The 70,253-nt window shown below is 50.7% G+C and overlaps 2 protein-coding genes and 1 long non-coding RNA gene across 3 annotated transcripts; all 3 read right to left on the bottom strand.

Moving 5' to 3' along the window:
- Positions 1 to 18,437: 18,437 nt before the first annotated feature.
- Positions 18,438 to 37,612, bottom strand: NUAK2 (NUAK family kinase 2). The gene is made up of 7 exons (XM_017880977.1): positions 37,243 to 37,612; positions 27,924 to 28,044; positions 24,837 to 24,988; positions 24,413 to 24,478; positions 21,794 to 21,913; positions 20,805 to 20,937; positions 18,438 to 20,127 (listed from the first exon to the last, which is right to left on the bottom strand). The coding sequence occupies exons 1-7, from the start codon at positions 37,603 to 37,605 to the stop codon at positions 19,064 to 19,066; spliced, it is 2,019 nt and encodes a 672-aa protein (XP_017736466.1). The 5' UTR covers positions 37,606 to 37,612; the 3' UTR covers positions 18,438 to 19,063.
- A 13,516-nt stretch (positions 37,613 to 51,128) lies between these two features.
- On the bottom strand, positions 51,129 to 60,637 carry KLHDC8A (kelch domain containing 8A). The gene is given in 8 exon segments (XM_017880976.1): positions 51,129 to 52,627; positions 53,535 to 53,636; positions 54,221 to 54,436; positions 54,672 to 54,836; positions 58,355 to 58,537; positions 58,540 to 58,572; positions 58,575 to 58,917; positions 59,258 to 60,637. Coding segments are annotated over 7 exon segments (1,047 nt in total). The 5' UTR covers positions 58,729 to 58,917; positions 59,258 to 60,637; the 3' UTR covers positions 51,129 to 52,433.
- Positions 60,638 to 63,445: 2,808 nt separating this feature from the next.
- LOC108535175 (uncharacterized) lies at positions 63,446 to 65,488 on the bottom strand. The gene is made up of 3 exons (XR_001887149.1): positions 65,397 to 65,488; positions 64,607 to 64,850; positions 63,446 to 64,065 (listed from the first exon to the last, which is right to left on the bottom strand). It is a non-coding gene; the product is annotated as an uncharacterized LOC108535175 (long non-coding RNA).
- Positions 65,489 to 70,253: the final 4,765 nt, after the last annotated feature.

The following is a 70,253-nucleotide window of genomic DNA, read 5'->3' as shown; positions in this document are numbered from 1 at the left end:
AAAAAAAAAAAAAAAAAGAGAAGGCCCTCAAATCACAGTCCCAGTCACAACCCAGCTCCACAGCTTTCTCCTCATGGGATCCAGCACACGTGTTTAACCTCTCCAAGTTTCAGTTTTCTCTTCTGAAGAACGGGGATAATATTGACCTCAGTGTTGTTGTGAGAGTTCCAGGGGAGGCAAAACTTCACCTCCATCCTCTAAGGGTCTTCAGCGGGGCCTCAGAATTAAGTTGACATAAGACAGATTTTCAGGAGAAACACATTCAGATTTTATTTCACCTGTACACAGAGGTTCCCCCAAACATGAAGGGGATCTAAAGAAGTTGCAAAATCAAGATGATCACAGAAAGAGTGGCAACTGTGGGCCTGGCGCAGTGGCTCATGCCTGTAATCCCAGCACTTCGGGAGGCCAAGGTGGGTGGATCATGAGGTCAGGAGATCGACACCATCCTGGCCAACATAGTGAAACCCCGTCTCTACTAAAAACACAAAAATTAGCCAGGCGTGGTGGCGGGCACCTGTAATCCCAGCAACTCAAGAGGCTGAGGCAGGAGAATCGCTTGAACCTGGGAGGTGGAAGTTGCAGTGAGCTGAGATCACGCCATTGCACTCCAACTTGGGCGACAAAGCGGGACTCTGTCTCAAAAAAAAAAAAAAAAAAAGAAAGAGTGGCGACTGTGGAAAAGGATGATTAGGGAAGCTAAGGAAGGTAAGAGGTATTTTATCCTTTTGTGCACATTTGCCTCAGCCTCAACTCCTCATCTCTGGTGACAAAAACGTTTCTTTCCCCTGGGGACAAGGAGAAAAGGGAAGAGGTCAGAGTGTGCCTTTTGCATCAGCCATTTTTCAAATGAGAGTAACCCTTATGCGGAAGTGGCATATTTTGGTGTGGCATATTCTGTTCCTCTTCAAAGATACAAGAGACAATATATGCAAAGCATTTTGCATTGTGAGATGCTTATTACTGTCATTTCACAGATGGGAAATGAGATCTAGGCACCTCTCAGGGTCCCGCCGGCATAAGGTTGAGGAATGTGGGCTCTAACCTACGTCTGTCAACTCCAAAGCCACATGGCCGCCCCCACAAGGCAGCTCCTTACTTCACCTCACCCCCTGAGCTCTGAAACACCTTTGTTCCACCCAAATGCGAATGAAGCAGCAAAGGAGGCAGCGGCAGGGGAACTGTAAGGTGGCCCTAAACCTCAGACTGCCCCCAACTCGGAGGCCTGCCAGGGCCTGGAAGCACAGCTGTCCCCCACTAGGGAGTCTTCCCTCCCCCACCTGCCCACTGCAGACTGGGCACCCCTGCTGCATGTGTCTGACCTCTGTGAACCTCAGTTTCCCCAAACGTACATTAACCCTGACAGTCTGTCATTCTGTGCTTCTGTGACGTCAGCCTTAGGAGTTATCAGGGACCCAAACTTGGGCTTGACAGGGGGCAGGATGGGGGCCCTGACACTCGGACCAGACCAGGTTGTGGTGAGGGGCAAGGGTGGTGCCTCCAGGCACCGACCCAGAGTGACCTCGCTCTCTGCAGGCTCCCCCTGGGGCCCTGAGGGAGGGTGGGGTGCTGGACAGGCCTGCTAGATGGGAGCAGGTTTGGAAGGAGGCTTAGGAAGGGTGCGGTGGGGAGGGTGTGCCGCTCAGGTTCAGTGTGATCACTAGAGAGGGGCACGCCTGCCTGCTTCCTCTGCCATGCCAGACAGGGCAGGACAGCTTCTCCCCAAGCCTGGGCTTTTAGGATCCACTGACCATCCTGAGCCTCTTAGCAAGGTGTGAGCGGGGTTGGACACCCTCCCCTCAGCATCCATCCAAGGCCAGCCACCAGCCCTGCCTTGTTGCATGATGGGCAATCAGGGTAAGGGAGCCAAACCCCAGTTGCTTTCAGAGCTGTGAGGACAAGGGTGGAAAACCTGCCCTCACAGGCCCAGCTGGCCAGAGGGCTTGTCTCTTTCAGTCACCCTCCCCCAGAGGGAGCAGGAGCAGACAATGGCCACCATGACTCACCAGTGAGCCATCTTCCCCTCCCCACCCCTCCAGCCTGGCCCACGACAGCCTAGCTTGTCCTCCAAGGGAGCTGCAGCCAGCCTCCCAGGGCCGCCAGCTTCCTCTCTCTTCACCCAACCTGGCTCCCCCCGCTGCTTGTGCAACACCACGTCAGAGGGTTGTGAAGCGGAGAGGGAAGAGTTTGACCACCGCAGACCCAAGCAGACAGAGCAGACTCCTTTGTGACGGAGACAGAGGCTGCAAGGGCCCAAGTCCAGCCTGTACTCCCCTGCCTGACCCACAAGGCATCACTCAGTCTCCCAAACCCTAGGGAAGTGATCATTGTCATCTATTTGTTCCCTTCTTAGATAGAGCTTGGACCCTGTCTGCAATGTATTCCATCCTGCAAAACCAAGTATGTGAGGCAGAGGGAAGTCCTATTCCACTCCAGGAGGGACAGGGCTCCGGGCTGGAAAGTATTTCCTTTTGCTAAGTTTCTGTCTGCCTCCCGGTAGAATTCACTAGGCAGCATTTCAAGAAGTTACTGCCCACTTGCAATCCCCATCTAACCTATATTCTTTGCTGCAAGCCAAATACCCTTAGTTCTTTCAGTCATTTCTCCTAAGACATGGGCTTAAGACCTTTTGACAGCTTGCCCTTTTTCCTCTGGAAACATTTCCATTTACCCAAGTTCTTCTTAAAACATGATATCTTTGTCCAGGTGCAGTGGCTCACGCCTGTCATCTCAAAGTGGAGGCTGAGGGAGGAGCAACACTTGGGTCCAGGAGTTTGAGAACAGCCTGGGCAAGAAGACAAGACCTCATCTCTACTTAAAAAAAAAAAAAAGAGGCCGGGCGCGGTGGCTCAAGCCTGTAATCCCAGCACTTTGGGAGGCCGAGACGGGCGGATCACGAGGTCAGGAGATCGAGACCATCCTGGCTAACACGGTGAAACCCCGTCTCTACTAAAATACAAAACTAGCCGGGCGAAGTGGCGGGCGCCTGTAGTCCCAGCTACTCAGGAGGCTGAAGCAGGAGAATGGCGTAAACCCGGGAGGCGGAGCTTGCAGTGAGCTGAGATCCGGCCACTGCACTCCAGCCCCGGGGACAGAGTGAGACTCTGCCTCAAAAAAAAAAAAAAAAAAAGAAAAAAGAAAAAAAAATTAGCCAGGCATGAAGACATGGGCCACCTACTTGGGAGGCTGAGGTAGGAAGATCACTTGAACCTGGGAGATCAAGGCTGCAGTGAGCTATGATCACGCCACCGTACTCTAGCCTACGCGACAGAGTGAGACCCCATCTCAAAAAAAACCGAAACTAACCAACCAGGCCGGGCGCCGTGGCTCAAGCCTGTAATCCCAGCACTTTGGGAGGCCGAGACGGGTGGATCACGAGGTCAGGAGATTGAGACCATCCTGGCTAACACAGTGAAACCCCGTCTCTATTAAAAAATACAAAAAACTAGCCGGGTGAGGTGGCGGGCGCCTGTAGTCCCAGCTACTCGGAAGACTGAGGCAGGAGAATGGCGTAAACCCAGGAGACGGAGCTTGCAGTGAGCTGAGATCCGGCCACTGCACTCCAGCCTGGGCGACAGAGCGAGACTCTGTCTCAAAAAAAAAAAAAAAAAAAAAAAAAAACAAAAAAAAAAAAAAAAAAAAAAAAAACCCGCAAAAAGCATGTTGTTTTGAACAGAGCACAATGCTCCAGCTAAGGTCAGGCCAGCACAGAGGGTGGTAATGAAATTCACCTCGCAGGCTCTGGCACTGTGGTTCTCATGAGCTCTGTTAGCTTGCTGGCCTGCACTTGGTATTTTCAGACCCACATAGGCATGTCTTTGTTGAGCGGGTCACATTGGTTCATGAATACTGCCACCAAGGATTTGAGGCCCCTCTGCCTGCCCCCCATGGAGGGAGCCCCAGGGCTCAGATGGTGGCTCTTACCAGGTTTTCATCAGACTCTTGAGGGTAGAATCTGATGAAAACTCTGCATCCTCTTCCAAGAAAAATGCATCTACTCAAAAATTCTGTATATGACACCAGGACTCCCTGCAGACCATCCTCAGACCCCAGGTTAGGAATCTCCATCTGGAAGCTGATACCCAAAAATAAATTCTGAGGCAACCTCCCTACCCAAACTGTGGGGCTCAGGGCAAATTCAAAGTAATAAAGTAATAACCTCTCACATGAGTGCTGTGCTCGACAACTCACAATGCACGTTGTGTCACAATTCATATACATTGCTGGGATAGACCCTAGGGTCTGGATTATAATTGAATAAAGGAGGTCAAGGCCCAGAGAGGTCCAGTGACTTGCTCAAGGTCACACAGTCAATCTGGGCAAAGTCACTCGAGACTCTCCTACCTTTATGGGGCCTCACAGAAGCCCAACCCAGTTTGCCTACCAGTGGGGAAGATGCAGTGGAGAACAGGTTGCATTTGGCCCCTGGGGAAACTGGTCCTGGCTGTGTTCAGCCGGCTCCTGCCGCTGCTCCACAGAGGCACACCCAGCTTGGCCTCTATGGTGAGCTGTGGTTTGAGCAGAAAGGCAGAGAGAGGGCCAGGTTGCCAGGCTGTGGCTTGTGAGAAGGAGGGAACCAGAGGAGGGGCAACGGCAGAAACCAGACCTGTAGCCTGAACTCCAGGAACCCGGGGGACAAAGACTCCCTGACCACTACTTGTCCCAAGAGTGCAGACACCTCACTGGCCAGGAGCACACACCCAGGAGCATAACAAGTGGCAGCGGGGCATAGGAGTCAGGACACAGAGCCATGTTCCATGTGTATAATGTTCACATACAGGCACCAGACTTGTCCATGGGAGACCAGTTTTTAAGTTTCCAAGGAATTCTTGCTCCCTAAACACATACTTGACCCAGAAAATTATTCAGCCTGCAAGACCCAGCTCCCTCCATGAAGCATCTGATGACTAAGGGGCCTGCTCCCTCCTCACGGCCCTGGATTCAGATCCTGCTTAGGCACTGCCTGGTCATTATCTGACTCCTCTGAAGACTGTGCCTTTAGTAGGCTGGAGCCCTGGACTCAACTCAATATTTCACCCCTGCCCCTGGCAATAGGGGGTCAATGGACATTTGTTCAATAAGCTCTAGATACCAGAAAGGGTGAACTGTCTTTCAGCTTCACTTGTTCTGTGTCTTCAGGCTAAATCCAAAACCTCTGTGGTCAAAGAAGGCCATTGCCACCCCTCCCCACCCTGTTCCCTCTTAGGTGGAAGGCAATTGTGGCCCTTAGAAACCCTCTGAAGAAGCATCTAACAGCTTTTCTCAGGCTGACATGGGAGAGGGTGAAGGTTTAGGAAAGAAAACTGTCATTCTTATGTCTTTCCCCAAACCAGATTATTTCCCTTTGCTCCAAACAGTTGGCAAAGACGTCTGGGCAGAGAAAGGGTCCTGACTTGATGCACTGCTCTGCAGGCAGCTGGGTGACTCCGGCCTCTGTTGGTCTGTAGCCTGGGCCAGGGCTGGGGAGAGTTGCTGAGGGGCGGGCTCAGGCTCACAGTAGGTCGGCTGCTGCTTGGGCTTTCAACTATTACCTCTGATCACAATGAGTTCATGAATTTATATTAGTTTTATGCGTATCTCTTCCACTGGACTTCCAAGCTCTGGAGCACAGGAACCACATTGTATTTAATTCAGGAGCCTCAGGGCCTGGCACAATGCCAAGCACACAGTAAGTGCTCAATAAATGCTAAAGACAAAAACACACTGCAACCTCCCTGCCATCCTGATTTCTGGAGCACCCCTGTCTCTCTTAATGGAAAGAGCTTCTTAGAGCTTCCCATGCTGACCAAAGGAGGGACTGCCATGGTCACGGGCCCCTCTTCCCTCTTACAGTTAGTTCTCTTAGCTGGAGGGCAGGGCCCTTCTCCTCTGAGCTGCTTCTGAAGCTACTTATTTGTTTATTTCCAAACCCAAAAATGCTTCTTAGGTTTTCCTGCTACCTGGTTTGAAGCTCCGACCACCCCAGCACTACCTCTGCTCTGCTCCATCTAGACCTCAAGCAAGAGTCATTCCCCCAGCCTCAGACAACCCGTACCCCATCACAACCATAACTATTTTTAGCAGAGCAGGAGGGAGGGGCTGCTGAATGACCTCATTACCTCTAGAAAATTCGATCTCCTGCCTCCACCCACCCTTCACTCACCCGGCGGCACTTCCCCCTTTTAATAACAACAACACTGACACCAAGTTTCACTTCCACCACTTCCTGTGGGTTTTGTTCATCCTCAGCGGCTGAGGTTTCTTGAGGGTGGGGGAGTCTCTGGCACAGCTGCGGGAAGGTCCCTCTGACTATAAACTCTACCCCTAAGCATTTAGAGGCTTGCCCTTCAGGTCCTCGGACACACTCACCTTTCTTTTTTGTTTGTTTGTTTGTTTGTTTGTTTTTGAGATGGAGTCTCACTCTGTCACCCAGGCTGGAGTGCAGTGGCACAATCTCGGCTCACTGCAACCTCCACCTCCCAGGTTCAAGCGATTCTCCTGTCTCAGCCTCCTGAGTAGCTGGGATTACAGGTGTGTGCCACCATACCTGGCTAATTTTTGTATTTTTAATAGAGGCGGGGTTTCTTCACGTTGGCCAGGCTGGTCTTGAACTCCTGACCTCAGATGACCTGCCTGCCTCGGCCTCCCAAAGTGCTGGGATTACAGGCATGAGCCACCACACCTGACCACATTCTCCTCTTTTTTTTTTTTTTTGATGGAGTTTTGCTCTTGTTGCCCAGGCTGGAGTATAATGGTGCGATCTCGGCTCACCGCAACCTCTACCCCCTGGGTTCAAGCGATTCTCCTGCCTCAGCCTCCCAAGTAACTGGGATTACAGGCATGCGCCACCACGCCTGCCTAATTTTGTATTTTTAGTAGAGATGGGGTTTCTCCATGTTGGTCAGGCTGGTCTTGAACTGCTGACCTCAGGTGATCCTCCTGCTTTGGCCTCCCAAAGTGCTGGGATTACAGGCGTGAGCCACCATACCTGACCCACATTCTCCTTTCTTAAAGCTGTCCAGAATAGGGGATTCTCCATCCTTCCCTGGGTCAGAATCCCAATATCTGATTCAAGTTCATCCTGTTGTCTAACCCAAATCTCTCCTGCTGTTAGGGTTGCCATATTTTGCAAGTAAAAATACAGAACACAGAAAACCCATTTAAATTTGAATTTCAGACATACAATGAATAACTTTTTACTTAAGCATGTCCTATGTAATATTATACTAAAAAAATTACTCATTGTTTATCAGAAATTCAAATGTAACTGGACATCCTTTATTTTATCTGGCAACTCCCTACCTGCTGTATTCCTTCTCTTTTTGTTTGGAGACAGTCTTACTCTGTCACCCAGGCTAGAGCGCAGTGGTGCGATCTCAACTCACTTCAGCCTCAATCTCCTAGGTTCAAGGGATCCTTCCACCTCAGCCTCCCAGATAGCTGGAATTATAGGCACATACCACCGTGCCCAGCTAATTTTTGCATTCTTAGTAGAGATGGGGTTTTGCCATGTAGCCCAGGGTGGTCTTGAACCCCTGGCCTCAAGTGATCCACTCACCTCAGCCTCCCAAAGTCCTGGGATTACAGGCGTGAGTCGCCCCGCCCAACCTTGTATTCCTTCGCACGAAAGCAGCGGTTCTCAACCATTTTGATCTCAGGATCTCTTTACACTCTTAGAAATTATTGAGGACACCCAAAGAACTTTTGTTTATGTGGATGAATGATAGCTACTGATATGTACTATATTAGAAATGAAAACAGACATTTTAAAAGTAGTAAATTAAGGCCAGGCACGGTGGCTCACACATGTAATCTTAGCACTTTGGGAGGCCGAGACAGGGGATCACCTGAGGTCGGGAGTTCAAGACCAGCATGACCAACATGGAGAAACCCCCTTCTCTACTAAACATACAAAAATTAGCTGGGTGTGGTGGCAGATGCCTCTAATCCCAGCTTCTTGGGAGGCTGAGGCAAGAGAATTGCTTGATCATGGCTGCAGTGAGCCACGATCACACTGCGGCTCTCCAGCCTGGGTGACAGAGGGAGACCCTGCCTCAAAACACCACCACTACCAACAACAACAACAGACCCCACTTCTGACTGTGTGTACCTTCTGAAAAGATTTGGGGAGCCCCCAGGGGTTCCTGGACCACACTTGGAGAACCAGTGCTCTAGCACAATGCTAGAGACTTCAGTGGTGATTGGTATCTACTCCTTTGCCCTGCAAGTTAATTTGGGATGGGGATGGTGTGACACCATGCACATAATTTAATGCAATTCCAAGCTGGTTCTTTTTTCTGAGATGAGTGGTGCAGATGTGGGGAAACGTGGATCCAGATAGACTGTCCCAAAAGGCCTGGGTATGGGACTCAGTTGTGAGGTGGACCAAGCTCACTTAGCTGTGAAAGAGAGAACTGCAGTTCTGTGTTCCCGGAGCCTTTAAGAGGCATCTAAAGAAAGTCAACCCTGCTAGGCAGGGAGACAGAATGGGTGAGCCTGGTGGGAGGCCAGGGTCAAGGAGCCAGCTGTGTGCTGCTCACCCCACCCCCAACCATGACTGGTGAGGGAGGGAGTTGACCAACTCCACCCCTCACCCCTACCTGGCATCTGTCTGCCTGTTCTTTTTTTTTTTCCCCCTTTTTGTGGAGAATGGGGTCTTGCGATATTGACCAGGCAGGTTTTGAATTCCTGGGCTCAAGCTATCCTTCCGCCTCCGGCTCCCTAAGTGCTGGGATTACAGATGTGAACCACTACGCCCAGCCTGTCTGCCCATTCTGACCCTCATGGGCATCTGCAGCAAGGGCTGGGACAGCAAGGCTAACATTGCTTATGAGGAACGACTTGGGCTCTCAAATCTCCGCTCCAGTAACTCTGCCCCTGGGCCCAGGCATGCAGAGCCCCACAGCTGGAGGGCTTATTCCTTGACTGACCAATCCAGTGACGCAAGAGTGGGGACTGAAAACTGGCCGTTTTCAGTCTAGCCACGTCAACACAAGCAGTCCCATGACAACCAGCTCCAATGGAACTGGGGCATCTTACTACACACACCCTTAGCACACTCACCTCTGTGCTGTTTTGGTTTTTTTTTTTTTTTTTTTGAGACGGAGTTTTTGCTCTTGTTGGCCAGGCTGGTGTGTGCAATGGCACAATCTCTGCTCACCACAACCTCCGCCTCCCGGGTTCAAGTGATTCTCCTGCCTCAGCCTCCCGAGTAGCCGGGATTACAGGCATGCGCCCGGCTAATTTTGTATTTTTAGTAGAGATGGGGTTTCTCCATGTTGGTCAGGCTGGTCTTGAACTCTCGACCTCAGGTGATCCACCCACCTCAGCCTCCCAAAGTGCTAGGATTACAGGCCTGAGCCACCAGCCTGCCACCTCTGTGCTGTTAATGACCATCCTGTAGCTGTTAGTTTATGGCCCCAAGTTTATTATATGTAAATTCCTTGAAGGAGGGGACGTGCCTCAATTGCTTCTGTTCTGTATTTTACATGGCACCTAGAACAATAGTAAGGTCTTAATAAATGTTGGTGTGTTTATTAGGGAATGGGTTTTCACTTGATTTAACTATCAGATTCCCCTTCATAAGGGGCTGGGGCCAGGAAAGCGGGTGGAGGCCCTTTATTAAACATTTATTGAGTACCTGTTCTCACTCCTTAGGTTTCCTCCGGTGATGTATTGCTTACAAAGCATGTTCATGTGTTGTCTCATTCAATCCTTGCAGTAATGTGATGGGTGTGAGCTGACTGTGAAAGTGACTCTCTAAGTCATTGCAACGCACTCTGTGGGAAGAATGTGCTAGCCCAGCGAGGCTGTCTTTGGGATGTCCAATGTGTGCGTGTGTGGGGAGGCACTCCCCAGAGCTGCGCTGGGGCGGGGTGTCCTGAACGGGGTTACCAGATGTATCTTGACAAAGAGGTTGGCACCACCATGAAGACCAATTCAGCCAGCTCTCCTAGCCCAGCTTCCATGCTCTTCAAGGAAACCTCCCACTGAACTTCAGAATACCCTTGGGTGAAATTGCCACAGGCAGTGAATGTGCTCATCAGCAAACCCAAGTATCTGGTTGGTTTGACAGGGGTTTTGTTATTCATTAGAAATGAATGAATTGGCATGTTGGCTGAATCCATTCCTCTCCTAGAGCTCAGTGAGTCTGCTCCTGAGCCTCCTAGCCTGTTGATAAGCAAAGTTTCTGAGCAGCAAAGTGAGACTCTGAATGGCAAACAGGTCTTCAGGTGAGCCTGGCCACCATGTGAGGCCCTGTTGGCAGGCCAGGCTCTCCCCAGGCCCCACTCAGCCTCACCAATGGCTCTTGGATTCACAGAGGACTGCACATTGGACTGGGAGACAGGGCAAGCCAGGGGTCCCTTACCAGAGGAGGCATCCCTGCCAGTAGCTAGCCTGCTGTGAGTATGAAGTTGTCACTTACCAAGGACCCTCCGGATGGACACAACAAAGGTGATGGGTGATTGCTGCCAGGGGTCATAAAGAGGTGATTCGGAATCTAGCTGGAAGAACTTTGAAGGGTCATTGCACCTTGACCCTAACTTCCAGGAGGGACATGTGGTGAGTTCTGCTGCAAGAGCTGGGTGCCCTCACAGGCCAGAGCTCAGGTTAATGCAGCTCGGAGCTCGAATTCTGATCACAGAAAGAGAATGGTGAGGAGGATGGAGGCAGTGGTGCTGGCTGGGCCCAGAACTCCAAAGGCAGAGCTGAACACTTCCACTGGGAAGTGGGGGTTTTGGCCTCTTGGGCTGGGAAAATCCTGGCCGGCAGTGTCTGTTTATCAGGGAAGCTGAGTCACACTGAAACCTATCTCTTAAAAAGCTCTGCTATTTCTAGGATTCCATCCGGTCAAAGCCAGCCCCAGACTCTTTCCTCTTCCCTGGGGAATTCCTTTGGGGGTGGAGAGATAGAGGGGACAGACTGGCCTTTTCCTAGACACAGAAACCTGAACTCTGAGTTTTGCCCATTTATGGACCTGAAATCCCCTCCCCACCTAGGATGACTCATCCCCCAGCTTGACCCAACGGCCCCTAGAGAGGGGAAAGGGTGAAACTGAGACGGTGGGATTAGCTCAGGGAGGGGGTTGGAGGCTGGAGAGAGAAAGGAAAAGACAACTGAAAAGGATGGGGAATTCCTTTGCAAAGAGATGGTGAGGAGAGGATTTCAGAGCCAAAAAGAGGCAGAATGAGAAAGTGACAAAGATTTCATCCCAGAGGGAAGCTGCATGCCTGGCAGAGTAAAACTATTCCAGGTTAAGGTAGGTTCAGGCCCTCACCTTGAGTAAATTCTGGAACTTTAGTGTGATCAGAGTCACTTGCCGTGCTTGTGAAAATGCAGAGATTGCCGTGCCCTCACTGGGCTGCGCTCCGATTCCAGGCTCCTTCAGGGATCTGAAGTAGAAAGTTCTGAAACACAGAAAGAATATTGAGTGGGAATCCTTCTCCCAGCCTGGGGCCTCTGCTGTATAAAGCGACTCACAACCCCTCTGTAGGGGCCAATGTCAGAGGCAGAGCCCTGGTCTAAGGGCGACTTCTCTAACCTTCTTATAAAAATCTGTGAAAGACTTTGGCCAGGCCCAGTGGCTCAAGCCTGTGATCCCAGCACTTTGGGAGGCCGAGGCAGGTGGATCCTTGAGGTGAGGAGTTCGAGACCAACCTGGCCAACATGGCAAAACCCTCTCTCTACTAAAAATACAAAAAAATTAGCTGGGCATGGTGGTGTGCACCTGTAGTCCCAGCTACTGGAGGAGCAGGGTGTGCTGAGGTGGGAGGATCGCTTGCCCTCAGGAGGTGGAGGCTGCCGTGAGCTGAGATTGCACCACTGCACTCCAGCCTGGGCCACAGAGTGAGACCCTGTGTCAAAAAAAAAAAAAAAAAAAAAAAAAAAAAAAGACTTTATTGGGTGGAGAAAGCCAGTCCCCACCAGGCAAAACATGCGTCCTCATGGCCGCACTGCCCACCTCCTCACATAATCATATCAGACAAGCTTTGGAAAGAACTGCTCTCTGCTTTCCCAGTCAATACAATCCTAGAATCTTTACAGATGGAAGGGACTTCTTCAGGTGTCATCTGGCTGGATTTTCCACCTGAAGCAGAAATTCCTTCTAGCAACAGCCCCCACATCTCTATCTCCAACCCAAATCTCTCAAACTCCAGGCTCCTCATACCACTTATCTTTACCTGGAGGCCTAAGAGCCTCTAACTTCACCTCACACCTCCTCCATCTGCAGGCCTTCCCCAACCCAGCTAATGGACACTCCACCCTCCAAGTTTCTCACGCCAAAGGCCGTGGAGTGATTTTTGGTTTCCCTCTTTCTTTTATACCCTACATCTAATCTATCAGGAAAGCCTGTTGGCTCTAGCTACAGAATATGTCAGAAATCTGACAGCTTGTCATTTCTTTGCTACAGACTCCAGTCCAAGCCCCTCTCCAGAATTGGACAACCTCTTTCCAGAATTGGACGACATTGACCCTCCCATGGCTACTCTCAACAAGCAGAAGAATTTTTTTTTAATTCTATCTAAAAAAAAATGTCATTCCTTTGCTCAGAATTTCTTGGTGGTTTGCAATTTCATTCTGAATAAAAGCCACAGCCCATATAATGGTTCACAAGGCCCTGTGTAATCTACCTTCCCCACCCTTCTTACCTCTCCTGACACGTCTTCTGCTGCTGTCTCATTCACTCTGCTCCAGCCTCACTGGCTATTCTAGAACTTGTAACCTGCTATTGCTTTAAGGTCTTTGCATTGGTTGTTCCTTACACTCTGAACACTGTTCCCCCAGATAGCCACATAGCTAGTTCCACCTGCATCCCCTGCCACCAGGTCTTTGTTCAAATGCCACCTTCTCAGGAAGGCCTTCTCTGATCACCCTTATTTAAAATTTCATTTCTGTCTCCTCTCCATCCCCGTACCCCATCCTAATTATTAGTATTTTCCAAATTCTCATCATGACTATGTATTTGTTTATTTATTTTTTGAGATGGAGTCTTGCTCTATCACCCAGGCTGGAGTGCAGTGGCACTATCTTGGCTCACTGCAACCTCCGCCTCCTGGGTTCAAGCTATTCTCCTGCCTTGGCCTCCTGAGTAGCTGGGATTATGGGCATCCGCCACCATGCCAGGCATGGTGGAGCATGTTTGTAGTCCCAGCTACTTGGGAGCCTGAGGCAGGAGAATCACTTGAACCCAGGAGGTGGAGGTTGCAGTGAGCCTAGATTGCGGCACTGCACTCCAGCCTGGGTGACAGAGCGAGATTCAATCTCAAAAAAAAAAGAGAGAGAGCGTGAGTGGGAGAAGCCGAAGGGTGAGGGACAGGACTCGAATGGGAGGGGATGGAGGAGAGGAGGACACAGTGGAGGGACAGCCTGTACCTAAGGGAAGCACAGGGTGTGGAATGGGGAGGGAGGGAGAGGACACAGCCCTTTCCGCCAGTGCTGTCTCAGCAGAGACTGGGGGATGTGGACTTTCAGGAAAGGAGAGTCCTGACATCTGTGTCCGCCTGCATCTGCTTATGTAACCTCTTCTAAGCCAGGTGGAGGAAAGGGTGGGCAAGGTGAGGGGGTGGATGTGGGGGAAGCCTTCTGGGGAAAGAAAATCTGAGCTGCAAGAGAGTATCCATTTTATTGGTTCCAAAGAGACCTAGGTGAGGGGCTGTGGATCCCACCCTGCACAGCCCTTCCCCTCACCTGCCTGGACGCTTCATACCAAAAACATTCCAGAAACCAGGCTCACAGCGATGATGTGGGCCCCCAAGGGAGAAGGCTGGAGCTGCAGGAATATTTAGTGCCACATCAGTGCTTCGGGAATGTGAAGAACCCAGACGATGGCGAGGGGTGGGGGAGGTGGGGAAGCAGTTTTAAGACACAGGAAAGGGCCTTCTGCAACCAGGACCATGAAATCCTGGTAGGAATCCTTTCCCTGTCCTCAGCCCTTTCCCGGGGCAAGTCCAGGCAGTCCTCTGTGTGGAGGGAGGGAAACTGCAGCGGCATGTTAGTTCCCACCATCAAGATGACCCCTTCACCTCTCCCCCTGCCCCATCCCATCAGCTGCCTTGGACCCTCCTTGGGCAGATAAAGTGAGAGGGGAGACAGTGACCCAGAGCACTGTCGGGAAGCAACAGTCCCCTGCAAAGCACAATGCCCACACTCCAGTAGAGCTTCTAGAGGCGGACTTCAGCTCTTCGAGTCAGAATCTGAAGCCTGCTGACTGATAGCCCACACATGTCTTGAGGACAAGGATGGACCTAGGACAAAGGAAGAGTCCTGAGTCTCAGCTGAAGAGGCTGGGCACTTCTAAAGTAGGGGAAGGGGAGTGGGTGGGAATCACATAATAGACAACAGGGTTGATTTTTTGGAAAAGCGAATAGATGTACAGGACATGGCTCAGAGAGCAGGACCAGGACCATTGAGTGGGGGCTACTGAGACACTAGATTCAGCTTGATGAGGCAACCACCTACATAGGACGTTCATTCAGGCCGGGCGTGGTGGCTCACACCTGTAATCCCAGCACTTTGGGAGGCTGAGGCCGGCGGGTCACTTGAGGTCAGGAGTTCGAGACCAGCCTGGCCAACATGATGAAACCCAGTCTCTACTAAAATTACAAAAATTGGCCGGGTGTGGTGGCGTGTGCCTGTAATCCCAGCCATGCAGGAGGCTGAGGCAAGAGAGATGTGGAGATTGCAGTGAGCCGAGATCAAGCCACTGCACTCCAGCCTGGGGGACAGAGCAAGACTCTGTTTCAAAAGAAAAAAAAGTATGATGTTCATTCAGTCATTCAGTCATTCATTCAGTATTGACTGAGAGCCAACAATGTATATTGCTCCAGGCTCTGGAGATACATCTGTGAACAAAACTGAGATTTTTGTCTTATGGGGCATCCATTCTAGTGGAGAAAGACAAGTATAGTAAATAAGTAAATGATATAGTATATTAAAAGGCCATGGCCAGGCACAGTGGCTCAAGCCTGTAGTCTCAGCACTCTGGGAGGTCAAGGCGGGCAGGTCACTCGAGTCCAGGGGTTCCAGACCAGCCTGGGCAACATGTCGAAACCCTGTATCTACAAAAAAATGCAAAAGTTAGACCGGTGTGGTGGTTCACATCTGTAGTCTCAGCTACTCGGGAGGCTGAGGTGGGAGGATTGCTTGAGCCTGGGAGGTCAAGGCTGCAATAAACCAAGATTGTACCACTGTACTCTAGCCTGGGCAACAGAGTGAGAACCTGTCTCAAAAAAGAAAGAATAAAAATTAGTCAGGAATGGTAGCACACACCTGTAGTACCAGCTACTTGGGAGGCTGAGGTGGGAGGATTGCTTGGGCCTGGGAGGCAGAGGTTGCAGTGAGCAGAGATTGCACCACTGTATTCCAGTCTGGGCAACAGAGTGAGATGCTCTCTCATAAGCAAATAAATAAATAGACCTGGCATGGTGGCTCATGCCTGTAATCCCAGCACTTTGGGAGACAGAAGCAGGCAGGATCACCTGAGGTCAGGAGTCCGAGACCAGCCTGGCCAACATGGTGAAACCCTGTCTCTGCTAAAAATACAAAAATTAGCTGGGCATTAATTTTTTTTTTTCTTTTTTCTGTATTTTTAGTAGAGACGGGGTTTCACCATGTTGGCCAGGCTGATCTCGAACTCCTGACCTCAGGTGATCCACCCACCTTGGCCTCCCAAAGTGCTGGGATTACTGGCATGAGCCACCATGCCCGGCCTCACTCTCTTCTTTCTTAGCTTTCTCTCAGGGCTTGTGGAGACTAGGAAAGGGCACTTCAGAAATTGGCATATTCCTTGTGCCTGCAAAAGAACCTGGCATATAATGGATGCTCATATAATAAATATGGCAGAGAATAAATATTTATAAATAAACCTGGCATATAAATTTATAGTTCCTACACTTACATTCTTTTATTCAATTCTCTAAACCCCATGCAGTTCACGTGAGTCTGTGGGATGTCAAACCTGGGTCTGAGGTCTGATTTCCCCATTTGCTATCAAGTTCTTTTTTTTGAGACAGAATCTTGTTCTGTCGCCCAGGCTGGAGTGCAGTGGCACAATCTTGGCTCACTGCAACTTCCGCCTCCCAGGTTCAAGGTTTTTTCCTGCCACAGCCTCCCAAGTAGCTGGGCCTAGAGGTGTGAGCCACCATGTGTGGCTAATTTTTTATATTTTTAGTAAAGTCAGGATTTCACTGTGTTGGCCAGGCTGGTCTCGAGCTCCTGACAAGCGAAGCTTCTGTCTCGGCCTCCCAAAGTGCTGGGATTACAGATGTGAGCCACTGCGCCTGGCTTACTTGGTGATTTTGAGTCTTCATTTCTTTTATAAAATGAGAATGATAAAAATAGTACTGACCTAACAAGGCTACCGTGAGCATTACGTGAGGTAAGACACCTAAGGGGCTTGACCCATAGCACTTCATGAATGGTAGCCCCTATTATTATCTCCCAAGATGCAATTCTTTCCATCATCCAAACTCCTTTCAACAGGATCTGAACCAGTAACAATTTCTCATTGAATTTATTGCATGCTACCTTACCCCTAGTCTGTAACCTCCTTGAGGCTAAGATCTCTTTTTGTTTTTGTTTTTTTGTTTTTTGCACCAGGGATACAGCAATTACTTCTGTCTTCTACTAAGCTTAGCACACAAAAAGGCTTGATTCATGAGAGGAATGAATAAAGGAGCACTGCTAACCCCATAGCTGAACTCTAAGCTTCTGGAGATAAACCCGCCCCCTGGATTTTTTCCATGTTTACCCAGAGTCTAGCCCAGAGTTTCAGCACTGAGTAGGACCTCAGAGACTTAAGACTTAAGTACTCCAGTGTCGCCTAAGCAATGTCTTGTTTGCTCTCCCACCTTGACCCCATAGTTGCCTTGCCCTCCCCATCTCCTTTGCTGACTCGTGACTTTGCCAGCTCAGCTCTCCAGGTGTGGGAGGGGAGGTCTAACGCTCCACTGGGCAGGCACCGACAGCTGGCAGGACAGGTGTGTTGTGGGGCCGGAGCCAGAGCTGGGGATGTTTGGAGGCCTCCTGTGACTACCAGAGTGGGTCGCGGGTAGGGGAGGGAGGCTGCCTGAAGCCAGAGCCAGCCGGCTGCTGGCCGGCACTTTTTCCTCATCCTCCCTTTCATCCCCAGCCCTCGGAGCCTGGGAGTTTCTCAATGGAGCAGGCGTGTGGGGAATGCTCTGCAGGGGGCTGAGGGAGTTGGCATATGGTGGGGGTGGACATTCCAGGCATTCTTTGCTTTCTCTAGGAGTCAGGCAGTGAGGACGGAGGGGGGAGAAGCTGCCCAGCACCAGAGTAAAGGGGATTTCTTAGGAGGGAGAGAATAAAGGCAGTGGGGGTGTCTTTACCCAGCAGGAGCAGAGCTCTAGCAGACAGGAGCGGGGGTGGGAGGAGGCAGGTGGTGAGGGCAGGGTGGGATAATCTGCCAAATCCACTTCTACTTTAGTGCCAAAGGCCGGAAGAACAACTGGGACCCTGGGCCCAGGGCCTTCCCACCTGTGTGCTTAGGGTCAGGCTAGAGCTACTGAGCTCACGTTTGTTTTGATTCGGCAGTTTTTCTATTTCCCATCCCTGGCAGCCTAGGGGAACAAGTATTAGGAGAAGGCTTAAAAACCTGCTCAGCACCATCCCTCCCCACCTCAATCACCAAAGAGAACAGCAGGGCCTGCTTCCAATCACCTTTCTGGTTTTAATGGTACTTTTTGGCCACAAGGTCCATTAGGTAGAGACCATTAGGTAGAGAGACTCAAGAGTGTGGAGTGGGGTGTGGAGGGGGCATGGGAGGAGGTGGAAATCATTGCAAAAATATCTCTCTGCACACAAAACTTAGATGTCATAGTGGATTTTCCCAGAACATAGAATTCACATTATTGAAAACAGCAAGATTCACTTTTCCTAAAACACAAAGCTGAGAACATAAAAAATAAATACGGACATTCTAGAGTCCTGAAGGCCCAGAGAACACATCCATAGTCTGGACTTTAGAGCAGCTTAGAGGCAGAAGTTCTGAGTCTCTGAGGTCCAAGGTGGAGTCCAGAGGAGCCTGGACCCCTTGAGATGAAGTTCACACAGCAGGCGGAGGCTTTTCAAGTCTTTCAGATTCACAGCAGCAACTGCAGGAGGCTCAGGCCAGGTTTGGAGGATGAAAAAGGGAAGAGAACCACTGAAGAAACAGAGATTGTGTTCTCTTACTCCTAGGCTAAATAAGAAGGGTTAGGTCGGGCATGGTGGCTCACACCTGTAATCCCAGCACTTTGGGAGGCCGAGGCGGGTGAATCACCTGAGGTCGGGAGTTTGAGACCAGCCTGACCAACATGGAGAAACCCCATCTCTACTAAAAATAGAAAATTAGCCAGGCGTGGTGGCGGGTGCCTGTAATCCCAGCTACTAGGGAGGCTGAGGCAGGAGAATCGCTTGAACCCGGGAGGCGGAGGTTGAGGTGAGCTAAGATCACGCCATCGCACTCCAACCTGGGCAACAAGAGTGAAACTCTGTCTCAAAAAAATAAATAAATAAATAAATATAAAAATAAGGAAGGTTACTTCAGACCATTCCCAGGATGCCTCAGGCACATTAGGGATGCCACCATCCAGTTCTGGTGGTTGGTAGGAACAGCAAAGTGTGTGTAAAGAGGTCTGACCCCACTTGGCAGGGAATGAGTAGGGAAGGAGCTGTCCTTAGAAGGCACCATGTGTACAGAGTATTCATGGGATGCAGGAGATGGGCCCTGGGAGAGTTCACTTTCCAGGTCTCTGCAGCCCCACCACGTGCACAAGAAACAGGCAACCTGGACTCTGTCATGCACAAGAAACGGGCAATGTGGACTCTGTTGCGGGCCTTCCCGTTCCCCTCTCTTTCTCTATTATCCTCTTGGTTCAGCAGGGCTGAAGACAGACACTGAACCCTTGACGCACTTCATTTGCCTGCTTCTCACATCCAGCCCTGCCCAGGGCTCCACTGCAAACTGTCTCAGCCTTCTGAGTGGGGATGCAGGTCCTGGGAGGTGGGGTAGAAGGCATCTCCCCTTGGGGTGCAGCCAGCTGCATCTGACAGCCTGCCCAGGCTGGGGCAATGCCTACCCCACTCAGGTGAGTTTTGAGCAGACCCTCAGTGCCTGTCGGTAGGTCGCTGTCACCTCCTGGCAGTCCGTCAGGGAAAAGCAGCTGTCCCCCAAAGGATCCTGCCGCCAGCGCCTCAGGCAGCTTCCAGGGCCCTCAGAGGGGGGCTCCTCAAGCCCCATGAGGTTGTCCACAGACACACAGCCCCGCAGTGGGGGCTCTGGGAGCCGTTCAGGCAAGTCCAGCTGTTCAAAGGACTCAGAGGAGAGGATGCTGTCCTCGCTCACAGCCCCTGAGGGTCGGCTGGCCCGGGCCAGGGGGTGAGGTGGGGCGAGTTCATCCAAGGAGCCGAAGGTGGTGGGGGTTGCGAGCTCCAAGGCTGCCCGGGAGAACTTGCCGTTGAGTTTGAGGATACCTTTGCGATGGAGGAGCAGCCCTGAGGCTTGCGGGGGCTTCTGCTCCTTGGCATCCCCACTCACAAACACGTCGCCTGCGTCCAAGAGCTCCCCAGATTCACTGGGCTCGGGAGAGGAGTAGTAGCCAGACTCGCGCTGTCGGGGCTTCTTGAGGATGCCCTTCTTGGGGAGCAGGGGGGCAGCCTGCCCTGGGCTCGCAGGGATTGGGCTGAGCTCCTGAAGGTCCCCCTGTGCCCCCTCTGCAGAGGCTGACACCTTCTTCTTGAGAATGCCCTTTGGCAGCTTGAGGTTGCTCTTGCCAGGGCGAGGGGCAGTGTCATCAGCCGGGTCACCGTGGAGAGACTGGGCCATGTCATTCTCCTTGCGGGACTTCTTGAGTGAATGCTGGCGCTCCAGGCCAGAGGTGGTGCTTCCCCCACCAGGCGCATGCTGCTTGAAGAAGCTGCACACCTTGGCCCCATTCTCCAGGAGGGGGCGGGAGGAACGCCGGAGCCAGTCAGCCATGGAGGCCCGGGCACAGTCACTGCCAGGGTGCCCACCCTCGTGCAGAGCCTCCTGCTCTCCCACACGGGAGGCGTAGCCCCAGTTGACCCACCAGTGACTGGCCACATCCTCCAGGGTGGCCCGGCGGGTGGGGTTCACCATCAACAGCCACCGGATCAGGCCACAGGCATCTGGAAGACAAAAGGCAGGTGCTTCAGTTTGGCAGCTCCCAGAATAGGCACTTCCTGTCCCCAGCTCATCCCCTTTTGAGCTAAGACACTGCTTACTCCTGGGTTGGATGCGTCCCTTCCAGCCTATGGCTTTGTACATGCCTTGGCCCAGGACAGCTCCCCAGTCCACAGTTCCTGGACTGACTCTTCCAGCTGCTTCTCTGTCCTCTGACCCCTCAGGACTGTGACCCCTTCATGAGCCCTTGTGTGTATGTTGGTGTCTATCCCCTCTCTCTCCATTGAAATTCAACCCTCTGAGGGTAGAGACTGTGTTCAGGGTAAACTGGGGCTCTCAAACCCTTCTTCCTGCCTTCTAAGTCATAGTCAAGGACAAAAAGGTTTCTGAGGACGAGAACAAAAGCAATAGGAAATGAGACAACTGTAGCAAAGGAGATCTAAGTGAGAGCTTAGGAACCACTTCCCAAATATAATCAAGCATGCCCCTATGAGAAGAAAGAGCGATCCCCTCCTTCCCCAGAGGTCTCGACATTGGACATATGGTGGACGGTCCCCTAACCTACCATGGGCCATGATGGACTGTTGCCCTTTTGACTTTAGTGCCACTGTGTAGTTCTTGCCTTAGGAATGAGTGAAGGACACCCCAGGCCTGGATAAGACCACCCACCCCTCTCACTCACCAGAGGGTTTAGGTGGCTCCCGGTAGGCCCCGTTGCTGATCTGTTTCACCAGCATCTTATGGTCATGCCCGTCAAAGGGCATGGTGCCATGCACCAGGATGTAGAGGAGAACACCCAGGGACCAGCTGTCCACCTGAGAGAGACAGGGGAGGTCAGCAGGGATGTCCATACCAGATGAGAAAATGGTACATGCTGGAGAACTCAGAGGCCAGCACACCTGAGGACGACCCACCTCTCCTACGTAGGGGCCAAGAGGGGGATGCTGCAGAAGGGGGCTGAGATGTTGTCAATCGCTTTCCCTGGGAGGGACAGCCACAAGCACAAGAGCTATAGCCAGGTCATCTCTTCTGGGCTGGGGAAGGGGTGGTTGTGACAGATATCATCTCTACGTCACTCTTGGGAGGCTGGACCGGGTGCCGGGAAAGGTAACAGGAACGAGGAAGATGAGCGAGGCAAAGAACTAACCTAGGAGTCAGGAGATCTAAGTTCTAGTTCTAGGGTTTTTTTGTTTTGTTTTCTTTTTCATTTTTTTTGAGATGGAGTCTTGCTCTGTTGCCCAGATTGGAGTGCAGTGGCATGATCTCGGCTCACTGCAAACTCTGCCTCCCAGGTTCAAGTGATTCTCCTGCCTCAGCCTCCCAAGTAACTGGGATTACAGGTGTATGCCATAAAGCCCCATTACTTTTGTATTTTTTTTAGTAAAGACGGGGTTTCACCACATTGGCCAGGCTAGTCTTGAACTCCCAACCTCAAATGGTCCACTTGTGGACCTCCCAAAGTGCTGGGATTACAGGTGTGAGCCACTGCGCCCGGCCTAGTTCTAGTTTTGCCACTCGTGGCTAGACACCTGGCAAGTTACTACTTTTTGGGAGGCTTGAGTTTTGTGCTCTGAAAAGGTGAATAACGAGAAAACTAGCCCATCAATCTCCCAGGATCTAAAGTCATAGTAAACACCCGAGGCAGGCTGGCAGGGGAGGGTGGTCACTTACCTCTGGGCCTGTGTAGGGCTTCCCATTGACAATCTCCGGCGAGGCATAGAGGGGGCTCCCACAGAATGTCTGCAGGAACTTGCCTTGATGGTAGAGGTTGGAGAGGCCGAAGTCAGCAATCTGCAGGATTGAATCAAACACAGGCACAGGTCATGTCAAGGCCTGGGTTTTTCTGTAGCTCTTGGCCTATCCCTCTTCAGACCCTGGGGAAACCCAGGCTCCAGCAGAAGGAAAGGGTCCCCATGATCCCTACCCCACACTGAGCACTGTCAGCATAGCTCAGGCCCTGGAAAAACGAACCCTGAGGAGCTATGTCAATAAGGAGCATCTAGGCAGAGGTATGTGGGGGCTTCAGGATCCTCACTGCTCCCCAGACCGCTTTGCTCACGTGGCATTCCACTACAGAGATGCTCTCTCATGCCCATATCCCTTGGAAAGTCTTCCATTTCCTTCTTCTAGAAGCCTAGAGTTTCCAGTGCCTCCCTGGAGCAGCCCTGCTCATTAGATCTGCCTTCCAGACAGACTGTATACTCCCATGCTGACCTCCCTGCCCCCACCTCTCCTGCAGCTGCTAGCCCAGCTGAGAGCCTGCATGAGGTTCTAAGGATGTTTAGTGATGGAAAGGAGGGTCAGCCAGATGGAAGGGGAAAGCCAGCATCTTGTGATAATGTCATGGCCCTCAGGAACAAGCAAGTCCTATAACCAGTGAACCACATAAGACTTGAGCTGCCCTTCCTAGCAAAGGGCTTATTCTTGTGTGCACACCTGGGCAAGAACTTGGTGGCAGAAACCTGGGGTCAGCCCAATATAGCTCAGAAGCAATAATGAGGGCAGAACAAACGTCAGGGCTGTGGTTACAGCCCAGGACTCCCTGAACCATCTGATATTGAGGGCTTGAGAACCCGACCCCATCGTCTCATTCCCCAGAGACACCTTTTCTCACCTATCCTCAGTAAGAGGCTGAGGCCATGCCCTCGTGCTCCCCACCTCTTCACCCCATCAGAGGGTTATGTGTGTTCAGGGTGGGGAGGGGCTGTTTATGAAACCCTGGCTCCTTTGTTTATGGTTTTATTGGCCTCTTATCAAGCAGTTGCCAGTTGAAGCCCATAATGAAGCACATGATTGGTAGAGATAGAAAAGTTCATGCCTGTCCATGTTTGTGACTGATTATGTGGGTTTACTGGCTGTGGCTTCCCTCCCTTCTGATCAGCATCAAAGACTGCCCCACCTGCTCCGGGAATTGACTGGTAAGAGGGAATGAACTCAGTACCAGGGCACCTTATGGTACAGGTCAGGAGCCACTGGAAGAGACTATGGCCTGGGTTCAGGAAGATTCTGAAGAGGGTCAGAGTGCAGCGTCACCTTCCCAGGTGCCTGCAGGGGCCAACCTCCCCAGTGCCATGTCCTTCCTCCAGCCCTGAGATCTCAGTTTATCCCATCAACATGAACTTTTCCATGCCTGAATTTAACTACTTAAGCATGGAAATCCAGCAGCTGCAGAAAGCAGGAAGCTGGAGCTGGAGTCCTTCATCTGTGGGAAGTTTCCAAAGGGCTACCTAATTGTAGCATTTTTTTTTTTTTTTTTTTTTGAGATGGAGTCTCGCTTTGTCGTCCAGGCTGGAGTGCAGTGGCGCGATCTCGGCTCATTGCAAGCTCCACTTCCCAGGTTCACGGCATTCTGCTGCCTCTCAGCCTCCCGAGTAGCTGGGACTACAGGTGCCCGACACCACACCTGGCTAATTTTTTGTATTTTTACTAGAGACGGAGTTTCATCGTGTTAGCCAGGATGGTCTCGATCTCCTGACCTCGTGATCCACCCACCTCGGCCTCCCAAAGTGCTGGGATTACAGGCGTGAGCCACTGCACCTGGCTAATTGTAGCAGATTAAAGCGTGCATGTGTGTGTGTATGCAAGTGTGTACACACATGGGCAGGGAGAAGAACTCAGGCCGGGCCCATCCCAAGGTTGTATTAAACCTGACCTTAAGGAGGCCGGGCGCAGTGGCTCAAGCCTGTAATCCCAGCACTTTGGGAGGCCGAGACGGGCGGATCACGAGGTCAGGAGATCGAGACCATCCTGGCTAACACGGTGAAACCCCGTCTCTACTAAAAAATACAAAAAACTAGCCGGGCGAAGTGGTGGGCGCCTGTAGTCCCAGCTACTCGGGAGGCTGAGGCAGGAGAATGGCATAAACCCAGGAGGCGGAGCTTGCAGTAAGCTGAGATCCGGCCACTATACTCCAGCCCGGGCGACAGAGTGAGACTCCGTCTCAAAAAAAAAAAAAAAAAAACCTGACCTTAGATCTAGACTCCTGTCACCCTTATGACATCAAAGGAGCACTGATCTGGGAGTCAGAAGATCTTGGTTCTAGTCCAGGTTCAGCCACACACTAGTTGTGTGATCTTGTGCAAAGCACCTCTCAGCTGAGGCCCCAGCTCTCTATCCACACAATGAGGTGTTGGAATGGATGACGGCTGAGGTCCCTACCAGTACCAATGAAGGTCAGCCTTGCTCAGCTCCTTCAGGAATCCACCAAGAGCTTAGAGCTACTTGGCTAGGGACAGTGCAGAAAAGCTGGGGTGGGCAGGGAGGCTTCCAGAAATAAGAAGTGGGACTCACCTTGATATTCCCATTGGCATCCAAGAGGATATTCTCCAGCTTGAGATCTCGGTGGACAACTCTGTTCTGAAAGAAGCAGGGGGCAGTCAGGGGAAGGTCACCAGGGAAGGGAAGGTGATGAGGGGCCTAGTCTGGAGACTGAGGTAAACACAAAGGGAGCCAAGTGGGTTTGAGCACAGGTAGGCTGGGAATGCCCATCTTTATTGGTGTGGGCCGCAAGAAATCACAGGCCCTTTTATCCCCGGGTAAGGGACTCAAAGTTAGAGACACCAACATTTCTCTGAGAGTCCAGAATCTAGTTTTGCCTCTGTTTCTGTCTCCCTGTGTGATCCTGGATAAGTCATGGAACCTCTCTGGTCCAAAACAGCCCCAGAGCCCCAGCGACCAGCCCCTGAGAACACGGCTGGAGCAGGTAGGTGCTCACCTGATGGCAATAGTGCACGGCAGAGACGATCTGCCTGAAGAAATGCCTAGCCTCGCGCTCACTGAGCTGCTGCCGCTCACTGATGTAGTCATAAAGGTCGCCCCGGCTGGCATACTCCATGACGATCACAATCTTGCTGCTGTTCTCAAACACTGGGCAGAGTAAAGAAAGGAAAGTCAGGCCCTCCCAGAGTGCACTGCTCTCCACTGGGGGTGACTCACTCCTCCCCCACCCCGGGCCCCAAACCAGACAGGACCCACTCCAGGGATATCTGCTATTGGGGCTATACGGTGGCAAATAAGGGCAGAAGAAGGGCCTTGGAAGTTCTCAGCATCTTCCAGGAGCCATGAGTTAAGGCCAAAGACACTGGCTCACCCTCTGCCTCCTTGGAAGTTCAGGCTTTTGGGAATTCTGAAAAATTACCCGGCCCTTTCAGGAAGGCAGAGACGTCACTAGATGGGAATGAAAAGCCGGGCTCCTTGGTTCAAGAACCTGGTACTTTTTCACCTTGTGGCCTTGGGCAAATCTCTTCTAGATACATGAGTAAGAATGCAGGTTTGCTGGGTGATCTTGGACAAGTCATTAAACCTCTGTGCCTCAGTTTCCTCATTTGAAAAGCAGGATAATAAGGCAACCTCACAGGGCTGGGGTGAGAAACACAAGAAGTCAGCAGCAGTTCCAGGGCTGGCTGAGCAAGCTGGTATAGGTCTGACACATAAACAAGCACTCAATAAATGGTACCTACGGTTGGTTATTTATTTATTTATTTATTTATTGAGACGGAGTCTCGCTCTGTCATCTAGGCTGGAGTGCAGTGGCGTGGTCTCAGCTCACTGCAACCTCCACCTCCCAGGTTCAAGCGATTCTCCTGCCTCAGCCTCTCGAGTAGTGGGGATTAAAGGTGTCTGCCACCATGCCCGGCTAATTTTTGTACTTTTAGTAGAGACAGGGTTTTTCCATGTTGGCCAGGCTGGTCTTGAACCCCAGACTGCATGATCTGCTCACCTTGGCCTCCCAAAGTGCTGGGATTACAGGCGTGAGCCACCGCACCCGGCCACAGTTATATTGATAATCAATGTCCTCATGCATACATTCGAAAAATAAGGCCAATAATAATGTCTGTCTTGAGGATCAGAAGAGGGAATACAAGTATATTAAAGTGGATCATGAACTATAAAGCACCACGGAGAGCTGAGATATTCATCACCATCTCTGACTTCCATCCAGAGGATCCAGGGCAGGGCCTCATGCATAAGGCCTTCTACACAGAAGCAATCAATACATATTTGGTAATTAATTGACTGGCTGGGTTCCTGGCAGCCACCCCAACCCAGCTGGCTCATCTCTCTGGGTAGGAGTGGCCCTCTTGCCACTTGAAGACTAGGTAGGGAGTGGCTGGTTCACCAAACTGGCCCTTCTGCCTGGTGTGTGTTAGAACATGTATGTCCATGACACTGCATCTTTGTGTCAAACGGGTCCTATGAGTTTGGCTTGCTTGGTCTGTGCCAGAGCTAATGTTGTCTAGGCTCTGAGAAGGAGTGAAGTGAAGAGGCGTCTCCCTAGAGGAGTCCCAGCTTCCAGGGAATTGGATACATGGCCAGGAGGACTGTCCTTTTTTCCAGGGGGACAGGAGTAAATGGCCCTTATCTGTGGAGGCCCAGCCTCCTGGGGATGCCTGGCTGAGACTCTACCCCTAAGGCTCTCATCATCTCTGCAAGGATGCATGCAACCTTTGTGCCATAAAATTGGGAGTCAAAAGCCAGCCAGGGCACATTTTGGAGAACAGCTAGGTTAGAGGTCAGTTCCCAGGACTGAGGCACACCCACTACCTCACATCCCTTGAAGCCTATAGCAGGAAGGGGATGAATTTGGGGGACCCCCTCCAGTCACACAGTAACTATGATGTCTGTTGAATCTGAAGGTGCCAGAGAAGTCATATCCTGAGCTGCAGCGCTCAGTTCCCAGATCCAGCTGGAGATATAAGGCAGAATTCACACACACACGCACACACACGCACATGCATACACACCAATCACCACACTCAGCCTACCTGGAGATATGGGTGTAAGGCAGATTACACACACACACACACACACACACACCCCAATCACCACACTCAGCCTGGCTTAACCAATACTTTGTCATCTCCCCACTCTTCCCTGAGGGAAGCACACAGAGATACAATTAACCTTCTCAGCCACTTGCCTGGCTCTTCATGGAACAGGCTCAAGCCACAGGGCCATGTTAGTGGCTCTACCCTTAATCTTTCTATGACCATGACCCAAGAGCAGACACTGCTCTATTTTTCCCCCACCAGGAATAGACAGACAAAGGGCAGAGCTACAGGCTCCCTTTCTTCCCTCCTGTTGCTATCCCTCGCTTCCCATCTAACTGATATTATGTAAAGGCTCAACGCAGACAGGTATGTGTAGGAGAGGGCTCCCCATCTTTCCTTCGTCACCCTCTCTTGCTCACTTTGTTGTCTGGGTCATGGGGAGGAGGGCAGCTGGAGAGGTGAAATCAGCACTGATGTCAGAGAAGAGGAGGCCAAGAAAGACAAGTAGCGGTAGGAGCCAGCCCTGTGGCAGGAATGATTCAGAGCCCAGGTCAGACTCTAGGAGGTCTGGCTCTTGGGACGCATGAAGAATAGCACCCACACATCTGGGACAGGTGTAGGTCTAGGTATCTTTCAGCCTCCCCCAGCTCCTACTAAGGAGCTCATTGGGTTGGGAAGGTAGTGTTCAAGTAGGGAAAACCGAATAATAACAACAAAAAACCCTGCAATTCCTTGAGTACTTCCCATGAGTGGAGCATTCAATGACATAAACAATTTGATCTTTGCAACCACACTGTGATGTAGATGGGATTACCCCATTTTATAAATGAGGAACTGAGGCCCAGAGACTAAATTCAATGAGCTGTGCAAAGTCATACAGCTGTGTTTCAAATCCAGCTGCTGCCCACCTCTAGAGTCTGTATCTTTTTTACTTCTTTATGTTGTTTTTTCTGACACATGTACACACGCATGTGAACACACACATGCACACACAAAGACCCCCAACTTCCAGCTTTAAGTGCCTACTGTACCTTCATGGATGGCAATGATGTGAGGGTGGTTGAGTGATGACATGATCTCAATCTCCCTACGTATGTGCATCAGATCTTGCTCATCTTTGATTTTATCCTTCCGGATTGACTTGATGGCCACCTGGGAATAGAAGGCAGGAGAATGAGGAGAAAGGTTTGGCAGGAAAAGTTTTGGCAGAGGACACTCTGGGGGCCCTGGTCCTGGTGGTTTGCCTGTAGCTGCTATAAAGGCCACAGAGTACACCCAGAGAAGCCACTCCATCCTTCACCAGGGTAGGTGGCAGAGAGGCTGGAGAGCACTTTCTCTAGAAAAAGATCTCACCTGAGCTGAGTGTACACGGTCCATGCAGCAGGAAGGAATATGGACCAGTCACCTCCTTATTCATAGTCTACAGATAGACAAGGAAGGTAAAAACCTGCATTTGCAAGGCTGATGCTTTATGAATTATAAAGCAAATGTGCCAATCTGCACCATGCGCAAGGACCAGCCGGTTTTGCTCACCACTGAATTATTGACACTGAGCACACTGCCTGATGCACAGTAGGCACAGAACAACTCCTTGGTGCATTAGTAAATGAATTGGCCCTCACGACAACCTTGGGAGGTGGGCACAAAAAGCATCATCAATACCCTCTACAGGCGAAGAAACTGGGACCCAGAGAGGCTAGATGATGTGCTCAGTCATACGGTCACTAACTGGCGCAACTGGATTACACTACTGGCCATGTGATTCTCGGTTTGGTGCTTTTTCTGCCCCAGTACTGTAACTTGCTATAAGCAATCAGTCCCTAGCCACAAAGTGGAAACAACCCAAATGTCCACCAAGAAAAGTAGGGCTAGGTCTGGGCGCAGTAGCTCAAGCCTGTAATCCAAGCACTTCAGGAAGCCAAGGCCGGGAGTTCACAACCAGCCTGGGCGACATGGTGAAACCCTGTCTGTACAAAAAATACAAAATCTAGCCAGGTATGGTGGCACACGCCTGTAGTCCCAGCTATAGGCACGTGCTGAGGTAGAAGAATTGCTTGAGCCCAGGAGGCAGAGGTTGCAGTGAGCCATGAATGCACCACTGGACTCCAGCCTGGGCAACAGAGTGAGACCCTGTCTCAAAAAAAAAAATAAAAATAAAAAAAGAAATGTAGGCATAAACTACATGTGGTATGTCCATAGGATGGAATAGAATATTATTCAACCACAAAAAGGAATGAAATTCTGACACATGCTATAACATGGATGATCCTTGAAAATATTATGCTAAGTGAAATAAGCCAGTCACCAAAGGATCAATATTGTATGATCCCACTTAAATGAGGTCCTGGGAATAGGCAAATTCATAGGGACAGAAAGTATTAATAGAACGGTGGTTACCAGGAACTGGGGGAGGGGAAATGGGGAGGTGTTGTTTAATGTGTATAGGTTCGGTTTTGTAAGATGAAAAGAATTCTGGAGACTGGTTTACAACAACGTTAAATTTAACACTACCAGTACACTTAAAATGGTAACTTTTATATTATGTATGTTTTACCACGTTTTTAAAAATTGGTCCCAAAATTATGAGAAAAAAAAAAAGCCCCCAAACACCAGTCTATTCAGTTCAGACAAGACATGTTCCTCCCCTGACAACAAACAAACAACAGTTGCTTGTTATCTCAGGGCTTGCTACCCTAGTCCAGCAAGAGAAAAACACCACAGGAGGACTAAGCCTTCTGGGCAGTATGTGTGGTGGGCTCCGGAAGGGTGGAGTGAGGCAGGAGGAAATGGAAAGAGGGCTACTGAGGTGCAGCTAGCAAAGCTCTGAGCCAACGAGGGTCTACAGGGTCTACGTCCCTCTCTGCTCCCACCCTCCTCAGCAGCAGCTCCTGGACAAAACCCCAGAAAACACCAGGGAGCAGGGCCTGAGGTGCAGAGTTGGGGAGAGATGCTGCCTGGGGAGTCTGTCACTGTCCCCCTGCGCGAGTCCCACCCCTTCTCAAGAGCCTCGGTTTTTTTTTTTTTTTTTCTGTGAAACTAACAGGTTGAACTAAGAGATCTGAGGGGCTTTCCTGCTCTGAGTCTATGAAATGAGCTGTAGAGATGCCACGGGGCCCTCAGAAGCTGCGGGGCTGGCCGGGAGCAGGGTGGGGGTGGGGTGTCATAGGGCCGGCCAGTTCCTGGCAAGTGCTGCCCAACGATGCAAATGGTAAATACGAGTCTTCCTCTTATGGGAGATAGCCAAGTTGTGAGAAATCTGAAGACCTAGACTGTGGTAAACAGCTCCTCGTTCAATTTCCCAGGAGGGTTTGCCTCCCCTCAAGATTCAAAGGGAGACAGAAAAAAGAAAACCCCTGCTCAATGGGAGGAGCCTCTAATCCACCCTTTCACAGGGCTCTGGAGGCAGACAATGGCTTCTGGCTTGCAGGGGCAGCAGGCCCTGCCGGCCTGTGTTCTCCATCGGACAAGAATGCGGAACAGCCCTAATCCCGTAAGAGAAGCTGCTCACAATGCCCTGGCTCGGTCACCCCGGCAACGGGCCAGGGATGGCGTGCCCTCCGCCCTGCTCCTCCCCCCTAGCTTCATCTTTGAAAGAGAGGAGGCCCTGCTCTCAGGCCCTCCCTGAGCAAGGCAGGGAGGACAATGGCAGGTGGGAGGGATGGTCACCATGGAGCCTCCTCCCCAAGATGCTGGAGAGGCCCATGCTGCAGCTGCAGGGGATGCGATGGGGCTATCCCCCTTCTGCTCCAAACCATACATCTCTCCCTAGTGAGCTAAGCAAAAAACAAAACAAAACAAAACCTGGGCTTGGAATTGGGCAGGGGGCCAGGGGCAGGCGTAGAGAGGGCTTGAATCCTCCTTCAACTAGGAGGCACCTCTCTTTCCTGGATTCAACTTGGATAATTCCCACACACCTCTCGCCTCATACCCTTATTCCTCTCCCTGAAGGGGAGATTTTATGGACAAGTTATTTTCTCACTAAAATTCTTTGTTTAAAATAAAACAATGGATAAAGTTCTTTGAGCTCTTCAGAGATAAAGGTCCATAAAGAGAAAACGATCAATCATATATAAACACAAATCCCATATCTAGATAATCAAAACTATTTCAGAACTTAAGATGTACACATAAGCACATCTTGGATGTTCAGTTGTGTACTCGCAGATACAATAGTGAACTAAATCATCACAGGCTTGGGGGCAGAACTCTAAAGATGACAAGGCCTAAAATAAATGAGGTTCCAAAAAAGGGAGAAATGCATCTTAGAGGGGCTGAGAGGAGTCTCTGCATGGGGGAGGGTGCACAAGTTGAACCCCAAGATCCATCTCTTTCAACTCCAGAAGCCCATGATTCTACATCAGAATTGTTAATCCTCATTGAACAGTTCCAGCCTCCTGCAAGTTTGTGCTCTGGTATCAGGGGGTAGCTTAGGGACCCACCACGTATCCATATTAGGTCCCAGCAGATCACAGTATGGCTGGCACTTTTCAGGAAGCAAACAAGTTATGTCATCAGGCCTCCATCAGTCCCCAAGCAGGTGGCAGACAAGAAGAGCCATGCACCACTGCCCTGGTGTGGTTGGGCCACTACTCTGCAGCCTATCCTGGCCCCACAGGAGAGGGCTCTAGCTATCTGTTGGCTGGCCTGTCAAAGTAAAGTAGAGCAACCGCTCAGGCCTGGACAGAGCTCAGCATACAGAAAGCGTCCAACAGTTGTTACTGGTGAACATAAATCACAAATATTTACTAGTTAAGTCACTGGGCTGATGATCTTTGACTGATGGGAGCAGTGCTCAGATAAGATTTTCTCCCCTTCTTCCTAGTCACGGGTAGAGTTCACTTGGTTATAAGGACTAATTTTTTGGGACCTTTGTTCTCATCTGCAAGATAGCCAGGCAATATTCTCTAGAATAAAAATACGTTGATTAGGCTGGGCGCAGTGGCTCATGCCTATAATCTCAGCACTTTGGGAGACTGAGGCAGGCAAATCACTTGAGGCCAGAAGTTCGAGACCAGCCTAGCCAATATGGTGAAATCCCATCTCTACTAAAAATACAAAAATTAGCTGGGCCTGGTGATGCATTGCTGTAATCTCAGCTACTCGGTGGCTGAGGCACGAGAATTGCTTGAACCCGGGGGGCGGAAGTTGCAGTGAGCTGAGATTGCACCACTGCACTCCAGCCTGGGTGACAGAGTGAGACTCTGTCTTAAAATAAAATAAAATAAAATAAGATGACTAAAACCAAGGAAGAGGGTAACAATTGCTGAACCAATCACCCAGAGGCAGGAAGGCCACATGCCTGAGATAGTCCTGGTCTAATTACTAATACTGCCCCTTTTACTCTCCAAAGTATCCAAGTTTAGACAGTACATTATATGGCCACCCTACTCAGAAGGGGAAGGAAAACCAGATTCAATGATAATAACGTAAACTTGAATATCTGGTTAGTGGAGAGGGCATCAAGAGCCCAGGTATCTAATCCTTATTTGTCCCTATCGAGCTATGCAACTCAAGATAAGTCAATTGACCAGACAATAAGTCTGACCAGACAATAACTTATCTGGCTGGTTTACATGTCTTCATCTGAAAAATGAAAGGATATTTATTCTTCAATCATTTGCTGAGTGCCTACTATGGGCCTGGCTGGCACTGTGATAGGTGTTAGGGATTCAGATAAAAATTGGACAGCCCCACAGTCCAGTGGGAGGACTAACAATTAAATAAACTCCATTCTATTGTGATGAATGTGGCAGTTGATGTCCCTGCCTGCAGAGAGGCTCCAAGAGCACTGGAAAGAACTTCCTTTGCCTATAGAAGGAGCAGGGAAAACCACCTCTGGGAGAAAACTGCTTTCGATTTTGAAGGATGAGTGAGGTTTGCCAAGCCAAGGGAGGCGGGCTACGGAGGGGCAACAAGGGCATTCCAGGCAGAAAGAAAGGTTTGAGCAAAGGCCAGAAAGAGACATTCACGAATTTGCACATCAGGATCTCTACGCACCCTTCCAAACTCTAGAATTCTCTGCTGAACTTCTTCAGAAATGGGCCACCTGCTACTACGCCAGGAAGGTGCTAGCCAAGGATTATTGTAAGGAGCCCCATACTATGGCCACAGTAGCCTGCTTGAGCGTAATTGATTCTGCCCCAGTGGTTTTCTTGCCCTGCGGTCCTGAACATTGGAAAAGGCAGCAGGGTTAATTCCTCATCCTAGTTTGCAAACAGCACACACTGAAGTCCAGAAAGGCGCACTGAATTTTTCAAGGTTCCACAACCCATCAAGACACAATCAGGATTGAAGATGGAAGGATGGTGCCTGGAGAAGCTTCCATCTCAGCCATGGAGATTACCTGCCTGCCTCCCATCCCTGGAGAAGGGAATGCCCCATATCTTGCCCTAGGCCAGGCTGTGCAGTATCACCCAGCCACCCCATCCCACTTACAGACATACAAATATGCCCACTCCTTTACCAACACCCTGGTGAGGTAGGTGCTGTGGCTCAATTGGTAAACACTGCCTTCCTCAGATCAGGAATGATCTGGATTCAGGAGAGGATGGTAGAAAGGTCTTAGAAAAAGAAGGTCCAGAGATGCTGGTTCCAGGTGGAGGGAGAGAAGGTGCAAGCTGGGCATCTCTGGTCATAGTTATCACCTGGAGCCGGAGCCAAGATCCCTGATTCCTCTCTGGTCTTTAGTGGAGCAGCTGCTGTCTGGGTGGCAGGGCAAGGAGCTGGAGGATGACCCATTTAGATAACGGAGGAGAGGTTGGGCTGGGCTGGCCCAGACTGGGCAGAGTGGGGATGGGCCAAGGGGTGGCTCACCATCCCACCACACCAGCCAGAGAGCTAGGCAGGGATCAGGAATAGGCTCCAAAGGGAGCCTGAGCCACCTCCCCATACTGTGCTGCCCCCTCCTTGCCATCCTCCAGCCCCCTCTACCGGGTTGCTGGGCAAAGAGCTTCCCTGCCCAGTCTTCTTGTGTGGTTTGGCTGGGGCTCAAGGACAAGAGTGGCCTGCAGCCTCCCTCCCTGCCACTGAGTGGGCAGGTGCAGAGGGAGCAGGGAGGGCAGTGTCCCGCCAAGCAAGCCCTTGGCAGCCAGCCAGGCAGGAGTCCTTCTCTGGAGCTGGGGCTGAAAGAGAAACGAGGACTTTGAACAAAGCAGCAAAGTGATTTGGCCTAGGGAAGCCCAGCACAATCCTTACTCTTTCTTAGGGTAGGACAGACCTCCAGGACACAGGGATTTCCCAGGAAAGGGAAGGGCAGGACTTCATCAAAGCCAGCTTTGCTGGGATAACAACACTGTGTGTGTCAGATACTGTGCTATGCACTTTACATATGCTGTCTTACTTAATCCTAAGAGAATCCTACTAGGTAGGAATGATTATCACCCCCACTTTACAGATAAGGAAACTGAGGTACAGAGAGGTTGCACAGCTGGTAAGCAATGGAGCCATGATTTGGATGGTCATAGCCTTGACTCTCAGCTGAAACCCAGGAATACAGTGTAGTTCACCCACCCCAATCCTTCAACACAGTCATTATATGTGAGGGTGGGGGTTGGTTCCCAGTGACTCTTCCCACCTGAAGCACAGCCTGGAGCGCTGGGAAAGGCAGCGGGAGCTAACTTTTGGAATAACAAAGCACACTGAGGCAAGCCCGGGCTCATCTCAAGGCCAACTCCCAGTCTAGGACTCAGTACTTGGTCATCCAGGAGACCATGTTGTAGGCATGCCACTCACCAGCTATAGGATAAGTCACTTCCCCTCTGCGGGCCTCAGCTACTCCATCTGTCAGTGAAGGAATCAGACCAACTCAGTCATTTTCAAGCATCTTGAAATCCTGCACTGCACTCCAGTACATGAAAAAGACAGAAGCACTCTCGCTCCAGAGCACCATCCACTTGGACTCATGCCCCTCATGGTGCCCCCTGAAGGTAAGACTTCCATGCAGATCATCCAAAGGCTTTGGTGGACTCCATTTCAGAGACCCCAGCATGTGTTTTTCTCTTTAGGGGAGGGGTGGCTGGGGGAGCTGGGAGAGTCCCAGGAGGAAATGTCATTTGGATACCAGGAATGTACTGAAGAGCCAGAGCAAATATTTGTTTTTCCTTTGATGCCCTCCTAGTTAGTTCCATTAGTTCCGCCCACCTGCCCTTCCCCTCTGCCAATCCCATCTGGCCCCGAAAATCCCATCTAGGCAGGTTGGGAGCGGGAAGCATGCTAGAAAGGTGGAGAGAAAATTGGGATGGAAGTCACCCAGCAGGCTTTCCTCTGAATCTAGCTCCCACCAACAATCTCAATTCATTCTGGGGGAGGTCTTGGGCAAGCTCCCACACCCCTCTCCCCCACTGAGGTATCCTGAGGTACTAGGGCTCTCTCGATTCACAGAGGACAGTCAAGAGGCAGGGGTGGGGTGGGGTGGGGAAGAGGCAATGCTCCAGAACTGAGAAACCATTAGCACAGCAGGCAGCCGCTCTCCAAGAAGGAAGGAGACCCTGAGCAAGCTCCCAGCTGCAGAACTGGGTGGTCTATGGATCAGGGAGGTTCACAGCAGGTCCCATGCCTACTGATCTTGGCTTCCTACATAGAGCAAGAGGCATGAGGCCAGGGAGTATCTTCTGATGTAATAAGAGCTGGAATCCCTGTCTAAATCCACTGAGGTTTGAAAACTGAAAGCTAGTTTATCTCATTCTGGAATCAAATGAGATCTCTCTCTTACTCGCTCTCACGCATGTCCACACACACCCACACACACACCCCACAGTGACCTGGGTCAAGAGCCTGATGGGATCTCTGAACTTCAATCTCAGTTTCTCAGTTTCTGAGCCACTCCAGTCCCCACGACCCAGTCTCCCCACCCACAAGAGGCATGAAGCACAAGCCACCAGCAGTTATTTTCCAGCTAAGCCCCTGACAAAGCCTGGGTCCAACGGCTTCAAGCCTGGAGCTTCACCAGGCCCTCAAACTTTGTAGAAAGAGAAAGAAAAGGCAAGCCAGGAAGTACATGATTGCCCAATAGCTGTAACCTGGCAGCAGGCAACTGGGGACTGTGCCAGGCGATAGCAGGAAAAACATACTCGGTGCTATTGATGGGGCCATAATCTATCCCTTTCTCCAACATCCACTCTCCTTCACCAATGAAATGACTTCTTGAATTTCAAACCAGCTACTGGCTGCAAAAGCAAACACAATCTGGGGAAGTAACTGCTGATGTAGCCAACAGGGCAAACCATACACACACACACACACACACACACACACACACCCTCACAACCAGCACCCGACTGGATTTGGCAAAACATAATAATGCCTAAACCACCTGCTCTAAAAGGCTGGTTAAAATATACATTATATGGCCCTATCCTAGCCCTTCAGAATAAACTACTCCGGGTGTGGAACCAGAGAATGTAAGTATTTTAAACAAACATCCCAGGTGATTCTTATGTACTTTAAACTCAAGTTTGAGAACCACTTAACCACTGCTAACTAACTTTTGACAAATTTGCCATCCTTTCTGGGCTGGCCTTCCAGAAGTTCTCACTGCAAGTTCTATGTGTCAGGAGCAATATAAATTCACATTTCGATCTTATTCAATCCTCACAGCAGCTTGTGAGACAGGCTGTGTTTTCTACAGTTCTGCAAAAGGGGAAACAAAGTACAGAGATGAAGGAAATTGCCCAGGGTCACACAGATTGCTAAACTACTACACTCCCACCAAAGTAACAGGGCATGTTCTTGAAAAGGCCCCCAAACCGAAAGGTGTCTCTGGTACAGTGGACGTGGTTTCACATTTTCCAAAATCAAAAACTCATCATAATGAAACTTCAACTAAATTTTAGAGCTGGAAAGGACCTAAATGTCAAAACCTACCCGCTGTGCCAGAGCTCCAGTGCGCTGGGCTGCCAGATTCTTGGAGTTGGGGAACTCCACACCTCATCCATTCATTCAACCACATACATATTTACCAAATACCTATTAAGATGGGGTGCCTTCTACTTCCTCTTCCCATTGTACTCTATTGAACAGTCTGTTCCCAGCAAAATTCAACTAATCTTATCCCAGGACACGACACGATTCGTCTTTCCACGCCAACTATCCATAGCCTCCCTTTTATTTGACAATCATCACAGCAGTGTGGTGTTGCTGGCTGGGGTTCGCAAGTTTGCGACCACTGTCCCTGCAATCACGGACCGACACATTTGCCAGGGACACCACGCGGTAGCCACGCAAGCTCAGCGCGGTAAAGATCACGTTGGCCTCTCCGCCGAGCAACGAGTGAGCCCCCGCCCGCCCTCCTCCGCTCCCCGCCGGCGGCCAAGCCCGAGCCCGCCCCGCGCCGCGAGAGGGAGCCGCACTCACCAGGCGCCCCGAGCTCTCCCGCGCCTTCTTCACCTTCCCGTAGGTGCCTTTGCCCAGGGTCTCCAGGAACTCGTAGCGGTGCCGCAGGTTGTGCTTGTGGTGGTGCCGCTTCACCGCCTGCTTCTTCATCAGGGGCTTGGGCGACTTGATCAGCCCTTCCGCCAGCGGCCGGGTGAGCTCTGCGGCCGAGGGAGTGGGGCCGGAGCGCCGCGCGAAAACCAGCGACTCCATGGCGAGCAGGAGGTGAGCGAGGGCGGTAGGGGAATCAATAGGCTGTGCGGGGAGGGCTGAAGCGCGGGGCACAGGTCCCGCAGCCGGACGGGGAGCCACAGCAGTACCAGAGCGCGTAGTAAAGCGCAGCATTCCAAGTAGTTATAAACGCCCTGAGTCCGAGGCCCTGGACACGCCCCCCGGCGCCCATTGGCCTGCTCGACGGCAGCGCGTGACCACGGCCGTCCACATTGGCTCTCCGGAGTCCCAGGCCCCGCCTCCTCCCCTAGGCGTGGCCGGGAAAGGTGTCAATGGAGCCCCGCCCACCAGGAATGGGGACTAGGGGATTCTAGCAGAGGCTGCCTGAGGCCCAGAACCTTACTCCGAGGGCCCTTGGAGCTGCACTTGCCTCTGAGTCGCGCTTGGTCCTGGTTAATGCCCTGCTGTTTTATTGTACTGTGTTCTCAGTTGGCTCAGAGGTCACCAAAGTATTTCTTCATCCTGAGTAATTTGCTTGTCCCAAGCCAAAAATCTATAATTGCTTGACCACTTCATTAAGTCCATAAAGGAGAAAGGGAGCTGGGATAGGACGAAGGCAGAATCCAGCCTAGTGGGAGGGTTAGTGCAAAGGTGTTCTATGGTTCGAGTTCACTTGTCTTCAGTTAGATTAACCTTACTTGGATATTGGAATCCAATGGCCTGGAAACTTCTTTCTTCTTCCTCAAAGAGGGCTTCTTAGGCAAATCACCTGAGGTCCAGGAGTTCAAGACCAGCCTGGCTAACATGACAAAATTCCATCTCCACTAAAGATACAAAAAGCCGGGCATGGTGGTGAGCGCCTGTAATCCCAGCTACTCGGGAGGCTGAGGCAGAAGAATCCCTTGAACCCAGGAGGCAGAGGTTGCAGTGAGCTGAGATGGTGCCACTGCACTCCAGCCTGGGCAACAAAGTGAGGCTCTGTCTCAAAAAAAAAAAAAAAAAAAAAGGAGGGCTTCTAAGGTTGAGTAGATTCCCTCAACCACTTGGTGGAATTTATTTGTGATGTGTTGGCCGGAGGTGGAGAGAACCCAAAGGGACATGTATTTATTTAAAATTTTTATATGCCAGCTATCTAACCTGCGTCCCTAAATCTGAAAATAGTTGCTCCACCCAAGGTTTTCTTGTGATTTTGGTGCCAGGAGCATTGGTGGTAGGTTATGAGGTTTGACCTGGTTTTTGAGGCCTGGAGTTGCTAGGTCCAGAATCTCCGCTCTGAGTGCTCATTTAGAGTGAAATGAGAATGGCCATAGGTTTTCCTTCTTGCTTTAAATGGGGGAGAGGGAACATGTCCCCTTTGGCCATCTTGATAACCTAATCCCGTGAAATGAGTATTATTCTGCCCAAGGCCACACAACTGGTAACAAACGTGGCAGGATTTAGACCCTGGTCCTCAAGGAAGAGAATGAAGGACAATAGACCTGGATCCCCTCCCCTGAGGGAAACCCCTTCTGCCAGCCAGTTTAGGACCCTGGATGGATTCCAGCTATGCTGGGGAGCCAGTCTTCCCCTCAGGCCTTCAGGAGGATAGTGCCTCCCCTGTGTATCCAGGGCATGCTGAGGATGGAGAAGGACTTACCCCCAGTGGCTGCCCACTTTTCTACTTCCACTGATCCTTTGATTTTTTTTCTAGTGTGAGTTACGGATGTCTCCATCCCTCCATGGAGCTCTTTATCTCCTTTGTGACTGGAGAGGATCCATCTTACACAGGAAACCAATGTATCTGTCCCAAATTTGGAGGGCCACAGGAGATGGTGGCCGGTTTGGCATTCCTCCCTCCACCAGCCTCCCCTTTTGCTGTGGGTTATCTGTGCAAATAGGATGAGGTCCAGAGATAGTTGCCCTGATTTGCTATTTCCTTTCCCCTCTGAAATCTGCTTCTATTCCTGGGGGCTCATCCAGATGATTACGATTCTGTAAAGGAAGCATGGGTAACATAAGAGCAAGCACAGGGCCTAGGGTTGGGGGACCTGAGTTTGAGTCCTGACTCTGACACTAACCAGTTCTGTGGCCTTCTACTGATTACTTCATTCTACAAATACTGGTGCCCACTAGGTGCTGAGCCTGAGGATACAGTGGTGACAAGATCCCTGGCTTTGGAGTGTTCTGACTCTAGTGAGAAATAAACAAGTAAATCCTGTACAGAGGGAGAAGGGTCTATGATGGATGAAGAACAGATTGCCTTTTTTTTTTTTTTTTTTTTTGAGATGGAGTTTTGCTTTTGTTGCCCAGGCTGGAGTGCTATGATATGATCTCAGTTTGCCGCAACCTCCGCCTCCTGGGTTAAAGTGATTCTTCTGCCTCAGCCTCCTGAGTAGCTGGGATTACAGGCATGTGCCACCATGCCTGGCTAATTTTGTATTTTTAGTAGAGACGGAGTTTCTCCATGTTGGTCAGGCTGGTCTCAAACTCCTGACCTCAAGTGATCTGCCCGCCTTGGCCTCCCAAAGTGTTGGGATTACAGGCATGAGCCACTGCACCCAGCTCAGATTACCTTTAAGATATATATCCCAGGTGGGAGGAGGCTGGTCAGGGGTAGGTTCCTAAAGCCAGGGCTTTTTAAGTTGAGACCTGAAGGACAAGGGGCAATTGGCCAGCTGAATCAACATTTCTTCATAAGATGAAAGAATTACACAGATGAGCCTAATACTTATTTTAAGGCTTAATCTAGCTATACTCCTGTAATTTTTTCCAGCACACAACACCCAGTGTGCTGTGAGTCACCCAAAAGGTGCTCCATAGATGCTTATGAACTGAAGGAATGGATGTGCGATGGAATCCAAAGATGAAACTAAAAACACCTACATGTGATTGGGCCCACTCCATTACCAGCTATCTGGCCATGGTCGGGGGGGAGTCATCTGCAACCTCTTCTTGGACTTTCTCACCCCTGCTCCAGCTTCCTTTGACTACAATCTGAATTCCCATCTAGGTGAGGAACCATGGGTGACCAAAGATCACAGCAGGCAGGCAAGGAAGACACAGAGCCAGAACAGCATGTGACTCGGAAATGATCTAAGCTGCTAAAACTCAGATCTCAAATTCCTTAAAGGAGGTCTGGTTGGTGGGAGAGCGAGAGTGCCTGACAAGGAATCCGTGTTGGTCAGGGACTCTGCCACCAGCAGTCTTGGGGAATTCCTGGGTCATGTGGTCGGATGTGTGGATGTGCTGAGATATCTGGGCTGAGCTAAGCTACTCTCAATCCTGCCTGCCCCACTGTTGACTCCTGGAAGGGAAATGCCTACCCCCCAGCCCCAAGTCCCATGGCTGATCCATGTGTGAGGGGGTCATGGGAGAAAGCTGTTTATTGGATCTACTATGTGCTGTGCTGGGGAAACAAGTGGGAACAAATGTCTGTCCTTGTCCTTAAACACTTCACAATCTGTGTGTGTGTCTGTAGGGGAGTAAGGGTGGGTCCAGACTGGTAAAAGGGGATTTGAAAGCAGCTCAGAGTGTGGACTGCTATGATGTGTCCTGGTGGGAGCAGGGTGCAGGCAGGAACACAGGTGAGAGGCACCAAAGCCATGCTATGGGGGTCAGGTGAGGGTTGGGAGCAGGTAAGGCAGATCTCAGATAACCTGTAAGATGAGTCTTGAGCCCTGAGGATGAATTACAGCCTGTAGTATTCCCCACCTCCCCGCCAAGAGAGGGATGCAAATCCTGTTAGTCGCTGGTAAATTGGGAAGCCTAGCTCAAAGCTGCCCTCTTCTGACCAAACTAAGCCTAGCATGTTTTATGGGATGCCCAAAGCTGTGACCACAAGCAGAAGTCGGTTTAGGCCATTTGTTCCTCCAGTAAGCCACTCATTTGTTCATTCATTCATTCATTCATTCATTCATTCATTCATTCAACAAATATGGACTGAGTAATTGTAATAACAGCTATAAAAATATCTAACATTTATTAAGCCAGCCCTGGTTCTAAATTCTAAATTCTAGTACATCTTGCCGGAATTTTGGAGAATTTTGTGCCACAAACACTGAAGACAGCCCTCAAGCTCTCAATTACCCTGAGAAACCGAATGTTATTCACAGACCAGGCCTGGGAGGGGATGTGACTGAAGGAGAAGCTAGCTCTTCTCCCCAGGCCAAAGAGCTTGCCCTGTCTCCCGCCTGGAGTGGGAGGGAGAGCACATGCAGAGAGACAGGAGGCAGGTGTGCCGGGGTCCAGTTCCACTTCCACCACCAACCCATGCCACGCCGCAGCCAAGGACTTTCTCTTTTACGGGTGGTTCCTTATCTGTAAAAGAAGATTTGGATAAACCAACTCTCAGTTTCATTTCAAATCTGCTGTAACTTCTCTGCAATATCTAAGCAGGGACAAATTAGAAATCTCAGCCACTCGCTTTCTTTTGCCACCTAGTAACTGATTCCCTCAGTACTGGACATTTAGGAGCCCCATTCCATCTCGCATCTCCAGGCTGGCATAATGTTTTTGGCTCAAGAATCTGGCATCCTGGGCTTCAGGCTCTGCTGTAACTGTGACTGTAACTCCTGTCTCCACCACTTCATGTATAAATAAGAACTATTCTTTTATGCAGCTAACATACTGTGTGCCAGCCACTGTTCCCTAGATTTCCTGTATTAATGAATTCAATCCTTTCTACAACTCTATGAAGTAGGGACTAGCCTATGATATCCTCGTTGGATGTGAGGAAGGTAAGACACAGAGCAATTAAGGGCCTATGCAGGGTCACAGAGCTGTCAAGTGGTGAAGCCAGATTGCCTGGGGACCAATCTGGCCCCAGAAACAGCACTGTTAGCCACCATACTTTGGTTTAGAGAGGATTCCTGCCTTGCCCAGAGTCTCAAGTACACTAAACTGCTCTGTGTCATAGTTTCCTCATCTGAAATGACTACCTCCTGGGTTTGCTGTGGGATGAAATTAGAAGTGAAGTCATCAGATTGATAGTTTCCCATCAGTCTGCCTGGGGCTTTGCTGGGCTCTGGTCCTCCCAAGTTCCCTCCGCCAATTTTGGCAGAGACACAAGAGTGTGTATGCCCGCCTAGTGTGTGTGTGACAGCGAGGGGTTATCAGAGTGCCCTGAGCTCTAGCTGATCTGATTTGGGACAGAAGACAGTTAAGCTCAGAGCTAGGAAGCAGTCATTGGAACAGCCCAGGGCTAGAGCTTTATGTTAAGGGAGGGAGGAAGGAGCTGACGACCTGAGAGAGAAAAGAAAAGGACCTCTTAACAACTCTTAGTGCTAGATTTGAACACCTGAAGGAAGTTGTTCTGAGAGTTGGGAGGTGGAGTGGGTGGATATATGTGTAGATTTAAAGTCTGGAGGGACCGGGCACGGTGGCTCATGCCTGTAATCCCAGCACTTTGGGAGGCCAAGGTGGGCGGCTCACCTGAGGTCAGGAGTTCGAGAGCAGCCTGGCCAAAATGGTGAAACCCTGTCTCTGCTAAAAAACCAAAAATTAGCCAGCCACCTGTAATCCCAGCTACTTGGGAGGCTGAGGCAGGAGAATTGCTTGAACCTGGGAAGCAGAGGTTGCAGTGAGCCGAGACCGCGCCATTGCACTCCAGCCTGGGCAACAAGAGCGAAAGTCCGTCTCAATAAATAAATGAAGTCTAGAACTTCCAGTCAATGTTTTAGAAAGGGTCTCCTTACCCCATTGTTAGTAGCAAAACCAGAGATTTTTCTCTTTTTCTGCCCTTCACTCCTGTGTCCTTTTCCCAGTCACGGAGGATGTATCACTTCCATTGCTGTGGAGTTGGGAAGTGTGGGTGCTGGGGAGTGGACAGGGGGAAGCTATGCTAGCGACTGGGGAAAATTTTCATGGGATTCCTCCATGGGTCTTCAAGTACTTTCTACTAACTCGCTCTGTTACATTGTAGTCACCTGAGATCCTTTGTGAGTAAAGGATGAGTAAAGAAAAATAACCGCCCATCTTCACAGTCCACCCTTTCACACTCACTATTTTATTGATTCTTCACTGACCCTGTGAAGTCGGGGCTTCTGGTTAGATGTTGGGGTACAGAGGCTGTTGATATAGATGTGGCAGGAGGTACAATGAGCCTGGGAATGGAAGTCAGGAGATGAGGTGCTACACCCAACTCTGCTGCTTGCTGGCCACATGACCTGGGACAGGTGACTCAGTCTCCCAGCCCTTAGTTCCTAATTGTTCAAAGAAGACCCCAAACTTGGAGATACTTTGTAAGCTGTTAAAGGCTCCCCAGCAGGTGGGGGTTTATGGCGGTGGATACTAGGTCACTTCACACTCCATTTAAATGCTGCTCCCTATGAAGGGGCTGAGGGTCTTCCTCCTGGCCCTGCCTCCACTCGGAATGACCAGGCAGGGCAGGGCATGGAAAGTGTGCCCAGGAGGGAGGTGGGAGAAAGGTGTGTCCATTTGCCACCCCCCTGCCCTGTGCCTGGCTCCCACTGGCAACCTGAGCCCTTGGCCTCCCAAGCCGATTCTGGAATGTAAACCCCAAGCAAAGCACATTCTTTAGCTGGGTCACCAGCTCCTGGCCCTTGGTAAGGCATGGCAAGAGCCAGCATTTCTCTTGGCCCCAAATAACACTAGCACAATCTGGTACTGAGGGGCTATTATTACCAGGCTGGGTTAATCAGCTGGTTCTCACCCACAACTCATGAAAAGCTCAGGTCTGACCTAGGACCCCTGAGAGTGCCCACAGTCAATCCCTAAGCAGGGGGAGTTGAAATATTGCTTATTTCCTGGATCTGGTTCCTTGTGTCATTTGTAGGCCATCGAGGAACTCAGAGGGAAAGGGAGCACCCTAAAGAGTCCCTCAACGCTGGTGCTGCCTCTGGGCTCTTTGATTTCTGGCTTTTATTCAACTCAGTTGTTTGCTACATAATTAGATATCACATGCCAGGCACTCTGTGTGATGCCCGGGGCCTATAAGAGTTAATAATATCATTACAGTCCTGAGAAGTACCTTAAAAGTTTTGTGTGCATGGGGATGAGGTGGGGTGGGGAGACAGTGGCTTGGATTCGCCAGGTACACCATTGAGGGGGCATTTTGGGCAGAGGGGACAGGCTGTTCAGGACAAGGAGTCGAGGAACAGCTGGACGCATTCAGGGAGCACTGGGCAGAGGTAAGAAGGGGAGGTGGGAAGGGTGGGACTTCATGAGGATCCTTAGAAGGAGGCTGCTTATGCTCCACAAGGATATGGTCAGATCTGTAGACAAGAACAGAGGGAGTCTAGCAGCCATGTGGAGGGGGTCTGGTGGGGAGCCTGAAGGTAGGGGATGGAGTTGGGAGGCTACTGAAACTGTCCTCACAAGGGATGGTGACGGTCTGGACTAAGCTAGTGGCTGTGTGAGGGAGAGAGGAGTGAAGATAACGAGGTCACCTGCCACCCAGGGTTGAGCTGGCTGCCCCGAGGCACTGGGAGCAAAGGTTTGGGGTGGAGTAAGATGAAGTTGGAAGGGAAGCTCCAGTCCAGTCTCCTTCTACAGATGGGCCCATCAGATCTGGAACAGGGAGCCTGGGAAAGGGATTTGTAAATTACTATTCCCTTACAAATGTTTGGTGTTGAGACTATGAATTGCTAGGCTGTGATTAGGACCAAGGCCCATTGTCTGTTGAATGGCAGGCAGAGTGCCCCAAGGTTCTGTGTCATCCTTCAGGTAAGGAAGGCAGGGTGGGCCACCTTGAGACAGTGCATGGGGCCATGGGGGTTCCCAGCCCTGCTGGCACAGCCATGTGCTCCCTTCCAAGGCTGAGCAGGGGAGGAGCCCCGACAGCCCATTGAGAAACCAAGCAGAGCAGAAGGCCAGCAGCTGGCAGCCTGGAGCTCCTTCCTGTCCCACTGTCCACGCTGCAGGCACGCTGAAGGGAAGAGGATAGATTTCTCCCCAAACACCTAGAAACCCATCAACTCTGAAATGTCACCTCAGGCACCAAGTGTTCAGATGAGTCTCTGGCCTCCAGCTCTCATCCCATGGACCCTCCTAGTCATCTGTTTCCTTTTTGGAGGGGGGCAGTGGCTGAAGGATTATGCATGAAAAAAAGAAACTGTCTCAAGAGCCAGGAGAGTCCAGTTTGGCTAAATTAGGAACTGGGACTTCCCCTCACCAGGATCTTTCCCAGTTCTTCCCCTCAGGGAGCCATCCAGTCATTTACTCAACACAGGTATATCAAGTGCTGGTTCTTGGGAAGCTTTCTCAGGAAGCTAAGCATGTGAGAGTAAGTGAGGAAGACTGGGTTCCCTGCTTCATGGAGCTCAGGAGCTCTTGTGGAAGTCACAGGACTTCTTGGGTCTCCATTTCCTCACCTGTAAAACATCTCACCATCTTTAGAGGGGTGCAAAAGATTCCCCTAGCCACGATGGCAAACTGCAGTTTGGGGTTCCGGAGGGAGTGGTGAGGCCTGGGTAACGTTGCAGCCACTCACCCCCTAATTAAAGGACTCCAAGCATGGATGCCTGCTCAGAATGTGAGTCTGGGAATGTGAGTGTGTGAGTGTAAGAGCAAAAGTATGTGCATGAACATGTGTGTGGAAGGGCATTTGGGTGTGTATATGATGGTGTAAGAGTGTAAGGTGTGTTATTTGATGCTTTCAAATGAGGATAAGTGTGTGAGGCATGTGTGGATTTGAGCGGTAAGAGTACAAGGTGAGTGTGAAGCATGAATGTGAGGTGTGTGTGTGAGCATGAATCATCCTGTGAACGTAAATATGTGAGTGTTTACATAAGGTGAGTGTGTAAGAGTGGGCGGTTTGTGGGATAAGCGTGTGTGAGTGTATTTGTGGGATGTGTGAGAGCGTGTATGTGACATGAGTGAATGTGCAGGCATGAGAGTAAGAAAGAAGGGGGAGAGTGTGGAGAGTGTGTGTGTGTGTGTGTGTGTGTGTGTGTGTGTGTGTGTTGGGGCAGGCGGGTCCAGAGTGTGCTGGCTGGAGTTGCGGGAAGCTCATCTGGTATGAAATAGCAGCTGTACAGGATCTGCAAAGAGCTCACTCTTGGAAAGAAGTACACTTTGCCCTCTGTGCTGTGATGGTGGGTTCTTGGTGCTCTGCTTTATGGAGTCAGGAACAGGGCTTCTCCCCCTTCTTTGAGCCAAGTACCTGCCTGGGGAGCTCAAAATGAACTGGAAATATTTGGGAAACAGCCCACAATTAAACCATTAAAATAAAAGGATCATACCATGGGGAACACGCAAACTCTAAAGACATTTTGCAGCTAACTGGCCCTTCCCCTTCCCCCAGGGATTGTCTCTCCCTCCTCTGTCACCACTTGCCCTGTGGGTAGAGAGGGGTGAGGTCTGAGAGGAACAGCCAGAACAGCTCCATCACACTTAGGCTGACCTGCCCCAAACCCTTCCTCTTGAGGCATTAACTCCCCAACTCAAGGTTTGCACAGACTCCAACGTGCCTTCTGAAGTCTTCACACCACTCCCCAAAAGGCCCCTTTGCTCAGTGTGCTTGGCACCTCAACTCTCCCTTCCCTGCAGGCTCACTTATAACAGTGGGCTCCTGTAGGGAGCCTTCCCAGAGGTTCTCAGTCCCTAGGGGGCTCTTGCTTTTCCCGTATTGCTCATCGATCCGTTACATTGAGTTTTGAGTTGAATGACACCCCCCTTAACCCCTAGTACCTGTGAATGTGACTTTATTTGGAAACAGGGTCTTTGCAGACATAGTCGAGTTCAAATGAGGTCATACTGGGTTAGGATAGGCCTTAATCCAATGACTGTTGTCCTTATACGGTCATGTGAAGATGGAGGAAGAGATTGGAGTTATGCTGCCATAAGCCAAGCAACACCAAAGATTACCAGCAAACACCAGGAGCTAGGAGGAAGCACAGAAGAATCCTGCCCTCCCCACCCCCACGCTGAGAGCCTTCCAAGAGAACACAGCTCTTCTGACATCTTGGCTTCAGACTTCTAGCCTCCAGAATTGTGACACAATCCGTTTCTGTTTTAAGCCACCTAATTGTGGTGTTTTTGTCAGAGCAGCCCTAGGGAACTAATACATATGGTCATTTTGATCTGCCCAGCTTGCCTGGGTCCTTCTGTGTGCCCTCCTCGTCAGCGTTTGCCTGAATCCTGCCTTGTGTTGTACTTCTGCTGGTGTTTTATCCTGACATGAAGCTCCTGCCCTTACTCATGTTTGATCTCACTCAAACTACAACTTGAGTTCTCTCTCAAGCTGGAGTCCTTTGGCTCAAAGCTTTGGGCATGGTCTGTAGGTCACATGGCGGCATGGATGGATACACTGATTCCCTTGCTATTCCCCTTACCATAGAGCTTAGAGACAGTAGCAGGTGAGGGGAGAGGGAAACTGTACACCAAGCTGGGTTAGATTTTCGTTCTTATCACTTATTAGCTGTGCCACCTAGGTTAGTCACATGGTTCCCAGTTCTCAGTTTCTTCTTCTGTAAAATGGGGATTGGAAAAGGCTAACTGTACCCTACCTCCCATGCAGGAGCTTTGCAAGTCATAAAGTCCAGTGCAAATGCAAGAGATTGTTAGAAAACAATCCTGGGGAAAGGGAAGTGATGGAGGGCGTGGACTAGTCCACTCTCCTGCAGTTCTGGAGCCTCCTGGCCCTCTCTGATTGCCCAGTAGATAGGCCTTCCACAAGAGAAGGCCTAAAAAGCTTGGTCTGCATATTGTCCTAGGACTCCAACCGCAGCTGGGGTTCCTTCTGATTTTTTTTTTTTTTTAGATGAAGTTTCACTCTTGTCATCCAGGCTGGAGTGCAGGGGCATTATCTCAGCTCACTGCAACCTCTGCTTCCCAGGTTCACGTGATTCTACTGCCTCAGCCTCCTGAGTAGCTGGGACTACAGGTGCCGGCTACCATGCCCGGCTAATTTTTTTTGTATTTTTTAGTAGAGACAAGGTTTCACCAGACGAGGTTGGCCAGGCTGGTCTCGAACTCCTGACCTCAGGTGATCCACCTGCCTTGGCCTCCCAAAGTGCTAGTATTACAAGCGTGAGCAACCATGCCCAGCCGTTCCTTCTGATCTTAGATGATGCCTTAGTGATTTCACTTACTTTCTATTCCTTAGAAAAGAACTTGGAATATCCCATGCTAGAGAGGCACAGTTCTGATCACACTGCTCTTACACTTAAAACCCTTAATTTACTTCTAACTTCCCACATGCATAAACTCCGACTCCTTAACAAGGCATGTAGTAAGGCCTTTCTTGGTCTGCCTGACTGCATTTTGAGCCCCATCTTCCCACATCCCCCCTCTACATTTTCCACTACATGTTTTCCCCCAAATAAGCCAAACCCTTTCCCTCAGTGGGCTTGAGAACACCTCTACCTCTCCTTCAACAGCAATGAAATAATAATGCAGCTACTCACTGAACACACATACATAACTTTACATATAGCAGGTAGCTCTTAGCCTCATAAGTGAGGCCTTATTTTGCACATTTTACAAATAAGAAAACTGGGACTCAGGTTAAGTAATGCACCCAAGATCAATTAGTATATGACAATCATGATTTGAAGCCATCTTTCTTGCTGCAAAGCCTGTGCTCATCCTCCTCTGCCTGGCTGGTCTTCCTCTTCTTTCTTTTTTCTTTCTTTCTTTCTTTTTTTTTTTTTTTTTGAGATGGAGTTTCTTGTTGCCCAGGCTGGAGTGCAATGATGCGATCTCGGCTCACTGCAATCTCCACTTCCCGGGTTTAAGTGATTCTCCTGCCTCAGCCTCCCAAGTAGCTGGGATTACAGGCATGCACCACCACGCCTGGCTAATTTTGTATTTTCAGTAGAGATACGGTTTCTCCATGTTTTCAGGTTGGTCTCAAACTCCTGACCTCAGGTGATCCGCCCACCTCGGCCTCCCAAAGTGCTGGGATTACATGCGTGGGCCCCGCACCTGGCCTCCCTCTTCTTTCAAAGTGCAGTTTGAGATTTATTTCCTGGAAACCTGCACTGAACTCTTCAATTCATCTCAGCTATCTGCAACCACTGTGAGTGGGGTGCCTCTGAGTTGCAATAGCAAAGGCTGACACTGATCAAACAGTAAAGGCAGTCATGGTCCCCTGTAGTCCTCCCAAGACTGTAACTGCTTTAGGGCAGGAATCCAGCACCATGCCAGGCACAGAATAGGTGTTAAATGTTAAATAATGGAATGAAAAAGTTAGAAGGGAACTTTCCTGGGGGTACACATTTAGGAATAATCTATGCCCATTTCACTTTAGGAACCCCTTCTCACCCATTCCTTGCTAATACTCACACTCATTCCTTAAGAAATAGTCTCCATCCCTCTAGATTTTGAGACATTTTCAACTTCCTACATAGTATAGCACAGTTGATTTTCTTTCCTTTCCTGTGCTATTTCATGTGAGGCTATGCAGTGCTGTGGTCACAAGTTTTGGAATCAGACCTGGTTCAGTTGCTTACGAGCTTGTGACCCTAGAGTCCCAGTTTTCTTAACTGCAAAATGGGAGGATACTACCTACCTCATGGAGTTGATCTGAGGATTGAAGGAAGTGCCTTACCACCTGTGAGACAGCATTATGGGATTGCCGTTGTGTATATTGGGAAATGAAGACAGGAAATGTGAGGAGCCTTCCCACAGTGGAAAGGGAATGGGAAAGCCTATGGGGGTGGGGGAGCGAGGCCTGGGCCAGGCCATCTTACCCCAGATCCTGTGCTGCCTCTGTAGCACCATGAGGTACAGGACCACATGGCTTAACAGACATTCAGTATTTCCCTCATTCCTCAGTGAGGCACCGCTAAAGTCTTTCCAGAATGGACTTCCAAGGGGTGAGTCCTTAGCAGATGCCAGCTCCAGCCCTGAGTTACCCTCACAGATTCCAGTGGCTAATTCAACCTTTTAGAGCTCTCTGTACTCCCAAGGTTCTGTCTGACCATTTAAAAATGGTTCACTGTCTGGGAATGGTGGCTGAGGCTTGTAATCTAGCACTTTGGGAGGCCAAGGCAGGAGGATCACTTGAGTCTAGGGCCAGTTACTTGGGAGGCTGGGGTGGGAGGATTGCTTGAGCTCAGGTGGAGGGTGCAGTGAACCCTGGTCGCACCACTGCACTCCAGCCTGGACAATAGAGCAAGACCCTGTCTCAAAAAAAAGCTCAGCCCTATCCATGCATATAGGACCACTTTGTGTGCCTGGAAATGCCCCCTCCCATAAGGCTTGGGTTTCTCTTGGAAGGGGTGGAAGCACCCCTGTTGCTAAACACCTTCCTTAGGTAGGGGATTGAGGAGACAGGATGCCTTTGGAAGAGCATCCCCTAACGCACAGTTCCATCATCGCTTATAGTATCTGCAGCTCCTCCAGCTCCTGTTTCTATCAATTACTTCAGGGGCTCAACTCAAATATAGGGATCCAGAAGCAGCAGGGGAGGCCTCTCTGCAGTCTCCTCACTAGGGGGCAGCAGCAGCTACCGGAGGCCTCCCAGCCCGGGGAGGGGAAGGGAAATGCTGAGCCAGCAGGTGGCAGTGCCCTTCTTGGACAGAAGTAAGGAAAAAGTCCAAGTACCCAGAGAAAGGGAGGGGAAAAAATCCGTATCCTGTAAAGACCCAGGTTCCACTTGTCCTTGAAGATTGAGCTGAAGGTGTCATACTCCCTCCCTCCAGGAGGCTCCCTAGACCCCTCAGATCCAGATAGGTGATCCTCCTCTGTTCCTGCCTCCTGGAGAAAGAATTACACTATCACCTGATGAGTGATATCTGACTCCTCCAGAACCCTTCAGGGCAGGCATTTTATTCATCATTTATTTTAAAAATAACTGGGAGTCAGAAACAGATGCTAAGAGGAGGCACATTCTTCGAGTTTTTTAAAAGAACCCTTTCTACTTTGGATAGGACAAAAATGAGCTTTGGCTGAATGAACTGAGACTAGACATAAGAAGGACTGAGCTGCTGATGAGTTCTGAATGGAAGATTAACATGCAGTCTCAAGGCAGGAGAAGAATATGTGCTGTTTTCCTGGGATTGGGGTAACTGGTGGTGGCTGTGAGAAGGCAGGGCACTTCAGAGGGGACAGCCAAGAACAGGTAGTCACTGCGGGCCCTCCTTAGCCTGAGAATGCCGGAGGGATTGTTTTATGGGGTCCTCCCTGCCCCTCAAGACACCCTTCTGCCCCACTCCCACACCAGGGTGCTAGAGAAGTTAGGAATATAGATTTTAATCATTGTGCTGCTGCTATTAACCAGAGTGCAATTAATCCATCTTTTGTGGATTTTGATGCCACAGTGTAAATGAGAAGGTTTCACACAGAAACCCTCTGGGGGCCTTCGGTGACAAAAGGGCTAGGCCTCTGGTGGGGAGGGGGTGGAAGAAGGTGAAGTGGAATTAGAAGAGATGTGGGGAGCGGACCCATGGCTGGGAGACTGCTCCTTCTCCATCATCACATGCCCAGCAAGGACCCCAAGAGGAAGGGATTCTTCCTGCCATGGCCTGGGCTGTCCAAGTGAGCCTGACTTCCCTTCCAAGGCAGCTGCCTCTAGCTTCATGTCCAATTCTCGCTGAGTAGATGAGGTCCAGGGTAGGCCCACAGTTGACCACCAAATGGTGAAGAGATATAAACCAAGGGAGAAGAAAGGGGTTTGGAACCCCCAATCATTCTCCATTTTTCATCTTAAGCAACCTTAAAACTAATTTAGAGCTGGGGAAAGACAGCAACAGCAGTTTATCCTCTCTGTCAGAACTGCTCTACCTGCCTCCTGGAGATGGGGGTCGGGAGAGGTGGGACTCACAGGAGGGAGAGGTAGGAAATATTCCTGTGCCTTTCTGTGCCTGTGCAGTAAGTGGAGACTCTCTTCAGAGTCAGCTCTGCAGCTGGTTGAGTCATCTGTGCCTCTTACAGTTTTCTGAGATTGGTAGGATTTGGAGCTATAGAGAGGTCACTTAGAGCCCCAAGGCCAGACTCCACTGGCTGCTAACAGGAGCTGACATTCTGGGAAGCAGCCCTGACTGCTTGGACAAGATCATTCCTCATGTCAAGAGTGAAGTGATATGGTCCAGGGCAAAGGTACTGGACCCAGAAGACAGCTAGGAGTCAGAGACACACAGGGCCTCCACTGCGTCACTCAGACCCTGGTTGACACCTCCCACGGCGAGGAGGCAGTTCTTGACGACTATGCTGGAGCAGGCACAGCGGGGTGTGGGCATGGCAGGGAGGATCTCCCATTTGTTCTTCCCTGGGTGGAATGCTTCCGCCGTCTCCAGGACAGTGGGTTGATTCCCTGAAAGTGTCAAGGGAATCAGACCTTACAAAGGAGTCCAACCGCCAATCCATGCCCCACAGTCACCCCACCTTCCTCCCTTGGGCACCCACAAGCAGAAGCCAAGCAAGGTCAGCTTCCTTGGCTACAGGATTACTCCCTTTACTAAGCCAGTGGCTTTTGTCAAGCAGCCACTTTGTCCCTCCTACCTTCTTCCTTTCTGTCTCTTTAAGAGTAAGCTTTCTTTCCCTACCCATTGCTTTTCACCAGAGCTTTCTAGCACACTACTGCCTCACTGCTATCCTTTCTTAAAAAAGCTACCGACATGGTCTAGCTCATATGGTTCCTTCATGCATGAGTAAAGTGGGAGTTTGTCCACACTAAGTAGACTTGGGGTACCTGGAAGCCCTGCTGCCTGGACTTCTCTTCCTTGATGATGGAGGACTTCTCACTTTAGAGTCCTTCCTTCAAAATACCAGTAATCTCTGGCAGAGTTAATATATCAAATTCAAGATTCATCTGTTGAACTTAATCAGATTGCTTTCCTGTTCCATGATTGGGCTGGGTATCCAAGGAGAAGAGATTGGTCAGAGGAAGACCAAGGCTAATCCCCTCCACATTTTGTCTCCAGTCATGCCCGTTTAGGGATCTGTGCTCAGCAAGCCTGTGCTGCACAGCTATGGGTGTCCCTTATTCTCTCTGCGTCACAGTTTCCCCCGTGTAGGAGGACAGAAAGGCCACACCTGGGGCCCATAGTGGATAGGTAATATCCAGGCTGGAAGAAACGGAGTGCTTTGAAATTTTTGGAGTAAAGTGGTAGGCAGGTGGTTTGCAAGGAGCCAGTACCCTTTCCTGCATATGCAAAGTGCCAAGGATCCACCGAGCACCAGAACCACAATAAATTCCAGCCTGAAAGCGCCATCCTTACCAAGTCCCCCAGCCACTATGACCCGTCCACTCAGAGAGCCAGCCACAAAGTCTGCCCGCCGCTTCTTGAGGAAGAATGATCGTTCCATCTTCAGCCATCCCCCTATAGGCCATGGATAATGGTGGGTTATATAGAGAGAATGAGATACAGATCACTCCCACCAAATACAGATTGTGGCCCAAATAGCTTTCACCCTGGGCAGTGTCTTCACTCTATTTATCCTTTATGCTTGGGGAGTACACAGTTCCTCCTGCTGTTTGAAATTCTCTGCGGCTTCCCCCTCTCCCATGCTTGCTGCTCTGTAAGGCATCATCATCACCTTGACTTCTGCTTAGGAGGCTAATAAAGGTAGTGAGGGTAGGAGTCAGGATCCTTCTGTTTCTCCATCAGTAAAAAGTAAGAAAAATCCCTCTCTGACCTGGTCCTGTGTGAATATTGTAAGAAAAGACAATATAGGTAGAAAAGGGGCTTTGAAAAAAACCAACCAAGCAAAAAGGGTAACTATAGCAATGAAGGAATTTGATTCCAAGAGTAGCCCTGAGTGGAGAGGGCTGCTGAGACTTCCAAGAAGCTTGCTCAGCCGGGTAAACGGCCCTGGAAGATGGTTGGAATGGGTGTAAGGGATGGGGAGCCAGCCAGAAGGGCAGTGGGCAGCCAGAGCTTCCTGGGGAAGGTGACCAGCTCACCCTGTTCCATGTCAAACACGTCCATCGTCCGCAGGAACTTGGGCTGCCGGTAGAGGCGACCTTGCCGCAGGCCTCCCAGGCTGTACAAGTGGCTGTCCAGGGTCACAAAGCTGGAGAAGGCCCTCTTACAGGGAATGTTAGGAAACTTGGTCCAGGAGCGAGTCTCGATGTCAAAGACCTCGAAAGCGTTGACTGCGTACTTGGACTGTCGTCCCCCTGGGGGCCAGAGCAGGATAGAGGTTGGGCAGGAGGGTTGTCCCTGAGGACAGGGACAGCGAAAAGGGTTTCCCCTTTTGACAGTTACTCATTCATACAGGAAGCTCCCGGTGGGCTGGGCAGTGTGATTATCCCCAGTACCGACGAGATGCTCAGCACACAGGGCACTGCTTCCCATGGGAACTGAGCCAAGGGAAGGAAGCAGGGTAGGTATAGAACAGTAACTCATCCTTACCCAGCACGTAGATCTTGGAGCCTCGGAGGAAGGAGGTGGCAGCATATCTCGGGGTGGGCATGGGTGCTAGCGACACCCACATGTCCTTGAGCATGTCATAGTGTTGGAGGTGGCTGTGTGGACGTAGGTCTAGGCCCATCCCGCCTGCCGCGTATACTCGGTAATCTAAGAAGAAAGGTCATACATGCCCCTGGCTTAGCTCACAAGTACAGCAAAGCAGGCCCACCAGCATCCATTGCCTCCCATGGCCAGGCCAAGCTTTCAACCACTGCTCAGCCAGAGTGAGTCATATCTGTATCAGTGTGGTTGATAGCACCATTCAAAGAAGTCCCTGCTACAGCTGAGCCTGAGAGCCTGTTTTTGTTTGTTTGTTTGTTTTTTAATTTAGATATGATCTCATTCTGTCATCCAAGCTGGAGTGTGGCATAATCCATAATTATGGTTCACTGCAACCTTGACCTCCTGGGCTCAAGAGATCTTCCCACCTCAGCCTCCCAAGTAGCCTCCCAAGTAGCTGTGGTGGCATGTACTACAGGTCCATGCCACCATACCCGGCTAATCTTTGTATTTTTTGTAGAGACAGGGTTTTGCCATGTTGCCCAGGCTTGTCTCGAACTCTGGGGCTAAAGCAATCCTCTTGCCTCCACCTTCCAAAGTGCTGGGATTGCAGGTGTGAGCCACTGCGCCCAGCTGCCTGGGTGTTTTGAAGCCATGGTATGATTACATGCCTTTGTCTTCCTTAGTGTCCAGCCCTTTGGCTAAGCCTGAAACACTGCATGAAGTCTAGGCCTGGAAAACCCTTTGCAGATCTTGTCCCCTTCACTGTCCTCCTCCCTGGGCAGCCAGAGGGCAAGCCAAAGAGGACAGGTATTCTTTTTTTTTGGGAGAGAATCTTGTCTTGTCACCCAGGCTGGAGTGCAATGGCATGATCTCAGCTCACTGCAACCTCTGCCTCTCAGGTTCAAGCGATTCTCCTGCCTCAGCCTCCAGAGTAGCTGGGATTACAGATGCCTGCCACCATACCTGGTTACTTTTTTTTGTATTTTTAGTAGAGACAGGGTTTCACTGTGTTGGCCAGGCTGGTCTTGAACTCCTTACCTCAGGTGATCCGCCCAGATCTTGGGCGGATCTTGGCCTCCCAGAGTGTGGAGATTACAGGCATGAGCCACCACGCCTGGCCTCAACGAGTAGAGATATTCTTCTGATGCCCTTTCCCCAGGCATTCACAAACTGGAATTTTTTAGATATGGCAGGGGCCTTTAGAAATAAGATGAGTCATGCTGTCACTGGCCTATGGGACACTGGACTGCTGCTGGTCTGTGTCTGCCAGCCCCATGGGGGAATGCCATCTTCCTTCACACATTGGGAGACTTGTGGGATCCAGGAGTCACTTCAACTAAATGATATAGGGCTAGGGGCGAATGAGGGTGAAGCTTTGGAGAGAGTGCTGGCCCCTTTAAGAAACCGTGCCTAGGAAGTGAGCTGGGGTACTTTGAGAAGTGAGTCTCCTCTCATTCTCTACTACTCGTGACTGTAGGTGGCCTTTCAAAGGACTTCACTACACCAGAGAGGATGGGCAAGGCATCTGTGTTTCTCTGGGTCTCACCCCAGGACCTCCCGAGCCTCTCTTTCTCAGGGAGCCACCCCTGCCCGGGATTCTGTCTGCCAGCAGCCAGTCCTCACTGCTTCTGGCTCCAGGACGCCTTTTTTTTTTTTTTTTTTTTTTTTTTTTGAGACGGAGTCTCGCTCTGCTGCCCAGGCTGGAGTGCAGTGGCCGGATCTCAGCTCACTGCAAGCTCTGCCTTCTGAGTTTACGCCATTCTCCTGCCTCAGCCTCCCGAGTAGCTGGGACTACAGGCGCCCGCCACGTCGCCCGGCTAGTTTTTTGTATTTTTTAGTAGAGACGGGGTTTCACCGTGTTAGCCAGGATGGTCTCGATCTCCTGACCTCGTGATCCGCCCGTCTCGGCCTCCCAAAGTGCTGGGATTACAGGCTTGAGCCACCGCGCCCGGCCTGACGCCTTTATTCTTAAGGTGATTGTAGGGATGAGTACTATTTCCTCCTACTTTCCAATCTTACTGGAAAAAAAAAAAATGCCAACCCTAGCCTGAGGCTGGAAGACGGTGCCTGCTAATGAGGAATTCACCTTGCACGAGCTCCACCCATCCCATCCTGTGTTAGTTGAAACACCTCCTCCTGGGAATCCTCCCATCCACTCCTCACTACTATTTTTGTGCCCAATTCTTACTCATCGTTTCAGACCCATCTGGATGTCCCTGAACTACAAGGCTGGGTGGACAGCACCGGCTCAGTGCCTCCTGAATGATGGCTCTTCTGTCACCCTATTCCATCACCCTAATTGCCACATGTTACTGAATAATCTTTGTTTCTTTCAATGGATTGTAGGCCCTTGAGAATCTGTTAAATCTATAGCCCCAGCATCTGGCACAATGCCTGGCACACAGGCATGTAAATGCTTATTAAACTAACTCTTGAACTCATTCAGTGCCATAGTAAGAGCACAGATTCAATCATCACTATCTGTGTCACCTCAGACCAGTGGTTTAACTCACTCTTTGGGCCTTACACTGCTTGTCTCTAAAATCAGAGTAATACCAGCACTTACCTCATTGGATAGGTTGTGAGAATCAAAGGGGTTAATGTATACAAAGCACCAATGGTAAGGATTCAATGAACGTTAGTTCTTAATCTTTCAAGACCATTTATTGAGGCCTGGGATGAAGATGTACTTTTTCCCTCCCTTGCTCTCTGTAGGCCTCCAGGCCTTCCATCCTTCTTACTGGGAGGTTACAGAAGCCCCACGGGCTGTGCTGCCCTGGGGGATTCTGCACTAGAGTTTCTCTCTGGTCACCTTCATTGGTCAGATCCAGACTCCTGAAGGCAGGGAACAGATCTTCTGCCTCTTTCCTTCCTTCCTTGAGCCTGGCACTGTGCCAGGGACAGAGCAGGTGCTCAAGAAATACTGGTTCCCAATCTACAGTAGATTTGACATGCAGCTAGTATGGTTTAGCAGAAGAGGGAGGGAGGAAAAGGAGACGGAGGGAAGGTTGCACCCCACTGCAAGCCTGTGCTGCTCAGGTGTGTCTGAACTTGGTGTCTCCTCATTCCCATCGAACCATCTCCCACAAAACCCTTTGTGTTTTAGCAAAAGAGCTTTCAGAGCTCTAGGTTCTGGGCTGTACTAGGCGTGAAAAGAATGAAATGAGGGGCTTTGAGAAAGGAAAATGGGAATCACAAAACCATGTAGTGAGGACATACATGCGCTGAGGACTTAGTGAAATGGGGCAAGACGTTTCAGGAGCACAACCCCCAGGAACATTCTGGTCTCCATTAAGCATCTCTGAGATTGGGAGGCAGAGGGGGAGGTTGAAGGTGGAAGAGGCCCCTGGAATCAGGTCCCAAAGCCCTCTCAGTGGGGCCTGGTGACGCTAAAGGATGGAGTGAGCATTGTCAGGACCCCAAATAGGTGTCTGGGGGTGGTGGCACCTGCAAGGCAGGTTTCAGGGGCTGGGGTGTGGCGGCGGGAGGTGCAGGCATTCTGCTGAACGCATGCGGTCTGCAGAAACATGGCACTAAACTCCACAGCCCACAGCAAATGCGTGTTTCCCTCGTGGCCCCCCACTTCCTTCTCTCTGGCCGCCCTCAGCCCTGGCCCCACTTGCCTTTGGCCGTGACAGAAATGCCCATGGCGGCCTCACGCAGCATGCTCCTCTTCTTCCACTTGCCCTCATCGATGCTGTACATCTCCACCACCTTCAGGGGCAACTGATTGGTGCCCACGCCCCCAATCACCATGATCCGCTTCCCCAGGGCAGTGACGGCCACCCCCGCCCGGGCTGTGGGCAGCGGGGCAAGGCAGTCCACTGGTCGGCCTCGGGGAGTAGACCTCGAAGCAGTCCATGGGGACGCCGTTGTCGTCACATCCCCCGATGGCATAGACCTGGCCCCCGGTCTCCAGCAGGGAGCAGTAGACCCGGCGGCTGGGCAGTGGCGCTAGGCGCTTCCACTGGAAGTCCTTGACGTTAGGCACCTCCATGGCAGCCTCGGGGAGCGCCCGGGCGCCGGGAGAGGCGCGAGCGCGGGGGTCCACCGGCTACTCGGCGCCGGCTCCCACGGCCCCTCTCGCCACCTCCATCGGGCTCTCGAGCGCCAGCCCCAGCCAGACGCCGGCCAGTACTTCACTGTGCTCCGAGTCTCAGCGGTCCGGCGGCGTCCACGCCTGGCCCTGCGGGAGGAACGCGGCGAATCAAGGGCAGCCGGGGCCACGCGCTCTCCGGCGGGCACCAGGCGGGCTCCGCAGCCCCTGGTCAACTTCACCGGGAAGACGCGGCGGCGGAGGGCGCCCCCCGGCGGCGGCACCACGCCCTGCACCGCTTGGTCCCCGCCCCCTCCCCACCCGCTGCTCGGACACTGCCGGAGCAATCCGCGGGCTGGGGCTTTCAGGGGTTCCGGGCGACGGGCAGTCCCCGGGCGGAGGAAGGAGTTAGCGTCTCTCAGCGTCTACGCCTCTCTTCCCCCGCGCCCCCTCCCCGCAGTCTCGGCGCCCCCGCCCTCGCATCACTTACGCTGCCAGGCCCGGGGAGCGCTGCGGCGAGGCGCAGACGACGCATCACCGGGGAGCCCGGAGCCCCCGCCCGGCTGCACGGGAGCCGGGGAGAGGGCGCTCTGTCCTTCCCAGTCCGCGCGCCGCTGTCACACATGCAGATGAGGAGATGAAGTGAACAGCAGGAAGGAGAAGCGGAGCCGCCGCCGGGGAGGAAGCCGGCGAGCCCGCTCCGCTCGGTCCCCATCCGCAGCCACCACACCTGTGCAGGAATCCGCGTGCGTCCCGGGACATAGCGTGCTGTGACCTCTTTACAGAAGCCCCGCCGCCCGGGCCCCCGGGGAAGCGCTCACCTTGTCTACAGGGTCAAGGAAAGCAGGGCACTAGAACCAAGCACCCAGATGACGGGCACAGACTCCCTCCGGTGCGGGGGCGGGCTTTTGTGTTTGTTTTGGATGAAGAGGCAGAGAGTCCAATTACCCAGTTTATCTACAGTACACAGACTCAGTTCGTGACAGGCTGACTCAATAGCCAGCTTTGCTTGGGGGGAGGTATTATCATATAGTTTAACCTCATGGAAACAACTTATGTGGGTGCGATGCACGCAGACCTGGCACAGGTACTTTCAAATATAACATATACACCCACTTGCACATAGATGCGTAACTTACACATCACCCTCCCCCCCCCGAAATAGACACATCCACAGAGACACTGACCAATGATGCACAGACAGACATGTGGACACAGCCAGAGACACCAACATAGACAGACACACACAGGCAGTTTTTCCATCTGCCACACACATGCACAACCCACCACCGCCACCATCACCCTTCACAAGCTTTAGGAAGGGGAAACCTGATGATCAAATCTCTGTCCCCAGCACCAACCCACAGGGCTTGACAAACAATCCTTGCAAGCCACCCTGTAATACCCTTTACAGGACAGTAGCCCCCAGTAACAAAGGTGCCCATGAGGCCAGAGAACCACCTGGTCTGGTGGACTGCAAGGCTGATGGAATCTTCCTCCTACCTGGTTCTCTCAAATGTAGCCAAGTCTTGAAAGACCCAGGCTTGGAAGGCTGGAAGACCTGGGTTTGAATCTTGCCTCTGAAACTTGTTTAACTACTCTAAGCTTCAGTTTCTTATACAGATAGATAAATAGATCTATATCTATATATTTTTGATAGATCTATATCTATATATTTTTTAAACTACAGTTATAATTTTGAGAAAATTTTAGATTCACATGCAGCTGTAAGAAAGAATACCCTTTACCCAGTTTCTCCCAATGGCAACATCTTACAAAACTATAGTACAGTATATATCACAACCAGGGTTTTGAAATTGATCAGTCAAGGTACAATAGTTCCGGCCGGGTGAGGTAGCTCATACCTGTAATCCAGGCACTTTGGGAGGCCCAGGCAGGCAGATCACTTGAGGTCAGGAGTTTCAGACCAGCCTGGCCAACATGGTGAAACCCCATCTCTACTAAGAATACAAAAAAATTAGCCAGGCATGGTGGCATGCACCTGTAGTCCCAACTACTCGGGAGGCTGAGGCAGGAGGTTCACCTGAACCTGGTAAATGGAGATTGCAGTGAGCCAAGCTTGTGCCACTGCACTCCAGCCTGGGTGACAGAGCAAGACTCTGTCTCAAAAAAACAAAACAAAACAAACCTTCCACCCTCAAAATTATACAGTCGAGGTGGGGTTTGGTGGCTCATGCCTGTAATCCTAGCACTTTGGGTTGCCGAGGCAGGTGGATCACCTGAGGTCAGGAATTCAAGATCAGCCTGGTCAACATGGTGAAATCTCGTCTCTACTAAAAATACCAAATTAACTGGGTGCAGTGACCCATACCTGTGATCCCAACTACTCAGGAGGCAGAGGCAGGAGAATCACTTGAACCCGGGAGGCAGAGGTTTCAGCAAGCAGAGATTGCAGCATTGCACTCCATCCAACGGGCCCATTTTACTACTTTGAGTTCTTGGCTTAAAAATTCCACTGTTTGTTAGTTTGAATTCTCTGTGCTTACAAAGTAAGCGCCTCTAGAACCTTCACAGAGGAAAGCTGTGTCTGTTTTCCCTATTCAATCAGAACTCATAAATTCCAAAAGCATGGGGTGTGAATTAATGAAATTTCACAGAAACACTGAACATTTCCCTTTCGTCCTAGGAGTCTCTAACTGCCTGGAGAAATAGGGAACGGACATTTACCTCAGCATGAACTGTCTTCACAAAATCAGAATGGGTGATCGGAAAGATTTAAAGCCATAGACCTTCCTCAAAAGGGCTTGTTGGAGTCCATCCTCAGCCTCTTTTGCCCACTGAGCCTTCTACCAAAGCAGTGAGGCCAGGCTTCTTAAATGAGCCCTCACCACCCCAGCTGGGGCAGCTTAATAAGCAGACAGATAGAGCTCCACGCTGTATGTTATATTTGTGTCAGCTGTTGAGATCATCTAAGCCCTTGCATGTCCATTTTCTCGTAATCTTAAAACAGCCCTGGGAGGGGTTGCCAGGTAGGTATCGGTATCCACTTTTGACAGATGAGGAATTTGAGCCTTAATGAGATGAAGTGACTTACTTAGGACCATGCAGGCCATTCAGGGTGGGTCCAAGGTATGAATTCCAAATCCAGTACTCCTTCACTTTATCACAATTAAATCACAAATGAAAGAATTGTGCCTTATGAATGAAACCAAGCAGGTCCACTCTCCACTTGGCTTCTGGTCTTTATTCCACTGCGGTGAAGAAAGGAGCCCAGGCTCCCAAGGATATTCCAGCGGCTGCCCATACTGTTTGTGCCAGGCAGTGCAGGTAAAGAAGTGCTGGAATCCAGCCCTAGAATAGGCCCCCATTCTAAACTAAGGCTCATATCCTACAGGCACCATCTTCTATGCAGACCATGGGATCTAGGGACTCAGACCCTTGGAAAAGTACTAAGAACAGGATGTCTTCCAGACCATGACCTAATTGCTTGTTCTGGAAGTCCTGGCTTCTCTCCATCTCCCCCATCTCTCTTCCTCTCCGCCAGGTAACATCCTTTAGTCCTTACACTGAGTGCACATCGAGGAAGCTTGTAACCTAGCAACTGCCACTTAAGATTCCCTGAGTCACCTGTGGTTTCCACTGCCTGGGCTGAGTGCACCAAGATGGGGCCTTAAGGAGTGCCAGGCAGGGGGCCGGGCGCGGTGGCTCAACCCTGTAATCCCAGCACTTTGGGAGGCCGAGACGGGTGGATCACGAGGTCAGGAGATCGAGACCATCCTGGCTAATACGGTGAAACCCTGTCTCTACTTAAAATACAAAAAACTAGCCGGGCGACGAGGCGGGCACCTGTAGTCCCAGCTACTCAGGAGGCTGAGGCAGGAGAATGGCGTAAACCCGGGAGGCGGAGCTTGCAGTGAGCTGAGATCCGGCCACTGCACTCCAGCCTGGGTGGCAGAGCAAGACTCCGTCTCAAAAAAAAAAAAAAAAAAAAAAAAAAAAAGGAGTGCCAAGCAGAGGGAGAATGTCCAGTGACTCCTTTGATCCCTCCCCACCCTATTCTAGTGTGTAACCATTTTTCTGGGCAGGAAGTTCTTCCTCATGTCAAATCTAAATCCTTCTTGCTCTAAAATCTTGCATAACATTGAGCCAGTGTTTCTCTTTTGCCTTAAAAGGGGTTTGCGTTTTTAGGCTGGATGAGGTGGCTCATGCCTGTAATCCCAGCACTTGGGGAGGCTGAGGCGTGTGGCTATATGATCCCAGGAGTTCGAGACCAGCCTCAAACACATAGCGAGACCCTGGCTCTATAAGAAATAAAAGTTATCCGAGCTTCGTGGCACATAATCCTAGCTACTAGGGAGGCTGAGGTGGGAGGATCACTTGAGCCCAGGAAGTAGAGGCTTCAGTGAACCAAGATTGTGCCACTGCACTCCAGCTTAGGTGACACAGCAAGACCCTGTCTCTCTTAAAAAAAAATAAAAGTGTTAGATTTTTTGCCTTGGTCACAAGGTAGGGTGGGAGGTTGGGGAATTAGGGGAGGGAAAAGTCATAAAAGCCTCTAAAGATTAGGCCTTTGGTGCTGTGGAGTCTTTATTATAGATATTGATGCATCAATCAAACTTGGGGATGCTCAGCCCCAGAAAAAGTCACTCAGTACATTTTGTTTTTTTTTTTTTTTTTTTAAGATGGGGTCTTGCAATATTGCCCAAGCTGGATTTGAACTCCTGGGGTCAAGTCATCTTTTTGCCTCAGCCTCCTGAGTAGCAGGGATTACAGACATGCACCACCTTGACAGGCTCAGTAAGTCTTGGATTTGTTAAGGTCTAATTTACATACAATGAAATGCACAGTTTTACTCAGTCTCTGTTGTCTGGTAGGCATTCAGCAGGATCCTGCCTTCACCAAACTGCGGTACCTTAGGGGAAATTGGGGTGTTGTGGGGACAGTTTCTTCCCAATAAACCAGGCAGATTCTCGGTGTGGCAGGCCATGGATGCAGTAACTGTGTGAAGGGTTTCAAGGTCTGGTGGAATTTCAAGTGTAGTGAACATTTTGGGGGGATAGGAGGAAAGAGGAGTTGTTTAGTGATTAGTTGCTCCTTAGCCCTCCCTAGAAATACTCTGTACCGGAGTGCGCTCTGCAGGGAACCATGCTGGCTGGAGGCGCACACCAGGAACTCCCCGAGGCCAGGATCACCTTCTTTATGCAGTTTTCTTTCTGCAGCACCCCACAGACCATGAGATCAGCATCAGATAGGCTGGATCTGAATCCTGGTGCAGCCACCTCCTAGCTGTGTGACTATGCACAAGTCACTTACGTCCTTGAATCTGAGTGTCCTCATCTGTGAAAAAGGGAATAAGAAAATCTACTTTCTAGAGTTGTAGGAAGAAGGAGGTGCCAGGCATAGTTCCTGGGCATGTGGCAGGTACCTCATAAAGACTAGTGTCTTTCTTCCCTTTGCGATGGCAAGTTTCTGTACCTCTGACTTTCAGGGTAGTGTGTCCCCCAAAGCAGGGGCCGGTTTCACAAGATAGGCAGCCTTACCAGGGCCCACACCCTCCTGTAGCCAATCACTTCTGGGCCTGTGTCTTAGACCGGATATCTTTTCTCCTAGCTAGCTGAAATCTCATCTGCTGCAACCTAAATTGCATTCTAATCTGGAGAACAGCTGTGCCCTTCCTTTAGCTAATCACCTTCTCATTCCTTACCAGAAGCGTGGTCCTTATTCAGGGAGTGGGGAGTGAGGCTGACTCATCCAATTAGGACTGAGGCTGCCAGCAGACCAAGGAAAGGGTAGTTCCTCCCCCAGCGTAGAGAAGACTCATTACGGCCTCCTCCCCACCAGTCCCAACATCAGCCCAGAGGAAGGATTTAGAGCTCACGTGGACTTGATGGGAGATGGCATGACACAGTTGCCAGCAGTCAGAACCAGGATCTGTATGTGTTCACGTGGCACTGCTGCCCTGCAGGTGGAGGGCTGGAGTCCTGCAGAATGGCCTTAGCTATTCAAGTTCCCTTCCTGACCACGCAGCCTTGATTGGAGAGTTGAATCAGCCACATTCCTTCAGCTATCTGCCCTGCTCCCTCCCGCTCCAGTGCTTAGCTGGTGCCTGGAACCTAGAGAGGCTTAGTGAATATCCGTTAAAGAATGCATCTGTTCATCTGTAAGCACCTTCCTGCCTACTTAGGTAAAATTGGGACATTGGAAAGTGGACCCCAGATATGGGATGATGAGTGAAGGGAGGGGGTCATCTTCGTTTTCAGATTCAGGAGTTGCACAATGTAGAGAAGAAAGGGTTGGAAAACCGCACACTCCTCTGCTGTTTAGTGCGTGTGGGAAGGGATGCTTCTCAAAGACCTCAGCTACTTCCCTGTGCTTATTGAGGAAGTCGTAAGAGGAAATGGGGCTTACAATAAAGCCTGAGGATTTGAGTTATAAACAAGGAAGAATTTCCTGACCAGCAGTGTCAGAAACTTGAAACACCCGCATGAGGTGAGGTGAGAGGCCACGGAGCCACCTCCTCCTCTATTGCCACCCGGTGCATACTAGAAAGACACAGGACAGTCAGAAGACCTCTGCTACATCGTGTTACAATGTAGGCTATGACCTCCAGCCTACGTTTTGTTGTAACCAGGCTGTGAACTATGGGCAAGTCATATCCATTCTGGTACCTGTCAAATTAGAAGGAAGGAAGGTGAAGAAGAGAGCAGCTGGGGTCCCTCCCAGCTGTAGTGTTCTGTACTCCTGGGGTGCTATACAGGCTGGGGAGCCCTAGAGAAAGAAGCATTTAGCCATAGTGACAAAGCAGCAGATTCTAGAACGAACATCCTCACATTCTACCAGGTGATACAATCACAGAGGTCTGGCCCCACCAGCTCTCACAAGCGCTGCCAGCTACCCCAGGTCCAGTCACCAGTGAGGACTTTATCAGGGCTTCCCCTGGCCACCCTCTCTTGCTACCACCACCCTCCTTTCTCCCCAATCAGCCCAGGACAAGGGGATGCCTTGTGACAGCTGCAGCTGTGGCAAATGGGCTGGCTCCCTGTAGACCTTGGGCACCCACCTGGATGCCTTATCATGCTTCCTGTTGGGTTCTGACCTTTCTGGGGTGCCTGCTTCCAGGAGAGTATGCAAGGGTTGCAGAGGACGCAAGGGCTCAGGTCATCCTGACCTGGCTCTTTCTCTAAAAGTGAAAATGCACCCATTTGTCCCAGGTCATCAGGCTGGGGCCCTTAGGGGGCCTAATCTTCACCCCATCTCATGAGGAGGACAGCAGAGCCTTTATGGGGGCAGCTCTGCAGAGGAGAAGAGGCTATAGGCTGGGGAAGGCTGTAGCAGACCACTCAGATGCAGCTCTTTAAATGCCCATTAGTAAGTTAATATTGCCATTTCCAAAGTCAGCAGCATCCTCCATTCTTCTTAATTAAAAAGAGCTCCATGTCCTGGCAGAGCTGAGAGAGGGCTCTGAATGATTTACACACCAGCCCTGCTGCTTCCAGCTGGGAAATCAGCAAGGAAGATTGATTGGCAGATGGGCCAGCCTGCCTGTCACGATGGCGTGCGTGCCTGCGTGTGCATGTGTGTGTGTGCATGCATGTGTGTGTGTGTGTGCGTGCATGTGTGTGTGTGCTGAGGCACTGGGAGCTGGCTCTCCTGCTGGCAGGCTCTGAATGAGCAGGGCCTCAGACCCACAGTCCAGCCCATGGAGCTCTGTAAGCCTAGAGATAGGGCCTGCTAGAAACAAAAGGCTAAACAAAAGGCTGGCCTGCTCGCTCACCCTCTTCCTAGCAAAACTGCCTTATCTGGAAGACAAAAGCTCATTTGTTGTCTCATCCCCACCCAGGAGAGAAGGGGTCACTCCCCGAAGATTCCTCTTGTTTCCATGTACAGATTCCTCACTTGGTACATAGCATATATTGGACTTTTATTTGATCATCACTGCTCACTTTAAGAGGAGACTTTCTCAGGTGGGCGCGGTGGCTCACGCCTGTAATCCCAACACTTTGGGAGGCCAAGGTGGGTGGATCACCTGAGGTCGGGGGTTTGAGACCAGCCTGATCAACGTGGAGAAACCCCATCTCTACTAAAAATACAAAAATTAGCCGGGGATGGTGGCGCATGCCTGTAATCCCAGCTACTCGGAAGGCTGTGGCAGGAGAATTGCTTGAACCCGGGAGTTGGAGGTTGCAGTGAGCCGAGATGGTGCCATTGCACTCCAGCCTGGGCAATAAGAGCGAAACTCCGTCTCAAAAAAAAAAAAAAAAGAGGCTTTCTCATGGCCCGCCTCCCGCCTCTCCTTCCTTGCCTCCCTCCTAACTCCAAATTTTGTCTGACCCTGACATCCAGCAGGATCCAAGACTCTGGGCCCTTTATGGGGCTGAGAAGGGGATGATGAGGTTCACAGTTTAGGCTGTTCAGGCTGGCATGACACTCTGCCTGGGCCCTCCAAAGAGCTGGGAAGTGAGATCAGTCACCCTGAAAGGTCCCAGGCCTCTTTGCCTCTCTCACCAGGCCTTGGGGCAGCCTTGTTGTCCGTCCCATGCCTCTACTCACCTCTAAGAGCCCACCAGCCTCCCTGGGCGCCAGAGAGGGAGGTCCCGCTCACTCTCCAGATGGAAGGAAGTGCCTGGTCACTGGGGCAGGACCTGTACAGAGGTAGGGAGTGGCTTTTGCTCTCTCCTCACCTCTCCCCTTCTCCTCTGGCACTTTACTTTACACACACACACACACACACACCCCTTGTCCCCAGAGAAAGGACCAGGCAGAGGCACACTGGAGAGGAGGGGGTGGGGACTGGAGCACAGGCATCATCCAGTGCTTTGCTTTCAACCCCGCTCCCTAGGGAGATGGCAATCTGCCACAGCAGCAAGGTTACCATCTGGCATGCTGACCTGTGCTCTCTGTGCTGGAGACAGGAGAGGCGGGGGACCTGTGATGGGCTGGCTGCGAGTGCGTTGTGTGTATGTGTGTCTAAGAAGCCATGAGAGTCCGGAAAGGTGAGAACCAGGCCAAGCTTTGGGTGAATCAAAGGATCTGCCTGTCCTCATCACTCGGCACTCCCAGGGCTGGTGGATGTGTACCTGAGGATCCTAAGGAGCCGCAGGGAGCCTGCCTTCACTTCTCTCCCAGTGAAGGAAGGAGTGGCAGGGCCTTGGCCCTTGAGCATCCTCCTATAGTCTGTCACCAGGAGAATGTGGCTGCCTGCTTAGCACCCAGGAACTGCCAGTCCATCCCCGCACATCACTAGGCAAGAAACAGAGTGACACTTCTATTCACACCCAGACCTAACAACTGCCCCCACGAGGAACCACTAGGGATCCCGTGTGTCCTTTGTTCCTCTCTAGTCCTGGCCCAGAAAGGACTATTTTCTTCCTTGGATGACATCTCTCTGCTTTGGTCTCAGTCTTGGAAGTTATGTTCTGAGACATTCCTTGATACAAGTCCCCCCTAAATCACAGGTTCTACCTCAGTGCAGGAGACAGCGAACTATGACGAGGGCCAACCCTGGCCTGCTGCCTGTTTCTGTATGGTCTGAAATCTAAGAACAATTTTTACATTTTTAAATGATTGGGGAAAAAAATCAAAAGAAAAATATTTTGGGATACATGAAAGTGATATGAAATTCACATTTCAGCATCTATAAATAAAGTTATATTGGAACACAGCCACACTCATTCATATACGTGTTGTCTATGGCGGCTTTCCCACTACAACAGCAGAGTGGAGTAGTTGCAACAGAGAGCGCATGGCCCGCAAAGCGTAAAATATTTACTATCTGGCCCTTTACAGAAAATGTTTGTGCCCTCCCCCGCACCTTAGGCTGTTTTAAGGGAACAAGGGGAATGCCACCTTATTCTTTTCGTTTTTTGTTTTCTTGTTTGCGTGATACAGGGTCTCTGTCGCCCAGGCTGGAGTGCAGTGGCACCATCATGGCTCACTGGGCCCAGTCGATCCTCCTGCCTCAGCCTCCTGAGTAGCTGGGACTATAGACACGCACCACTCTCAGCTTGCCACCTTGTTCTTGACAACATACTTCGCACCACCATGGCATGTTAAGTTGACACGGCAATATCTAGTGGCAATAAAGGAAATGAACATTTTGAGGGCCCTTCCTGTATACCAAGGACATTTTCTCTGTTTATCACATAATCTCTACAACAACCTTGAGAGAAACAAGCACTAAGAGGTCTATTTACATAATGAAGGAATGGTGAAGATTAGGAAACTCGCCAAAGCTATTAGAGTTAGGCAGAACAGGATCCTGGATTCAAACTCAGATCTGCGTAACCCCACAGCCCATATCCTCTCCAGGCCACCAGATTCTAAGATGACCACCAGCAGTCCAGCGAGGACCCACCCAAATGGCTGCTGGTTTGGGCTGCCACCATGAACAGGCAGGGCAATTGGAACTTAGGCTTTAGGGACCCAGGGCCCACCTCAGCTCCCTCTGCCTCAGAGCCTGGTCCTGAGCATGGGCCACAGGCAAGTCAACAACAGTGACGGCTCCACATCAGCGCCATCTCCCTTTTCTTGCCTTCTTCCTCAACCTTTGCTATCTATTTTCATCACCTTTTAGCTTTCCTTTGGGAAGATTAAATTTGCATTTAAATAGAAAACCTCTTGAATGACTCTGGTGTAACGTTAAGGTACTAATTACAAATTTATTCCTCTTTAAAAATTAAAGCACTTCAGTTCATCTCAGGGGTGATGGACAGCAGCAGAAATGCTTGGTATTGATGTGTCGTGAATATTGAGCTGTTTATTGCAAAGTGCTTACAATCCCCCACCAGCAGAGGGCAGACAGGAGATGTTCTCAAGACCTATGTGGGAGATGTCTTGGGAGCCTAAAATCTGCTAAAAATAAATATCCGAAAGCAGTAATCCTTGAGAGAAAATGGAAGATGGCCAGTGGGATGGAAGATGGCCAGTGGGATGGAAGCTGCTGGGGGTAGGGTGGGAGCACCCAGAAGTCCTCAGGTTGCCAGTTTGCTCAGTTGCTTCTAAGTGTCTCAAGGCAGGTGCATACCTGTTGTATTCACCACTCTTTCCCATCAGCAAAACTAATGCCTGGCATTCAATGGGGACCCAAGAAATATTTGCTGAATGAATGAGTGAATGAGTGAATGAATGGATGAATAAGGCAATTAATCATGATGGGCAAGATCATTCATTCAACTACTATAGTGAGCCAGGCATTGCACTTGATAATTTACATAAGTCACTTTGTTAAATGATTGATTCCTTTGGATTTTTCCCAGGACCATGCAGATGACACACAAATTCTCCTTTCTCCTGAAGAATTGCACTTGGTATTTTACCTCCCGATTTCATAGGTGACAAAACAAACTCAGAGAGGTGAAGCAATTAGCCTCAGAGCACCCAGATCAATCTGAAGCTCAGCCAGGACCTGAATGCTGGTCTCAGGCTCTAAGCCTGGCTCTCTATAAAGTGTATCACTCCCCCTCATCCTGGTGCTGGGCTGGTTATTCCAGTGTTCACAGTGTCACACCCTAATCTTGGCCCTTGTC

Source organism: Rhinopithecus bieti, unplaced genomic scaffold, assembly GCF_001698545.2.
Source record: "Rhinopithecus bieti isolate Rb0 unplaced genomic scaffold, ASM169854v2 scaffold_12049, whole genome shotgun sequence".
NCBI lineage: Eukaryota > Metazoa > Chordata > Mammalia > Primates > Cercopithecidae > Rhinopithecus > Rhinopithecus bieti.
The sequence above is the reverse complement of the archived record's forward strand: the minus strand, read 5'-3'. Positions and strand labels throughout refer to the sequence as shown.

Bases quoted from the DNA above. Each gene is read 5' to 3' on its own strand.
- NUAK2 (XM_017880977.1), bottom strand. From the start codon at position 37,605: ATGCTGCGCTTTACTACGCGCTCTGGTACTGCTGTGGCTCCCCGTCCG. The intron at 24,479-24,836 runs GTGAGCACCTAC...TGCTTCTTTCAG, and splicing joins CCGTGCACTATTGCCATCAG to AACAGAGTTGTCCACCGAGA. The intron at 21,914-24,412 runs GTGAGTCCCACT...TCAATCCTGCAG, and splicing joins ATGCCAATGGGAATATCAAG to ATTGCTGACTTCGGCCTCTC.